Consider the following 72089-nt stretch of genomic DNA (forward strand, 5'->3'; position numbering starts at 1 on the left):
TACCATTAACCACTGACCACCACCTTAAGCGACTAGGAGTTCTGACCAACTTTTTCTCTAACTTGTGCAATTTAACCCCTAAGGAGCTGAAGTGGAGGATGGGAGTGGTAGTGGCTAAGGCTGCAGCTATCGACTATTTTTGTAATTGAGTATTCTACTGATTAATCCAACAATTAATCGAGAACTTTAATAACAAAAACCGAATTAAAAGAACGTTTTATTTTTTTTATAAAAGCCCCCCTCCCTGTGCTATCAGCTTCCCCCCTATGCCATCAGCTGCCTCCAGTACCATCAGCTGTCCCCTCAGCTGCCCCTCCGGTGCCATCAGATGCCCCCTCAGTGCCATCAGCTGCCCCTCCAGTGCCACCATCTCCCCCTCCCAGTGCCACCATCTCCCCCTCCCAGTGCCACCATCTCCCCCTCCCATGTCCCTAGCGCCAGTGAAATAAAATACTTACTTTTCCTGTAGGGGCGCCACTCCACAGATCATCTTCTTACCCGCACACTGCACTGTCACCCTGATGTCACACAGCGTCAGGTCATAGTGCACGCTTACGTGCACTATGTCCTGACGATGTTCAGGATCCTGTGCATCGCGGTGTGCCCCGGTGGGTGACCATGGAGCGGTGAGTAATAGCAAGCGCTTCACTCGCACTCTGTGGTCACATGACACAAGTGAATCATCGATGCAAAAAATTTGCATCAAGGATTTTTTTGTGTCGAGTTACTCAATTTAATCAAGTAATCGTTTCTGCCCTAGTAATGGCTGAGGCTGTCATAGTCAATCACAGCAGCTGTCCTCACACCGTTGCTCCTTGGGGCAAGGCAGGGTGTGAAAAGTGGAATGGCCAGTGTCTGGTGTAGGAGTTGAAAACCAGTCTAGAGGTAGAAGAATAAACATCTCTCTTTACTCAAGTGCAAAACAGGAGTCGATAGAACCTATGAAAACTTGAAAACTGGCAACGGCTGTAGGGTCTACTGCGGGGTAAAGGGTTTTGAAGGCACGTCTGGCCAGGATATTTCAAAGTGTGAAGGGTGTCTTAACTGTGTCCCTCACAGCAGCGAGGTCTGAATAGCTGAAGTCGCAGATTACCTTACTGACTCCTACGCTTGGCCATGCAGATTCCAAGTTCCCTTTTTCTCTCCCTCTTTTTCTGTAGATCATGCGGTAATTCACCCAGAGGTCTCTTACCATTTCTGAAACTTGATACTTAAAGGGATTATTTCATCTCATGAAGTGACTTTTATGACATCTACTAAATAAAGCTGGCCTTTCTGGTGGCCGGGAGAGCGGGAGCAAGTGCACATAGTCTCCCGTGCATGTGCATTAGCTCCCGTCCCCGTACGTCTTATGGATCTCTCACAGTGCAAGAGCGTGCACGCACAGGCACAGAAAGGATTACTGCTTCCCAGCGCCGCTGGCTTGTGCTGCCAGTCATGTTTGCAGGCACAGCCCCCCCAGAACACCAGAAATACGAGCCTGCCACACTGAAGAAAGGAGATGAGACAACCCCTTTAAGGAGGAAGAGCACAGGTCACAGCTTTCTTTCTCCATGAACTCCAGTCTAGACAGATTAACTGAGCTGAGGGCCGATCCTAGATCCTAATCCAACCCCCTGCAAAGGGCTGAGCCATCCATACACTCTTATATTGGACATAATACATAACATAACAATAATTAACAAACCATTTGCAGATAACCCCTGCCTCGGGGTATTGCCCTTGGAGTGGACTTCCTCTCTCCAAAGACCACTTAGAAGTTGCATGGGCTACCTCTGTTACATACCCCCTAGAATATGATAATCCAGCTTCCGTTGACGTCATATCCTGTACTGGTTTCTGGCCTGGGTTATGGACGGGACATCACAGGCAGTGTGGAGGAGACTAGAACTGTTCCTCTCCCTTGCAGATGAAGTAGATTCAGAAGTTTACTCATGCTCCAGGGTAAGGAATAGTTCTACACCGCCACAGCGGAAGTGACGTCCTGTCTATTTCCTAGGCTGTTTAAAGACTTGGTGATAGATGTATTTAATTTTTTTTTAAGAAGAGAGGTCAATGAAATGTAATTTGGAATGGTAAGGATATCACAAACGTTCTCCTACAGGTATGTTATGTGTAATTAAGTTGGCACTGGCCTTAAATAGGCTTTCCAAACCTATAGAATAAAAAAAGCAGCTGATATTCTGGTGCTTCTTGCCCGCCCCACTCCCGCTCTCTTGAGGACACAGATGCCACATCACATTATCCACCTGGTCCTCACCTGCCACCGTGCTCCCACTTCTCACCTTGTAGCTGGCTGCACTCCTGGCCGCCAGTGCAAACTGTGTCTTCTGCAGTCCCTCTGAACCAGTACATACGTCCAAATCCACCCCCAGCCACTGGCTGGCGGTACCTGGGCACTCACGGTGCCCTCCTTAGTAGGAGGGTGCCTTTGCTTTATGTTTCCTATTGTCTAGTAACCAGCGAAGGTGCGTTCTCTTGTCTGACTACCCGTGTACCGTACTGTAGCCTGACTCCCGACTTTACCCTCATGTCTCCCGTCCTGACCTTGGCCTGTTTATCGTGGCACTCACTCAGCCTGCCCCGACTTTGGAATGTATTTAGGCTACACCTTTTGCCTGGTCCCTTGGTGCTTTGCACCAGTGTCTCTGACCCCTGTGGATCAGCTTCCACCTACACCAGGACTATTCCAGGAGGTAGTGGCTTGGTTGTTTCTCTGCAGCGAAGTGTAGATCCTTGTATAGGGGTTAAAGAGCGAATTCCAGAAAACTGCCAGGATAATGCTCTTAGGTTTATCCCAATGTCAAACCGGTCAGTTAGCACAGTAGGTCCACGACCATTGTCCATTACACCAGCTTACTTCAGCGTAAAATAAAAAAGGAGGTAATAATCTCCTTACCACTTCCCTGTGTTGCTGATACTTCCCATCCTTTGCCGTCTCTGTTCTTCTTGCTCCATCAATGACATGGCAATACGAAATGTGACCACTGCACTCATCCACAGATGATGTGTCCTCACCACCGCGAGGTAACCACCTTGCCCTTTCGCTGCATGCATTATCAATGGAGCAGAAAGAACAGAGAACGATGGGGGACTGTGAAAGCACCAGAGCAGCAGTGGTTCGGTAAGGTCAGTATCACTCATCTTGCTCTTTTACACCATTGTAGGCTGTTTTTTTTTTTTTTTTTAAGAAAAAATTCATGGGGATGGAAAGCCCCTTTAAATATTTATTTTCACAGCAATCTATGGCCATTTATATCCCAATTAATCACAGACACCGGTCAGCTCGAGATGAGATAGCACATTGCTATTTGTGTTTCCATATTTTGCCATGTCTGTTTACCACCATATGATGTTATCAGTGCGAAGGATGGAAATTTCTTGTTTCCTTTGGAAAGAAAAATTATATTTTCCGCTGCTGATTCTTATTGCAGTAAATTATATGTCATGTCGGACAGTGTCTGCATCTACAGGGATATGGGTTTACTGGGATTGAGTTAACTGAACATTGGAGAATTACACTCCTCAACATTGAAATTGCAACACCAAGAAGAACCAGCCGTAAAGTAATCCAAATCAAGAAAGTAGCAGGAGTCGCTAAGATGTGCAGATTCAAAAAAAATAGTTTTTTTTAGCCACTTAAAACATCAAAAATCGGATCAAGTTGTGTGGCATGATTGCGCAAAGCTTTCTGTTCAACAACATGCTAGTTATCACCAATTGTCAGAGACAGAATCCTTGACAGTTCATTAGTCCAGCAGATCACTACGTGTATAGGCTGAGATGAAGAACTATACTGAGAGCAAGAGGTGGACAAAGGAGAACTCTGCATGGATGGATCGTCTGATTAGAAGAATGGCGCGTTGTGATCCATTCTGTACTCCAAGTGAAATTGGAAATCACGTCCCAAGCCTAGGACGGCAAAAAGTGTCTACACTAGGCATGCTCAACCTACGGCCCTCCAGCTGTTGTAAAACTACAACTCCCAGCATGCCTGAACAGCCTACAGCAGGGCATTGTGGGAGTTGTAGTTTTACAACAGCTGGAGGGCCGCAGGTTGAGCATGCCTGGTCTACACAAACCATCAGAAGGTGTTTGCACATTGAGCTATAAGCCAGATGTCCAGCTACAGGTATTCTATTGACCTCACACCACCACTCTCAAAGGCTACTATGGTGCACAGCAAGATGGCAAAGGAGGCTGGACTACAGATCCTCTCCAGCGATGAGTCCTGCTTTTGTCTCAACACAATGATAGTCACAGTTTGGTCTCTAGACCCCTTGGGCAACACTGTGAAGAGGTCTTCTCAAGGGAACTTCAAACCGATCCTACTCCCAGGATTATGGTGTGGGGTGGCAAATGTATGGTACGCAGAGCCGTCTAGTCTTCATTTCAACTACGCTAATAGCTCAGCGTTACATTGATTTGGTCATGGAACCAGTGGTACCGCCATTTCTCCAAAGTGTCCCAAGAGCTGTTTTTCAACTGGACAATGCCAGGCCGCATCTTGCTTGTGCTACTCTGAGCAGCCTGCGTAGCCTAAATGTGCTACCCTGGCCTGCAGCATCTCTGGACTTGTTTCCCATCGAGCACATCTGGGACATCATTGGTCGGCAATTGCAACGGGAGCTGCCAGCAGTGGATCTTGATGATTTGCTTGCCCAAGTACATTCAGCATGGAAGAACATTCTTCATATGACCATTAACAACCGATAACATGCCAAGATGTGTAAGCGTCTGTATTTCTTACGTGATATTGTATAAATCGAGATGTTTTGAAAATTTAGTTTCCATTTTTTTTTTATCATTTGCATATCATTAACTTGTATGTCAATCCTGTGATTTCCATGACTTTTCATACGTGGTGTTGCAATATCAGTGTTGAGGAATGTATATCCTTGTAACTTATCTTGGATGAGCTAGAATTGTATGATGACATTCAGCCTGTCAATGTAACCGGCACTGAAATGACAACATGACATTAAAGGGATTGTGCCAATTCTTTCATTTATGCCCTGTCCACAGGATAGGGGAGACAGGGTTGCCAACCAGAAGTTTTCTTTTTTCTGGACAGCCCAAAATCGCAGACAGACAACGTTTTTTACGGACAAATTGGAAAACTGAATGAATTATAAAGATTATAAGCGATCTATGTCACAATATACTGATAATAACTCACTATCAGTGACATGTAAAATGATCATAAATACTACCAAAATAATCTAGCCTATTCCACGGATACAGGAAAAAAAGTCACCTATCTCTACGGACTTTCCAGAAGTTTTTGCACGGTTGGCAACCCTGATAGGGGATAACTAGCTGATCGCTGGGAGTCCGACCAGTGGGACCCCCACTGATCACGTGAATGGGAGTCCCGTTCCCCCATCCATTCCTTTTTTAGGAGAGCGCCAGAGATAGCTGAGTACACCGCTCTGGTATTTATTTATTTTATGCACTTGTATAGCGCTGACATATTCCGCAGCGCTTTACAGACATTATCACCACTCGCTGTCCCCAATGGGGCTCACAAGTTCCCTATCAGTATGTCTTTGGAGTATGGGAGGAAACCCAGGCAAACACGGGGAGAACATACAAACTCCATGAAGATGTTGTCCTTGGTCAGATTCAAACCTAGGACCCCAGCGCTGTGCGGCACCAATACTAACCACTGAGCCACCGTGCTGGTATCTGTATAGAAAACGAATGGCACATCCTGCTAATCCAGTAGAACGAGACACCCATTCTCATGACTGGTGGGTGTCCCAGCGGTTGGACCCCCAGCGATCAGCTAGATATCCCCTATTATACTGTGGATAGGGGATAATGTAAAAACTTGGCTAAAACAGCCAAATGACTGCAAAACTGAGCAATAGTAAATACCAGGGCTCATGAAATTCTGAAACATAATTCTTCTCCTGCCTTTCCTGGGTATGACGGTTTTCAGTTGTGTTCTGAAATGACAGTTTTATTTGCTATGTATATTAGGGAGTCGATAACCACAATGCACTGCAAGATATTTCACATTAGAAATACCAGGTCTTCATTCTTGGGTCAAGGATGTAAAGGGGCTGTGCCAAGCTTTAAAGGTAACCCCTAGCCGCTGGATAGGTAATAAGTGTCTGTTCGGTGGGGTGCAACTGCAGGAACGCCCACCAATCATGAAAAAGGAAACCCATTGGTGGTTGAGCCCATCAATGCCCTCGGTGTTAGGGGCAGCGGTCACGGGCCATGCCAAACCATGATTGGCCAGCAGTAGTGACATGGACGGAACCAGTCCTGCTGACATTCTAGGCCAGGTTGCTTGCACCATTTTAAATCATTTCTGGAGAACACCTTTAAGGAAAAGTCAGTGGGGAATATAGCTCTATAAGACCTTGAATGTATTAAATAACTTTATTAAAGGGGTTTTCCTTTTTTTTTTTTTTTTACTGATGACCTATCTTCTTGATAGGTCCTCAGTATTTGATCAACACTCGGGACCCTGCCATTCAGCTGTTTGAGAAGGTAGCTCCACTCCACTGTAATTGCCGCTGCCTTCTCTCTGCTTTTCCTAGGCCGAGTGATGACACCTTCATCGATCACGTGGCCTAGAGCAGCTCAGACCCATTCAGGTGAATGGTGCCGAGCGTGATACCAAGCACAACCGCTATACAGTGTACGGCGCTGTGATTGGTAAGCCGAGAGAAGGCAGCGGTACTCGCAGAAGAGAATGGGGACTCAACCTGTTGATTTCAGCCAGTGAGCTGATGGGTGAGAGGACATCACAATGGAAGATACCAGAAGAGAGAGGGATTGGGCATGTTGGATTTCAGCAGAGGGGTCTGGCAGCATCCCTGTCCCTACTCCCATAGATTTGCCAGCTCTGCTGAGCGTGCATGTTTATGGTGGAGATGGAAGGTTAGCTACTGCGCTACCAACGTGGAGGCTACACATAGACATTTTGTAGCACGAAAAACAAATACAGTTTAAATTGTAAAGAGCTTCCTTAGCAATCGTGACTAAGGCTACTTTCACAGCAGACCCTTGTCACCAGAATGCATTCCGTTCCGTTGAGTCCCCATTACATGCACCTTTATTCTCCCCATATCTGTCTGATTGACATACTGCCAAGTGACTTCTGGGTGAAAACAGCATGCGAGTTCTGGCTATAGACAGATGAAATTGCAGTCGTCATGCTAGAACACGTTTCTGTGCAGTCGGCTCTCCTTAGCATTTCTTAAGAACAGAGAAGAAGGTGATGTGGATGTGCGGCTGGAGGAATCCACACAGATGAACCCTTCCAGCCCCTTCCTGCATTGCTCATCTACAGGGCGGATGTTTCCCAGAATGATATCTTATCACCTATTGATAGGATGCAATAAGCATCCGAGCAGCGTCTGCCCTCACCTACTGTCTCCTTCCGTCTTGCCTTATAGATTGTAAGCTCTTGTGGGCAGGGTTCTCTCCTTCTCTGTACCAATCGGTAAATAAATTCATGCTCATTGTCCTATATTATGTACGTGTACCCCGGAGATGTACAGCACCCTGGAATAAAAGGGGTTGTCCGGGTTCAGAGCTGAACCTGTACATACCATTATTTCACCCAGGCAGCCCCCCTGAGGCTAGCATTGCAGCATCTCATGCCCCGATGCGCTCCCTTGCCCTGCGCTAAATCGCTCTTTTGTTTATCATAACACACTGCCGGGCGGAAGCTTCCGCCCGGTAGTGTGTCCGGTGCTGTCACCGGGCTTCCTGGCAGCCCCATGGAGATCCCTGGTTCGTCACCAGATCTCCAAAAAATGCCTTTGCCCTGCGCGCTTTAGCCCAGGGCAAAGAAGATCATCGGAGCATAAACTGCTCCAATGCTCAAGTCAGGGGGGCTGCCGGGGTGAAAATGGAGGTTCAGCTGTGAACCCGGACAACCCCTTTAATGCCACTTAAAAATAAATAATAATAACTTTTAAAGGGGTTGCAGGTCCCCCATCCTGGCCAGACCCGGGGGATAATCATACTTACCTGATGCCCACTGCTGGATTCCGTCTCCATCGCTCCCCCTTGGGCACCACAGGACTCGGGACAACATCCGATTTGACACGGGTCTCGTGGATGCTGCAGTTAAAGACTGGCTGCAGCTGTGTTGTGTCACCCATGCATCATGTCCCTAGGTCACGTGATACATGGGTGACACCACCCCTGCAGCCATTTACTGGCTGCAGTGGCCACGTGAACCCCATCAAACTTCAGAGGCCCTGTTCTGGAGACAGGAGCGGGTACTCCTTTTAAAGGGGTATTCCTGTCTTAGATATTAATAGCATTTTTACAAGGATATGCCATTAATGTCATAATCAAACTTATCTTACATTAGTGGCATATCCTATCAAAATCCTATCACTGTCTAAGATGGGAATACCCCTTTAAAGGGGTTCTTTAGGAATAAGGAAAATAAACATACTTAAATATTACTTTATTATAAATATATTCCCAATTAGCTTTCATTAGTTATAATTGCTCGTTTTGTCTAGGGAGCAATCATCATGGGAAACAAAATCTCCGCCGTTCTATTAGTGCACACAAAACCTGTCCTAATCACACAAGAGGACAAGTTACTTCACAACACTGAGGTAAAGAGCTGCCTCATCCTCCTCTCTGCTCTGCTTGTCAGGGATTATGATCCTGAATACTGTTTAATATGATCTTCAGATAAATCTCTGTACGACTGGAGTTGATGAGGAGACATGAAATACAGAGGGGAGGGTGAGGATGTGGGTAATGAGCAGCAGCACTTGTACGCAGTCTCCATTACCACAGTCTGTCCTGTCTATCCTCTCTGCACTTCATGTCTTCTCATGGACTCCATTCCTACAGAAATTCAGCTGAAGATTTTATCACCTGTATTCAGGATCATAATCCCTGACAAGTAGAGAAGAGAGGAGGATGAGGCAGCTCTTTAGCTCAGTGTTGTGAAGTAACTTGTCCTCCTGTGTGATTAGGACAGGTTTTGTGTGTACTAATAGGATAGAGGCCATTTTGTTTCCTAGACAAAACGAGCCATTATAACTAATGAAAGCTAATTGGAAACATATTTATAATAAAGTAATATTTAAGTATTTCCATTTTCTTAATTCTTGGATAGGGTTGAGCGAATCGGGTTCAGATTGCTGTATCCAAACCAGAGTCTTTTAAAAGACTACGTTAAAGGGGTCATCCGAGACAAAAAAATGTCCCCCATATGCCCGGGCCCCTCACACTGAATATACTTACCCCGCCACGCCTGGTCCCCGCACCGCCACCACTGCTTCTCCTTGTGCACGGATGAAAACATCCAGTGTCAGGGGGAGCAGCCAATGGCAGGCGGCGACGCGCCTCCCTAGCATTGCAGGTGACGCTAGGGAGGCTCGTCCCCGTCACCACCTACCATTAGCTGCCCCCCCCTACATCGGATGTTTTCATCTGCACACGGGGAGAAGCAGCTGCGGTGGTGCGGAGACCAGGAGCCGCGCGGGGATCCAAGTAAGTATATTCAGTGTGAGGGGCCCGGGCATATGGGAGACATTTTTTAGTCTCGGATGACCCCTTTAAGAATATCGGTTCCGTCCTACTGTAAAATGTAGTCCTCCGCGGAGGTCTTTTCTAAGTTTCAGCAAATGTGCACGGTGACATATCACGGGCCACACGAGATTTTGCGCTAGATCTTCAATCAAGATGGTGGCGGCCAGCCTGTCAAGAGCAAATGGATGAGGTAAGTATGACTTTGTTTTATTTATATTACATTGCGTTATTACTATCAGAAGCTGCGATCAGCTATTAAAGCGGCATCTGGGGGGTACAATGACGGGGACGACGCAATCGCCGCTCCCTGTCATTGCACCCACTATGCGTTTCGCGACGTAGTAATTAGTCAGAAAGCGAATTTTTGTTCTGTAAAGTTTGGCAAAGCAGCGGAATCGTTTTTTGGAATACTTTACTCGTCTCTAGTCCCCACCAATCCTGCAGCGATGACGTCCTATACATCAACGTGGCTGCTTACCTCAGCGGTGATCCTTGCATGCGCGACACGTGAATGATGTACGTGACATCATCGCTGCGGGAGCGGTGGAAGCAGTGGTGCTGGAGTGACTGGTACCATAGCTCAGGGTTTTCAATTAACCCTTTGTGGAGATGATCACTGCAGATCGACCTACCTGCACATTCACACGTGGATTCCCCCCTCCTCCCAAGCCGGCAAAATATTAGTGCAACATTTAAAAATCTGAACCAGATCCTAAAATCGTTTGCTTCAATGAGAACTAGTGGATCTAGTGGATCTCCCAAACTTCTCAACCTGAGAATGGACTGTACCAACCCCAGTCCATGGCCCTCCTACCCATTCTTCACACCAGCATAGCCTGTGCCCCTGTCCTCCTGGGGGCTGGAGCAGACCCCTGACCCTGCAGCACAATATGGCCATTATACACAGATGAAGTCTAGGAAGAGGCTGATCGAGCCGCAGGATGCCCCATCCCCCACACTGACGTCAGGAAAATGGGCAGGGATTAAGGAAGGGAAAAAAAAGCCCTGAAGGATGAGAAGAGCCGAGGAGGAGGCAGCAGCAGCAGCAGAGCATCCAGTGCGGAGAGCGGGCGCAGCAGAGCAGTCTAGAGCCGTGTGCAGACCGGACCTGCGTGCCTAGCGGATCCTGCAGCCGGATATTACTGGGGAGCTCACGGGGGTACGGAGATCGGAGCGCCGTCTGTGGCATCCCTGGGAGCAGGTGAGGCTGGCACTGAGGAAGTGGGTGCCCGTGTGCGTACTGCTGTGGGGCTGGCAGTGTGCCCAGTGCTGGAGCTGTGCAGGGATACATGTATACAGCTGTCCTATAGACCACTGTGTGCGCTGTACTGTAACATCACTGTGTGCATGCTGTTGCTGGATTATACAAGTGTGTACTTGGGGTGCACACTATAAACACTACTATTGCTGGATTATACAAGTGTGTACTTGTGGTGCTGTACACAGCGCTGTGCTCACTATTGCTGGATTATACAAGTGTATACTTATGGTGCACACTATAAACACTACTATTGCTGAGGTGTACTAGTGTGTACTTGTGGTTATGCACACCTCTGTGTGCATGCTATTGCTGGAGTATACTTGTGCACACTATAAACACCACTGTTGTTGCATTATAGTGTGCACCCCAAGTATACACTTGTATAAACACCACTGTTACTGGATTATACTTGTGGTACTGCACACAGGAGCACTATGCACACCTCTGTGTGCATGCTATTGCTGGATTATACAAGTGTATACTTATGGTGCACACTATTGCTGAGGTGTACTTGGGGTGCTGCACACAGGAGCACTATGCACACCTCTGTGTGCATGCTATTGCTGGAGTATACAAGTGTGTACTTGGGGTGCACACTATAAACACCACAGTTACTGGATTATACTTGTGGTACTGCACACAGGACCACTATGCACACCTCTGTGTGCATGCTATTGCTGGATTATACAAGTGTATACTTATGGTGCACACTATAAACACTTGCTGAGGTGTACTTGGGGTGCTGCACACAGGAGCACTATGCACACCTCTGTGTGCATGCTATTGCTGGAGTATACAAGTGTGTACTTGGGGTGCACACTATAAACACCACAGTTGTCGCATTATACAAGTGTACTTGTGCTGTGCTCACTATTGCTGGATTATACAAGTGTATACTTATGGTGCACACTATAAACACCACTGTTACTGGATTATACTTGTGGTGCTGCACACAGGAGCACTATACACACCTCTGTGTGCATGCTATTGCTGGAGTATACAAGTGTATACTTGTGGCGCCGTGCTCACTATTGCTGAGGGCTACTTGTGCTGTGTCAGGCTTGCGGTGTGTGCACACTGGGCTTGTGCATTGTGTTGGGGGCTGGGATTTCTTGCTGACTAGCAGAAGTCTGGACAGTATAAAGAGGAGGGGAGAGGTTTGTATATAGTGTATGGGGGGAGGGGATTAGTGTATGGAGGGGGGAGGTTTGCACGTGTGTATGTGTGTGTGTGTGTGCGCATGGAGGGGGGATTGTGTGTAATAGCAAGAGGTGACCCATAACTAAGGCCAGTTCACACACTGCGGCCTGGCAGGGTGGCATTGTAAAGGTACCGGTTGCGGGAAGACGGTTCGCCTCCGGGACTTCAGTAATTCCTCCCGACAAGCTCCAGCCTGACTCTGGCAGGGGTGTAGATGGCGGAGAAGAGGCTGAGGAGACATTGGCGCTGTGAAGGACTCCAGTGGACTTGGCGTAGAGCAGAGGAGGAGGATTTGTGGATGCCGGGCGCTCGCCGTCCGCCCAGGCCTCGCAGCAGCTGGGGGCATTGACTGCTGGTAATCTGATTTCAATGGCATATCATGTAACTCATTTTCCAGATGGGATGACTGCAGCGGTGAATTATCATCAAATTACACTGGTCGGCCATAGCCCTGGCTTGTGTTACTGGTCAATAGAACTGGTTCTGTCAGGCAGATTGCTCCTCTCCCATTAGATTACCTCATACGTGGAGGCAGGGGTAGGCATGGGGCCACATCCGTCCATACCCCTGTATATTATTTCAAGGGATATCTCTTCTATATAGGAATAAAATATATATATATAATATTTCTCCTCCGCGCCCATCTGTTCGTAGTAGCACCATGGCAAAGTGGCTCTCCTGCCAGTGTGGGCCTCATAGTAATGTGGAACTGGACTTTTACCAGAATTCGATGGCAGCATCCTCCATTCACAATCAGTGCGGCTAAAGTTAACCCCAATTTCCCGATCCCCCTCGAATCCTTTTGGCGTGCAAGAAAGAAAATCACTGCTGCCTACAGCTCCCCAAATCTCAGCTTCCTCCTTGAGTACGGGATGCAGTTACACTTAAACGCACAAAAAAATGTATTATATTTTTTTATTCCTTTATTTTATTTTATTATGTAGACCCTAAAGGTGTGAGCGTTGGGGCTACCTTTAGTCCTAAAAGGAAACGGGCACAGAGGGGCATACAGCGCCACTGTCCATTGACGCAGAAAAATCCAGCAGCCGGACCCCTCTTGTTTTTTTTTAGGTTTCTCTCTTGTACTGCTCGGTCTTTCTGTCTTTGCTCCATCTGCTGTGTAGGCTATTGTTCCCACTTATCAGTCACTTCAGGCCGTCTAAGGGCCCATTAACACAACCATATTTTTGGTCTGCGTTTTTGTGGATCGCACACGGACCCATAGTACATTTCTACCGGTCCATAAAAAAAACGGACAGCACACCGTGTGCTGTCTGCATCCGTATGTCCATTCCGCAGTCTCGTTTTGTGGACAATAGATAATGTTACAACGGGTTCGCAAAAAAATAAACGGGCACCCACTTCCTCAGTGCCAGCCTATTTTTGAATGATCTGCATTTTTGCGGACCGCAAAGTACGCACGTTCGTGTGAATGCACACTAATTGTTGTTTTTTTTTCAATGGGATTGAACAGACTGATCCCCTGGTGCCGTTCATTCATAGAAGCTTCCGCTGACGTCTCGCTCTCCGGGACTAAGTAGGAGAGATCGATGGCTGGAAGACTCCCATATTGATCCACAGCAGGAAGTATGGATCCATACTGTATACAGATGGCGGGTGTATGTTTCTATATCTCACTTCTCACAGAGAAGCTGAGGTATGGGGAGCTGTTTGGTGGGGCTATTTTTAGGGACTGTGGAACTGGTGAATGTCATCCCTGATAAAATATCAGCTCGGAGACTTCACATCCAGAATGGGAACGTGAGATTTTTAGGCGGAGCTGTTGGCGGACAGCCCGGAACGTGCTGCCACATTGACACCCTCTAGCTGTGTCTGTCCAAATCTTTACTGGTTCCAGTCTATTGCGTGTGGAACTAGACCAGGGATCGGCAACCTTAGGTGCTCCAGCTGCTGTGCAACTACAACTCCCAGCATGCACACCTGCTTGGCTGTCCAAGTAAGGCCCATGAAAGTGAAAGGAGGATTCTGGGAGTTGTAGTATCAGAACTACTGGAGGTTGCAGATCTCTGACCTAGACAAACGGCACCTTGTATCTCAGCGTCCCAGCCCCCTGTGCATTGGGGTCTTCAGGAATCTGACGGATCTGAGTGAGAGAAGGGGCAGATGATATGTATTGGGTAACCCGTATATAGTACTTTATTCAGCCTGGTATAAGTACTAGTCTCTCTTCAGGTTTTTCTTGAATTTTTTTTTTATTTTTTTTTTCCCTTTTGTTCTGAATCCTTCTACGTACAGGAAAAGACTGGTAATTGACTAGATCCTGAAGATGAGTTTGTCGTGGAGCAATCCGTTTTCTACATGGGTTTTCAGGAAAATCGCTCTCGGCTGCTTCTACTGCTTTGCTGCGGCCCATTACAGGAAGGCGAGAACAAACGCTCATTAGGGAGTCTGAAATCTTCACTAATGAGTAATTAGGACCGGAAACTCTGATTTTACCGGAGTTTTTTTTCTTTAACACTGACAGATCTAGAAAAAACTGGTTTTTCGCATAAGTGAATTTTCCCAACCTAGGACATGACATCACTTCCTGATCAGTGGGGTCCAGCGGCCAGGACCCCCTCCCCATCCCTGTATGGATATGCTCCCGGTCATCAGGCTGCTGAAGCTCTGCCCTGTTTACTTGAAGAGCATCGGGGCCTACAGGTCGGAGCACCACCGATCATAATCTGATCCTTCTTAGATAGGAGTACCCCTTTAACTCTTTGAGTAATACTTTATGGCTCACTGTAGAGCGACCTCCGACAGTCCTGCTGTTGTGAAACTCCAACTCCTGGCGTGCTCCATTTATTTATATGGGAGTTCTGAGAAAATGTGCATGCTGGGAGTTGTAGTTTCACAACAGCTTAGGATTCCAAGTTATAGAAAACCTCCTATCCTCTCTATAAGCTATGATACAGAACAAACCTGGCTCTGCTACATTGTGATTATAAATGGTCCTAAATACCACTTTAGGCCTTGGTCACATTTCCGTTTTAACTGACATGTTCTGTCCTAATTTTCCATGGACAGCACACGTACCCGTTTATTTTAATGTCTGTGCACACATCGTTATTATTTTATTCACTACTGCACTATTTTGGTCCGTGATGCGAGCCAAACACGTCCATTGAAGTCTATGGGTCCGTGAAAATCGCAGACACAACATGGATGGCATCCGTTTTGCGTCCATTTTTCACTGAAGACTGATAGGAGATGCTTTGGTAATTATCAGCTGAGCAGCGTCCGTGGATTACGCATGACAGACGGAGGGTAAAAACGGACACTGGGACCAAACACAGATCTTTGACGGACGTTTTTTTTTTTTTTTTTTGCGGACATCAAACTGACATGGAAATGTGAACAAGGCCTTAATCCTATTGAGGCCTCTGCATCTTGTCATGTTAGTACTGGGTAGCATGGAGATAAAAGGTGCACAGATTACATTTGGGGGGGGTCCTTCACCTGCAGAATACAGGGGGGGGGGTCCTTCACCTGCAGAATACAGTGGGGGGGGGGGGGGGTCCTTCACCTGCAGAATACAGTGGGGGGGGGGGTCCATCACCTGCAGAATACGGGGGGGGGGGGGTCCTTCACCTGCAGAATACAGGGGGGGGGGTCCTGCACCTGCAGAATACAGGGGGGGGGGGGTCCTGCACCTGCAGAATACAGGGGGGGGGGGGTCCTGCACCTGCAGAATACAGGGGGGGGGGGTCCTGCACCTGCAGAATACAGGGGGGGGGGGCGTCCTTCACCTGCAGAATACAGGGGGGGGGGGTCCTGCACCTGCAGAATACAGGGGGGGGGTCCTGCACCTGCAGAATACAGGGGGGGGGGGTCCTGCACCTGCAGAATACAGGGGGGGGGGGTCCTTCACCTGCAGAATACAGGGGGGGGGGGTCCTTCACCTGCAGAATACAGGGGGGGGGGGTCCTTCACCTGCAGAATACAGGGGGGGGGGGTCCTTCACCTGCAGAATACAGGGGGGGGGGGTCCTTCACCTGCAGAATACAGGGGGGGGGGGTCCTTCACCTGCAGAATACAGGGGGGGGGGGTCCTTCACCTGCAGAATACAGGGGGGGGGGGTCCTTCACCTGCAGAATACAGGGGGGGGGGGGTCCTTCACCTGCAGAATACAGGGGGGGGGGGTCCTTCACCTGCAGAATACAGGGGGGGGGGGTCCTTCACCTGCAGAATACAGGGGGGGGGGGGGTCCTTCACCTGCAGAATACAGGGGGGGGGGGGTCCTTCACCTGCAGAATACAGGGGGGGGGGGTCCTTCACCTGCAGAATACAGGGGGGGGGGGTCCTTCACCTGCAGAATACAGGGGGGGGGGGGGTCCTTCACCTGCAGAATACAGGGGGGGGGGTCCTTCACCTGCAGAATACAGGGGGGGGGGTCCTTCACCTGCAGAATACAGGGGGGGGGGTCCTTCACCTGCAGAATACAGGGGGGGGGGGGTCCTTCACCTGCAGAATACAGGGGGGGGGGGGTCCTTCACCTGCAGAATACAGGGGGGGGGGGTCCTTCACCTGCAGAATACAGGGGGGGGGGGTCCTTCACCTGCAGAATACAGGGGGGGGGGGTCCTTCACCTGCAGAATACAGGGGGGGGTCCTTCACCTGCAGAATACAGGGGGGAGGGGGGGGTCCTTCACCTGCAGAATACAGGGGGGGGGGGGGGTCCTTCACCTGCAGAATACAGGGGGGGGGGGGTCCTTCACCTGCAGAATACAGGGGGGGGGGGGTCCTTCACCTGCAGAATACAGGGGGGGGGGGGGTCCTTCACCTGCAGAATACAGGGGGGGGGGGGTCCTTCACCTGCAGAATACAGGGGGGGGGGGGGTCCTTCACCTGCAGAATACAGTGGGGGGGGGGTCCTTCACCTGCAGAATACAGGGGGGGGGGGGGGTCCTTCACCTGCAGAATACAGTGGGGGGGGGGTCCTTCACCTGCAGAATACAGTGGGGGGGGGGTCCTTCACCTGCCGGCTGTATTGTCCCTCTCGCATCTGCAGGGTTGACGTCACCGTTGCAGCCCTCGTGTCACATTCCTTACCGTTATGTGAGGTGTACTTATTGAGGATGTTGGCAGTTGTGGTAGTGGGGGGCTCACAGCTGGATGTTTTCCTGGCACTTTGACCAGCTTGCTTCCTGCTGGTGTGGTCTGCAATTTACAGCTAGAGTGGCGGGGGAGGGGAGTGTCATTGTTAAGGGAAGATGGGTGGAGTAGTGGACACCAGTTGATAAGATGGAAATCCTGTGATGCTGGGCTACATGAGCTTGAGTGTCTGGTAAACCTGTCCCAGATGTTTGTTCAGTGTGCTCACAAAGCAGATAGAAGGGGGAGATTTTGATCAAAACTGGTGTAAAAGGAAAACTGTCTCAGTTGCCCATAGCAACCAATCAGATTCCACCTTTAATTTTTCAGAGCTCCTTAGCAGCCAGTTGTACTTTACACCAGTTGTGATAAATCTCCCCCCCCCCCCCCCAACCTACATGGCTGCACTTCTTCTTCTTCTAAAATTGCCGCCACAACAAAATGGAAAAGTTCAGACAGCTACTAAACAAATTTCCACCATTTTTGAGTGGAAATTATATTTTAAAGGAGGTTTTGCCACGTCAACATTTATAACCCATCGCTAAGATGTGCCACAAATGTCACCTCTGGGACCCACTCCTGTCTCCAACGCTCGGCTGTTTGTTTTTTTTGTTTTTTTTTAGAACTCCCATAGAGGTGAATGGAGGGTGGCCTCGCTTCATTTGGAGAGAGGTTCTGGTCCCCACCAAATGTTCAGATCGGAAAACTCCTTTAAAGTCCGTACACGCATTAATTGGGTCAAGCATTTTTAGATTTTTATTTATGACTTTGCATTTTTAACGTATTGTGGCAGTTTTTTATGCTGTTTTTAGGGCCAAAGCCAGACGTGGATTGAAAGGTAATGAGAAATATAAAGTAGGCTGCTGGATCCACCGGCTTTGGCTCAAAAAAACAGCCACTAAAAGCTGAGTGACACCAAGCTAAAGGGGTCTTCTCTCCCCATATACCCCTGCAAATAGCCAATCCCCCTCTGGAAGACTCCGTGAGACCATGTATCCTATTCATCCATGGACACTATGTAATACCCTACTTCTCCTTCAAGGGCCGCTGCATGTGTGCTTATCCCTGGCAATAATTAGTGTAGGGGTTAACCGGATGGGACCACCCTTGATCTATCATATGTTATCTCTGTCGTTCTTTAGCGACCCATATCTTACAAAAATAAAAGCTAACCAACCTATTACAAGTTAGTCGAATCGGCACCAGTGTGAATACCGCTCTAAACCACCTCCACCAGAGGTGCTGGAATGATGTGTACCGAGGTGGCCTTTCACCATAGGTGTCTGCCGGCAGCCGTTCCTCTCACCCACCCCATGGTCTACGTGGTAGAAGGGAGGAAGCCTCAGGCAGCGGATACCTTCACAAGAATCGGGCATGTTGAAGTTCTGCTGTGGAGTTGAAGACCCAATACGGTCACCCCATCTGTAGGAGATTTGACATTCGTGCGGTATGTACGGCCATCTTTACGTACTGGTACTGCGAGGAGAGACTTTATCTTCAGCCAGTAAGTGAATGAAGACCACACCCTGGGAGCTGGAATAATGGCAGCTATTGTCTGGATGAGGCTTCGGAACAATGTGTATTGTAATTGGTCGACTAGTCCTCTCCACACACAGATCCTTTCAGCGTCTTGTTTACCCGTAAGACACTGCCGAGCCTGCTCCAGTGTCTACAGGGTGAAGGCATCTATTAATGGTAAGGGCGAGTCTGCCACCAATAAACTCCATCCACGGGTCGTCTCATCGGGGGTTAGGATCCGATACTGTATGGATCAATTAGGAGTTTGCAAAACTGGAAAAGCAAGACCTGTTGCTTCAGCTTTGTGGGGTGGGGGGTGTCTTCTGGAAGGTCTCCTGATATCGACATAGCAGAGCTGAATTTGTTACTGAACTCTCCAGGACATTCGGCTCGCATTATAAAGTTCTGGGTGATCTCTCGGAGAGTCTTGTCGAGAGTACATCTTGCGTTTGATGTTTCCCTCCCATGGAACGTCTTCAAAGCCTTCTGTAATTATGAAAGATCCTGCTTGTTGAGTAATTAGGTTCCTCAGAAATAATTACCTGTAGATAAGCTGAGGCTGTGGGGGCTTCTTGGTGGACTTGTTTGCCTGTGGTTGGTATGGAGCAGACGCAGACCCTAGTTTTCTGCTGAAGAATTATTGAAAGGTTTCACTAGTTTAGACAACTGCAAAAGCTAAATTTTTTGTTTAAAAGGATTGTCTACAACTTGGGGGGGGAAAAGGGCTGTTCTCCCCACCCCGAGAAATGTCGCCCCACCATGGGCTGTGTGTGGTACTGCAGCTGTAGTGCTGTACCTTGGTGGGATAGCACTGCTCCCTATGATGTGAATGGCGCAGACATCCAGCACTGGATATACACTTCACCAGTTGATTGGCGGGGTGCAGGGTGTCGCACCCCTCCGATAAGCCATGCTGAGGATAGGCCGTCACTTGGTGAAAGCTGGACAACCCCTGTAATAAATTTGTTGCAACTTTTACTCTCAATGCACCAAAAAATCGCATGTACACCAGTGGAATTTACACCAGTTTCACATCATCATGACTGTATCATAAATTACTATTATACAGTTTGGATCAGGGAAGCCGCAGTCTGACAGGGAGATACAGGAGACTGTCACATGTCCGCAGGTTTCCTTCATGTTTGGTCCGAGTGTCCATTTTTTTTTTTTTGTTCTTCGTGTGTCATCCGTATTCCAAAGGCGCTGCTCAGTTGAAAATTCACTTTCAGAGTATCCCCTATTGATGGTCCGTGAAAAAACACTGATAACACGGAACCCATCCGCGATGCATCAGTGGTTTTTCAGACCTATAGACTTCAATGGGCGTGTTTGGTCCACATCTCGGACCAAAGGCCTTGGATAGTACTGTATTAGGCCTCATGCACACAGCCGTTGTTTTGGCGGCTCGGGTGCGGACCCATTCACTTCAATGGGGCCGCAAAAGATGCGGACAGCACTCTGTGTGCTGTCCGCATCCGTTGCTCTTTTCCGTGGCCCCACAAAAAAATATATATAACCTGTTGTGGACAAGAATAGGCAGTCATATTAAAGGCTGTCCGTGCCGTTCCCCAAATTGCGGAACGCACACTGAAGCCATCCGTGGGTGTCGCAGCCTGAGAATATACCGCCATATGATGTGATTCTTTTGCTCAGGATGTATAACGTGTTAGCTCTCTTGAGCAGGGTTAATGTTGGCTCCGAGCATATAGTAACAAACCCAGCTCCGTCTCTATGAATATTTTATACAAGTGGATTATTTGTACAGAAGCAAGTCTGGCAGCAGACTTTTAAAGGGATAGCGCACTCCCTTTTATGACTAATGTTTATTATTTCCAACGGAAATGAGCAGTAAAAAAATATTGGCTTTTTTTTATGGTATAAAAAGAATGAGTCCATAGCAGCAAAACTAACCGAGCTTGTTCTCGATCAGCCAGTTATTCCCAGGCCATGAAATATAGTTTTATGGCTGCAGATGTATACTATAATATACTGCCAGCTGTCAGGTCTGCAAGATCTCTGCTTTCAGTCAGTGAGTGCACACATTAATTATCAGTTAGCTCCCAGCTGTCATTGCTGAGAGCCTGGAGGTCAAGATGGAGTGATTTCTACGTGGTTGAGGATGCCTCTGTGTATCGCTTACATATTCCGCAGCCATGTACAGAGTTGGCATCGCTCCCGTCAGCCCCTATTCCAAACTAGTTTGAGTTTGTTTTTGGTGTATGAGAGAACTTGCCCACTCCATGAACATATTGCCCATGGTTGGATTCGAACCCAGGACCCCAGTACTGCAAGAATATATATTTTTTTAGAACCAGAAGAGCGTGAATTTAAATAAGACTGGAAAACTGCTTTAGGCCACTTTCATGCCGTCCGTGTGTGGTCAGCGTTTGATCAGTGATCGTGAGCCAAAACCATGCGCAGGTCAAACCCACAGAACAGGTGCAGATCTTTCCCTTAGGCCTCATGCACACGACCGTTGTTGTGTTCCGTTCCACAAAATGGGGTTCCGTTGTTCCGTGTGTTTTCCTTTTTATTTTTGGAGGATTACCAGACCTGAAGGAAAGTAAAAAAAAAGTCTAAGTCAAGTTTGCCATGCAAATGATAGAAAAAAAACTGATGCTGATCTTGTGTGCCTCCGCGTTTTTTCACGGACACATTGACTTGAATGGGTCCGCGAACTGTTTTCCGTGAAAAAAAATAGGACTGGTTATATTTTTTTTTTTGACGGACTGGAATCACGGACACGGATGACAAACGGTGCATTAGCTGAGTTTTCAACGGACCCATTGAAAGTCAATGGGTCCGCAGAAAAACGGAACAACTGACACGGAATGAAACTGGTCGTGTGCATGAGGCCTTATAGCTTATCTCTGTGCTCCTGGTTTTGGCTCACAATCGCTGATGGAAATTCTGACCATGTGAAAGCGGCCTTGGGATGTATTCACATTTTATTCATGTGAATGGAGCTGGCGGCAGGAAAATGTGTTTCTGCAAGCCCCATACAGTTGCAGAAGTTATTACCCTTAGGGCTCATGCACACAAACTTATTATTATTATTATATTTATTTATTTTTTTGCGGCCCGTATGCAGAACTATTCACTGCAGTGGCGCTGCAAAAAAAATAAAAATAAATGACTGTGTGCATTCTGTTTCCGCATTGCTGTTCCGCAAAAAAGAGAACTTCTGTTTTGTTTTTTGTTAGTTTTTTTTTAGCTGTGTGGCCATTTCTCAAATGATGGAACATGTCCTATTCTGGTCCAGATAGCCATGGTTTGCGGACCAGAATATGGACACTGCCATGTGCACGAAGCCTTAAAGTGGTTATCTAGGAAATGATAATGATGACCTATCCACAGAATAGGTCGTCATTATCACATCAGTGGGGGTCCGCTTCCTAGCGCCGCTGCCGACCAGGCACAGCGTCGTACATAGTATAGTGGCAGTGCTTGGTATTGCAGCTCAGCCTCATTGACTTGAATGGAGTTGAGCTGCAACTAGGTCACGTGACCCATGTACGGCGACGTCACGTGGCCTAGGAAGCGGCTCCAGCACTCAGAGCGCCCGGCCTCTTCTCACAGCTGATCGTCAGGGGTCCTGGGTGTAGGACCCCTGCCAATCTGATATTGATGACCTGTCCTGAGAATAAGTGATCAATATTAATTACCGGATAACCCCCTTTAATGAAAGGTTCCGCTTTTTCCCATGAAACAGCGCCGGTCTCATTCAAAGGCTGTGTCTGGTACTGCAGCTCAATCCTACTGAAGCGAATCGCTGTCTATAGTTTCCCTTTATACATGGCAGTATCCATCCTCTGGTCGAATTTTCATCATAATCTGTCTGTGGGACTACAAGGCCCAGCATTTCATATTTGCAGAACTCCACAGGTTTGCCTCCTTAGTTGCTGGCAGCATTCCCGTTTTGTTTTGCTCCCTGCCCCCCTTTATCGCAGGTTTGGATCAGGAAGCGAAGAATCGGATGGAAGCGGAGTCTTCCAGGAGGAAGCGTCTTTCTGCAGCCTCCTTGCTCCGATCCGAGGAAGTGTATCCTGTTTAAACTCCCACCCTCATCCCTTTCTGCTGCTCCATCCTCCTCCACAGTTTTGGCATTGCGCAATGATTTTTCTCGATTTTTGTACAGTATATTGAGTCACCCCGTTAACCCTTTTCTGCCGCGGCGGAGATTCGCCCTTAGCAGCTTTAAAGTCCTTTTAATCTTGCCACGACTGGTTAACGTCTCAGCTCGGTAATTGAATACAGAGATGTCATGGAATAATCCATACCGTGCAGCTGCTGGCCTCCAGAAATGCTTCATTATAAAACAGAAGGGTGGGGAACGGTGAAATACAGTGTATCATTCAGTCTGGTGGGCGAGCGTGGCATCATAATCCACTTATCTTGGATGGTAAGCTCCTTTCCTTCTCTTCACTGCAGTATCAGTTGTAGTATTGACCTGAATGTTAATGTGTTATCCATACAGAAGTGTGTTGGTGGGGAAAATGTGTACGTGTGCAGATCCTTCGAGGTGGATTAAGACGTTTTCCAGTGACTAATTCGCTTTCATGATTCATGCCAAGCTTGTGGTCTTCCATTCACTCCCACCAAGTTCAGAGTCCGGCTACTTTTGGGCGTGGAGAAATCTTACACCGGAGTCCAAAATCTAATTTCCTTACTGGCATCTGTACATATACTGAAAGGTAGCCTCCATACCAACTCTAGTTTTGTTGTGTTGTCCATCAAGGCCCAACCTTATTATTAATTCCAGGGTCTGGGTGGCCATAGACCTGTGATATCTGGTGAACCACCATTTACCCAACAATTGTCAGCACAGGGGTCCAATAAAGCTGCTTCCAGAAGGTTCTGATTTGACTGAAACAATAGGTTTAGGCCAGGAAAAACTAATTTACCTGAAGGACTGTCTCGTATCACCTGTAGACACTAGATTGTCATCAGATCCACCAACCAAATTCTGGTTTATAGATGGTGGCTGCATGATTACCAACATTATCATTTGTAAATTTGGGGAAATTTAAGCCCTGACCCAAACCACTTCTGGTGGGCTTTACAAAAGCCTTGTATGTTTTTGACTGAGGAAGCTGGGATTGCTCCTAAAAACCTTGGTATAATACCAGCAAATTAAGGGCTGTTAGAAACTATGCAGCTGTTCACCCCCAAATCAAAAATGCAGCTTATTGTGTAGGAAGACCATGGGTTTAGACAGGAAGAGTCCAATCTCCCTGAACTAGTACACCTTGGGACTGCCCATTTTCATCCATAGACCTTCAGTGGTCATTAGATCCATCAACAAGTTTCTACATGGGCAGCTTGAATCTTCCACTGGTCAAAGTCAATGGCCTGTGCTCAGTTAGATGATGGACACGCAATGGTGATATGTTGGCTCAGTAGGGTCACAAAGTCAGTAAATTAACTTTGTACAATAGACATGTCTATGGCCAATGTAATAGACTAATCATGACAGAAAAATGTATCTTGGGGCGGATAAGAGGGTCCTTAAAGAGTTGGCGATCACTATGAATAATGGAGGAGTAGAGTGTGTTCACACATTGCTTATTAAAGGGAACCTGTCCCCACCATAATGGCCCCAACTGCTCGGAGTCTCTTAAAGCTCTGTTCAAGTCCCGTACTTTCGTTCCGCAAAAAGATAGGACATGTTCTATCTTTTTACGGAACGGCCGGATCGCGGACCCATTCAAGTGAATGGGTCCACGATCGGATGCGGCTGACCTACGGCCGGCGATCATGCATTGCGGGCCGCAGCACGGGTCACACACGTTTGTGTGCAGGGGGCCTAAATGAGACATTATGCTCCTGAGATCCTGCGCATGTGCCATTGCCGATTGCATTCGCACCCTACAAAGGGAGCCCGGCTGCTGCATATTTGCTTCAGAGACTGGCAAATCTCTTTGATTCGCTCCAAAGATTTGGTGCTTCGCTGGACTTGGAGTATGAGGTTTCCCTTCAAAGGGTCAACTTGCAGAAAAACCAGACTATTCCCCCAGTGCTGCATGCAAAGTTATCCATGGGAAGAAGCAACCAAAAACATCCATGGAGAACTTTAAGGTACTCTGTTTGGGGGCCATTGTGGTGGTGACAGGTTCCCTTTTACTCATCATAACATTTCCACCTTCTGAACTTGCTTTCTTTTAATGGTGATCAGGCTGGAGTGAGGCCCCACAGAGCGATTTTTCTGTCTACCCCCAGAGTGATCCCTATTTGTAAAGTCCCTGCATTTAATACTATAACTGATGAGAATCTTTAGAGGGTTTTTTTTTTTTACTCTCGTTCCATTGGACTCAGCTGTCTGGAAAATAGCCTGAGGTGGGCTGCTCCGGAGGTGACCGAACGCTGGATTTTCTAGACTTGGGGAGGAGTGATAAAAGGATTTATACAAATGTACAGGTTGCATGGAGCTGCACCTCTCGACTCAATATATAGCACTGCTGAACCTTGGCTGAACTATCTATATGTCATTGTGGAGTTAATCATGTGACCTCGGTGCCCGTTAACACCCGCTCATTCTTGCTCTGTTTCTTGCAGACTCCCGGAGTTAGTCGGAGGACCGGACGAGGGGATGATTCCACGGTGGTTGTGTATTTTGGCCCTTTTAATAAGTGTCGAAGTAAAAGCATGGAATCAGATGCCACGAAAAACTGTGCGGTATTCAGGTAAGACTACCTATTATTACCTTACCCCCTCCTCCAAATTTGCCTGAAGAAAGCCTGCTGAGGCGGGTACCGCAGCTTCTTCTGTATGATCCTTCTGGGTCAGGCTGATGTCACCTGTTTTCGTTCAGTTCATAATCCTTGGGGAGGTGATGTCATGGAGTAATTATACCTCTTCTAGTCCCATATGACATAGCGACGAGTCACGTGAGCCATAGACGGCATGACTGGGAGAAACCTTAGGGAAGATGCTGTACATTTATCCGTGTGTTTTCTGTGTCATTTATGACCATCCTTTTATATGTTTTTAGGGTTCTCTGAAAACCGTCAATCGTGGCGCAGTGGCATCTCCCACTATCTGACGCTGACGTTGGATGAAAGTCGGGGTGCACTGTATGTAGGCGCACGGGAGATCATATTTTCGCTGGACCTTGATAACATCGGCAAGGAGCTGAGGCCACCGGTAGGTTTCTTGTATGTACACATTTTATGTTTCAAAGGTGGGTGAAGGGATTTGACATTTTAACGTGTTATATTTTTTTCCCCCCTGTCAGATTATATGGGAAGCCCCCGGTGAACGGAAGCTGGAGTGTTTTAATAAAGGAAAGAGCAATCAGGTAATGCCGCCATCATATGGAAGAAAATGTGCCGTGTAGTTCCTCCTTAAGGTGTACGCTGTCCCCCCTTACATTGCATTGTCACACTTTCTTGCAGACGGAATGTTTCAATTATATCCGCATCCTTCAGAAATATAATGAAACTCATCTCCTTACCTGCGGGACCTACGCCTTCCAGCCCAAGTGTGCTTATATAGTAAGTAATGAACCTGCTGTAATATTTCAGCAACGCTCTACAATCAACGTCTTTGTACTGCAAGAGATATATGAGGGCACATTTTATTAAAATGTAATAAACCCCTGCACTGGCGGAGGATCAGCTGGGGTTATGAAGAGGCGCCGGCCTCTTCATAACTTCGCCGGATCCACCGCCGCTTCTTATTAAATGTAAGACAGCTTCCGAGCCATCTTACATGTAGACCTTTTTTTTTTTTTTTTTTTTTTTTTTTACACGCCTGAAACAGGCGTCGAAAATGGTACATGAGCCAGACCTTCCGTCCCTTTCCCACCCACGCCACGCCCTATTTATTTATTTTTTTCTTATATTTTTTTATTTTTTAAGACCTGGCGTAAGTGGGGGGAGTAGCAGATTGCGGCTCAACGCTAACCTTTTGTGCCACAATCTGCGCCTGAAATACCCCTAATATAGGTGTATTTCAGCTTCATAAATGACCCGCCCTATATGGTTTGTCATGTGAGGTTCAGCTATATGTATACTTACCTTGGCTCAGTATAATGTATCCTTAGATGTGTCAGGCAGGGTGACCAACTTTCGAAAAAAAAAAAAAACGTATTTTGTGATACTCTGCCATGAGACCCAGTGGCTGTAATGTGAATTGCAGCCTGTCAAGAGTTTGCTAGCGTGTTGTACCAGATTTGTTTCATGAGAAATTGGAGTCCTTAGGGCTCCATTCAGACATCCGTAACGTGTTTTGCGTATCCGCAAAACACGGACAGCGGCAATGTGCGTTCCACATTTTGCGGACCGCACATTTCCAACACTTATAGGATATGCCTATTCTTGTCTGCAGTTGCGGACAAGAAAAGGACATGTTCGCAATTTCGTTCCGGTCTTGAACAAAAATGGGACGTGTGAATGGGACCTAAAGGGATTGTCCCATTACAACAACTTATCCCCCCCCCCTATCCAAAGGGGAGCAGATGGGTGTCTGATCGGCGTGGGTATCACTGTTGGGGCCTTTGCTAATCACTAGCACTGAGTACTTGTACTGCTGCTCCATTGAAACAGGGGAACACAGACTCCCTATATACTAGTGATTGTCGGAGGGGCCCCAGCAGTCAGACCTCGCTGATCAGATGTCTCCCCTATCCCGGAGAAGTAATGGGACAACCCCTTTAGCCAGACTCAAGCAGAGGTGAGGGTGGACAGATCTGTGCAGAACACCTTACTGCACCAAACCTCTTCCAAATGATAGGATATAAAGGAAGACGGTACAGCAGAATGTGTGTGCTTTATAGCAGCTGCAGTGAATGAGGGTTAATTGACCGAGAAATCACATTAATTATTACAGTCTCAAGGAAGTGTACTACCCCTCCCCCAGAGAGTGACAGATGCTTTATACAGAGCCTTATCGGTGTGTATAATGTTACTGTTCTGCCTTATGTAGACCTCCAGCAGCACAATATAGAGTAGCTGTCATCAAATCCCTCACCCTCTGCAGAGACTGTCTCAGTCTACACAGTAAAGCTTCAAGACAGCTGCAGAATACCGGATATGTCCACTTAGGCCTGATGCACATGAACATATTTTGTTTCCGTGTCCGTTCTGTTCTTGTTTTTTTTGCGGATAGGATGCAGACCCATTGATTTTAATGGGTCCGCAAAAAACACACCGTGTGTTGTCCGCATCAGTATGTCCGTTCTGTTGCCCCGCAAAAAAAAATAGTGCATATTTTTTTTAACTTGTAGTCTAGACACAATCAGATATAGCTGATGATGCGCTAAAAAAAATCGCCAAAATTGCATTTTTATAAAAATAAAAAATAAATTGTTACAAGGCCCAAAAAGCTAGCACAAAAATTGCATGTAAAGGAAGCTTAAAGGTTCTTTTCTCGCGTAATAGTATAAGGTTCATGGAAAATGCCCGGGAACTCTGCACACAGGGCCTTCAGCTAGGATTCTTGCTGGTTTATATCTGTCACTTTCAGCGAGACATTCAATCTAGAGAATAAGTATGCTCAATGCCAGGCTGCGTCATGACGAGCTATGATGTTCTCTTGCCCAGGAGCTGTCAACCTTCACTCTGGATAGTGTTAACATAGAAGATGGGAAGGGAAAATGTCCGTATGATCCATCTACAGGCCATACCGGGCTTGTCGCCGGTGAGTACATGGCGCTGGAATCTCCTTGCTGTAGACGCTAGTCCGAGAGGAGCTGGTAATGCAGTGTATGTATACGGTATATTGTAAGTGCCTGTTATGTATATTTCAGATGGGGTTTTGTACACCGCTACACTGTTCAACTTCCTGGGCACAGAGCCGGTGATCCAGCGCAGTATGGGGCAGCATAATAGCATCAAGACGGAGTATCTGGCGACATGGCTGAATGGTGAGAACGTACAAACTTGACTCTCTAGTTTTTAGTCTCTGGGACCTGCACCTATAAGACTGTGGCTATGCTGTAATGGGATTAACCCATTAATGATCAGAGCTTTTCTATATGGATATAAAAAAAATGTTTAACCATTTCCTTTCCCCCCTGCACATAACCTCACTGTATGTCTTCTGTCTCCTTCTAGAGGCCAAGTTTGTGGGCTCCGCTCATATGCCGGAGAGCATGGATAGCAAGGTGGGCGATGATGACAAGATCTATTTCTTCTTCACTGAACGTGCCCTGGAATATGACTGCTATAGTGAGCAGGTGGTGTCTCGGGTGGCCCGCGTCTGTAAGGTTCGTGACATCTGCTGCACATTTCCTTTTTATAGGGGGTTTTCTGGGAATTTTAATATTGAAGGGACAGTGGTCCTCCATTTCGCTGCGGCCGCTTCCTAAGCTAGTGATGTCACGTGGTCGCAGCTCAGTCCCATTTTTGTGAATGGGCCAGAGCTTACATTGTACAGAGGCCGTGCTCAGTACTGTATGTGAAGAGGCTGCAGCACTAACCGGAGCACGGCAGCCTTTTTAATCCGAAACTGGCGGGGGTACAGGGGCAGCAGATCACCACCCATCTGATATTGATGACCCATCCTGAGTGTAGGTTGTCAATATTCTTCTCTCTGAAAACGCCTTAAATTTTTGCAAAATGTGGCTATATACGAAGGCCTTGGTCACGTCTTTATTCCGATTTTTATCTTTCTACATTGTTTATGGCTTTTGTGAATATAACCGAACCAGTCCAACCCCCATGAAGTCATTGCAACCCTTCATGAATGAAAATGATGATGATAGACTAATTCAATCCAAGTGCATCAGTTCCCTTCCCCCACCTCCATGCAGAAGTGAATGGAAATGGAGATCCATTAGCAGTGACCTGAACTGCCCCTAATGCTGTGTAATCCATAGCCGCTCACTGCTGGTGCCTTCTGTGGAGAATTAGGTTAATAGCCGTATAGATCATGTATTTTAAGACTTCTCTTGTGTCTTTAAGATGTTTCTCACACCAGATTGGAATTACCTTGCAGGGAGATTTAGGAGGAGCTCGTACCTTACAGAGGAAGTGGACCAGTTTCTTGAAGGCCCGGCTTGTGTGCTCCATTCCAGAACTTCAACTTCACTTTAACCTCTTGCAGTCTGTCTTTACCCTGCGTACCGACCAGTGGAGGGCTACGCAGTTCTATGCCGTCTTCCAGGCGCGCTGGTGAGTTTTTATTTAATATGCAGTAAATATTTTAAGGAAAAAAAAAAGTCCTTGATGCACCGTAATGGAGTATTCAGGTGCCTCAAAACGATAATGCAGATGTGGTGCTAAAGAGACCTTCACCATGTGTTAGGGAATTCATCACAAGCTGAGGCACAGAACAGCATCCCTTTAAATTAACCCTTTATTGATTTTGTAATTTTGACTGCAGACCAAGAAATGTAATTCTTACATTATTTCCACATACCCATTGACGCATCCAGACGTGCTACATAATGGAGAGTATTGTTACCACAGGCAACCTCCGGCTTTTAAGAAACTACAACTCCTAGCATGCATACTTGCTCTGCTCTTCTCTGAACTCCCATAGAAATGAATGGAGCATGCTGGGAATTGTAGTTTCACAGCAGCTGGAGTGCCAAAGGTTGCTGATCCCTGATGCAGATCATTGTGCCAGTATATTAGCATTTAGGTGTCCATCCAGCTCTTTAGAGAGACCTTAGGCCATAGAGGTTGCAGAGCTGAACTTGTCATCTCGCTTTCCATCAATGGCGGTTGACCGAAGGAGCCATTCTTCTAAGCTCCACCTGTACATGTGTGCTGTATTTTCAATGGGAAGGGAGAAATAAGCAGCTGCCAGACACCTGTGGCACAGACTTATCTCCTGTGGGAACAATGGAGCGGGCGTGTTGAAATGCAGCATGCCTGACCCGTCTTTCCCCCCAACGAGAGAGTCTGGATGCCAATGGCAGAGAATCTCACTTTATGTTCTGGACCATAGAGAGGTACCCGGTGGGATGTCCATGTGTCCTAATAGGGCTAAGAACCGCTAGAAGAAGAAGAAGAAGAAGCTTCCAGCTGCTAATTGCATATATTTCGTGTCTTTTAGGGGTGATGTATCAGTTTCTGCAGTTTGCCAGTATGCCATCCAAGACATTCACAAGGCCTTTGATGGACCTTACAAGGAATACCGCGAGCAAGCCCAGAAATGGGGTCGTTACTCTGACACGGTGCCCAGTCCACGGCCTGGATCGGTAAGTTTTTAGAGCAGTAAAAGTAATACTAGTGTGTATTGGAAGCTGCTAACCTTACATGAACTGCACGTAGAGGCCACACAGGCAAATGCTGATTATCCCTTGAGACAAAGCCAGGAAAAGATTGCTTAAGCACAAAGGACTGTTTCTGGTGAATTCAGCTTAAAGCGCAAAACAGTCTGGGAACGTTTCTGCTTAATTTATTCCACCCTCTCATTGTGAAGATACAGCCTTATACCTTTAGGCAGGTTTTTTTCTGGGTGTCATAGGTGTACAATAGGGCACCCATTATGCCATTTACGGGGGAAAAAATTTAATCACAGGTGCTTGATGCCTTGGGGGTAGAACATGGCTGGTAGTCTAAGCTTAATGTTCCAGTTCCTCTGTTTTCTAAATTGAGACTTCCTTTTTTTTGTTTCAGTGTATCACAAATTTCCACCGGCATCATGGAATGAACAGCTCGATGGACCTTCCTGATAACACGCTCAACTTCGCCAAGAAGCACCCCCTTATGGATGAATCTGTTCAGCCTGTTCAAGGGCGCCCTCTGCTGGTGCGAAAAGGAGTCAACTTTACAACTCTTGCCGTGCACACAACTACGGGGCTGAACGGGGAGTTATATGATACGCTCTTCATTGGAACAGGTCAGAGTTTTAACAATACCAGTGTCACAATGGATGGGCTTGTCGATCTGAGAGATGTCCATCTTCAACACATTTTCTCTTTTCTTTTGCGCAGGAAATGGATGGCTGAACAAAGCTGTACGTTTGGGTTCCTCTATCCATTTAATTGAGGAACTTCAAATGTTTGATAAGCCTTATCCCGTCCACAGCTTGGTCCTGTCTACTGAGAGGGTAAGAAGCATTTTTTGGGTCACTTCTCTGTAGGCTATTGGGCAGCTCTTTAGATGGTCTTCACCTAATTTGCCTTTACAAAAGTATGGATAATATATATTTGCCTGGGTTTCACAGCTGTATAGCTCTAAGATGAACGGACACTAAGACTAGGTTCTCATCTCCGGTTGCCATAAGACCAGACTATCAGAATTGCTGTATCTGGCGTAGCTGGGTCCCTATTCACTATAATGGGATCCGGTGGGGATCCAATGGGTTTCCAGCATACAGCTGCAGCAGTATTTTTCCAGCAGAAAGCAGTCCTTTTTGCCGGAAGCCTGCCGGATCTCATTATAGTAAATGGCAAATGCCCACAAGTGCCCAGCTATGCTAGATGCAGTAATTCTGGTGTTCCTCTGCAAAAACAGACTACCAGAATGCCAAATGGAGATGTGAACCTAGCCTAAGGGGTGAAGAGCTTTTGCTGCAGTCACACCACAATTCCTATATCCACTAACGCCAGGGTAGATCCAAGTGATTTTTTATTTATTTTTTTGGTCTCTATGCTTACAGCCCAAGCTATCTAATATGGAGCATAGAATCGTGATAATTTTATTTATTTATTTTCTCCTCTTGTCTATACATTTGACTGACCTTTCTTTTTCTTTTCCAGTCTCTTCTCTTTGCCGGCTCTCCATCCGGACTGGTACGTCTTCCCATGGCAGATTGCAGTAAATATCGCTCCTGTGCCGACTGCATTCTAGCTCGAGATCCCTTCTGTGCCTGGAATCTGAGCTCCAGCCGCTGTGTAGGATCTGATACACAAGATGGGTGAGTAGCGACCATATTGTATTTTATAAAGTGTTCATATGTTAAGAAACGTCATGCTGAGATCTCCCTGTGTTCTTTGTAGGGATGCGCTGCTGCAGGACATTGAAAATTTCGATACGTCCATGTGTGAAGTTCAGTATATGAAGTTATGTAAGTTTTATATTTATACTTTTCGATGTACGAGTCTTAGGAGGACCAGGAACGATTTACTCATGGTCTCTTTATTTGTCTTTCAGCAAAGCCCTCATTAAGAAATCTTACCGTAGCCATTGGGACAAATGTCGTTCTCCCTTGTGAGCTGACCTCCAACCTAGCCCAACCCATATGGAAGTTCAATGGTCAGGATTTGAGACAGGATGAAAATGACTCCGTGCTATATGATATTACCCTTCAGGCTCTGGTTATTCTGGGAGTTAATGCTCACCACTCTGGTACATACAGTTGCTTTTCGGTTGAACAGGGGGCCCACTTTCTCTCAAAAAATTACAAGTTGAGTGTGGTGGCTTCCCCATCTCTGACTTTGGAATCCTCTGCCCCCATGGACGGTCTGGGTTTGGTGTGGATGATGGTTATAGCTCTTGGGGCTGTGTGCTTGGCCCTTTTCCTGGCTGTAGTCTATCTGCGAAGAAAGCTACAAGATGAGATGGACAAAGGTTCTAAGACCCTGGAGAATACTCTTGTGTATCCCATCCAGTTACCTTCACAACCCAAAATCGCAAAGTGCCTGCCTAGTGCGGACTCGGATGAGAAACTGTGGGACCCTTCCTCCTACTACTATTCTGATGGATCTCTCAAGATAGTTCCAGGTCATGCACTGTGCCAGAACAGCACAGGTTCATCCTCTCCATCTGGCAATGGCATCCCAGGTCAAGCCCTACCTTCCCCACCTCTTCATTCGCCTAATCACATGCTGCTGTCAGGCGTTAGGGGTTCCAACAGCAATGGATATATACGTCTTACGCTAGGTGGTGGTTTAAGTGAGGATCGGCCACCACTTGGGGACCTAAATGAAGAACTGAGGTGGAAACTGAAGCAGAGGCAAGCTTTGCCGGACTCCAATCCAGAGGAATCGTCTGTCTGACCACCCCTGTTGCCACCTGCACAGTTTGCACTGTTTTATTTTTTATTTTTTCCTGACTTTTTTTTATTTTTATTTGGAACTACCTCAGGGACTGGAGATTTTGGGGGGAAGGATGTGGCCAAAATGTAATTTCCCTCTCCCCAGTGGTCTCCACTGCAGATGTATGGAAGCGAGGAGAAGACCTTTTGCGGTTCTTTGTCCAGATGTGCTAGCTCACATTTCCCCACCACCATTCCTGTGACTTGTATGACTTCAGTATTTGTAGATTTGATGCATTCATGAGTGACGTTGGATCCAGAGAGTAACTGAGGAACCAGTCACCTCCCATTCCAGGAACTCTTGGCCAGAAGAGCAATAACAGAAGACTCTGCAACCTGTTCACTCTTCCTCACGGTGCAGGGATCAGTCGCTAACCACTTTGTTGCCGATCTTGCAGGTTTAATGGCGTATGGCAATAAAATCACTACTGTTTTCTATAGCATTTTTACACTAAAAGTTTACAGCGCTTTGTAAGTGACCTCCAAGCCTTGTAGAGTCCAAATAGAGGAAAACCGCCTCTAGCTGGCCAGCTGTTGTGCCACTACCGGTAGCAAGCATCCACTCACTTCCTGGTGTTACTTGCTGACTCTTGTAGTTCCACAGGATATCGCTGGCTTTGTTTTGGCCAAGCCTGTATTGGAGAAAGGAGTGCGTCCGTATGGGGAATCTAAAGAAAGTAGACTTCCACATATCCAACTTTTTACTCGATATCAGCAGCATTGTATAAATACATATTAGGTCCCCTTCAAAAATTGCCCTCCCTTCCCATGCAAAATGGGTCACATGCAAAATGACTGCTTCGATCACGTAATCGTGATGCAGCCCACCCTGGTTGCTGAGTGTTCGTGTAAATGACTTGTTTTTAGATGCATGAAAATGAATGTGAGGGTGTATTAACACTTAGAGCATTGTTCTTCTGGAAGCTGGACAATCCTTCTAGAAAACATGTTCTGTTTTTTGGCCATGACTCTATGTCCATGCCGTTCCATAGCCCCCAGCCCTTCAATCATTCCGCTGTGAGTTACAAACGAGAACATTTCAGAAATCCATAGACAAGGCCAGGACTTGTGTGGGTAAAAAAAAAAAAAAATATTTCCACTGCCAAATATAATTTTTTTTTTTTTTTCTTGTATTTTATTTTTTTTATTTTTTTTTCAATTGTCACGTGTCTGCGAGTGGCCGGAGGGAGGGATGAGAGAGTTGTGCTGTATATACATATTCACTGTTTTTAAAACCAAACCTCCATGGGGTCTGCACGCTAAAAATATCTTTTTTTCCATCCTCTTGTGTAAATAGGGTCCTGCGTTCTCACGCTCTCTCGTTCCCTGGTCCCTGCTCATTCTGTAGTTCACCGTGTAATTTATTTGTCTGTTTGAAATATATTTATTTCCTGTAAATAAGTATTTTTATATTGAGAAAATAAAAATGGAATTTAAACCTGAAGTCCCTTTTTTATTCCTGTCCTGCACTGTTTCATTGTTTTCTTCATATTTTGGTAGAATTATTCCTTGTCTTTAATTTCCAAAAGCCTACAATGGAGACATTGAGAGGTTTTCTGTATATAGTTACACGATGCAAAGCGGCTTTCTAATACCTTCTGTTCTAATAAGATGTGAATGGAACTATTCATTAAAAAGTTATATTCAGATACTCTTATTTAGGCTTCATGTCACCATCCTATCCGTATTTCAGTCTGCAAACAAAGGATCCCCAAAATGCAACAGATACCATCTGTGCTACGTGCACACGTTGCGGATTCTCATGCAGAAAAACTGCAGGGTAAAGCCTCATTCAATACGTGAAAAGGTGGTCATTGACGCCTCAGTGAAAATGTCTGTGAAGGATCCGTGTGTCCTTTTTTGCTATCGGGTGTCATCCGTGTTTCACAGACACTGTGCACCTGAGAAATTTATTTTCAAAGCATCTCTTCCTAATGATCCATGAAACAGGGATGGCATTCGTGTTGCATCCGTGGTTTTCACAGACCCGTAGACTATAATGGGCGTGATGGATCTGTGAACATGGACAAAATAGAGCATGCTTCTGCGCTAAAAAACACTGATGTCTGAATACACACATTAATAAAATGAATGGGGACGGCGTGGAGAAGACGTACAGCGCGTGTCTGTGGAACACTGATGTGTGAATGAGGCTTAAGACAGCACCAGCAAAGTGTATGAGATCAGACAAATCTCATGTACATTCATTTTTTTTTTATCCATGCGGAAATTGACCTGATGTGCAGATATTGAAATCCTCAGCATGTCAACTGTTAGTTTTGATTTTATGTGTATTTCACTCTTTTCAATGTAAGGGCAGCAAAACGGTATCAAATCGCTAGTAAGCAGGGTTGACAACTAGAATTTTTCTTTTCTCTGGACAACTTTTCCCCAAGTCGCAGACGGTCAGCATTTTTTACGGACAAATTGGAAAACCATAATGAAGAGTACAGATAATAAGTAATACATGTCTAAAGCTGAATTTACTGATGAGAACTTATTACCAGCATTTACTGTGAGCGGTAACATGATGATGATTACCACTAGGGATGAGCGAATCGACTTCGGATGATGATGTACGGAGCAGGAGCCGAAGTTATTGCTTTGCGAAGTCTTGTGAGACTTTGTGCAAAAACTTCATAAATTCATTTTTACTGTAAAAAAAAACATTTCCTGAACCCGAGTTCGTGAAATGTTTTTTTACATCGCAAATTAATTTATGAAGTTATTGCGTGAAGGCTCACGAGACTTCGCAAAGCAATAACTTCGGCTCCTCGGAGCCAATACATTAATACTGTACAGAGTCCCTGCATAATTGAAACCGGACGGATCCATTATGCAGCCCATATACTTCTATTATGACGGAACGAATAACGGAATGCCTCTAAAGGCATTCCGTCATAGAATTGCGTTATGGTCCGTGGTAACAGAATCCATAACGCAATTCACCTTTTACCAGTAAACGAAGCGTGAACGAATTTCTAAAAATTAAATTCGCTCATCTCTATATATGATGCTTAAACATGGGGGCTGTTCTTGACTCTTGGTCACTTATTTTTATGGTACAGAATGCATATTTGACTATTGTTAAGAGGGGTGGTGCCATCATTAAATATTACATTTCTAAAATGAGGCAAAACATAATTTTTAATTGAACTCTTTCAAAAAAAATGAAATGCTCCTGTGTCTAGTTATTGTTGCAGCATACTGGCTATAGCGCCCCCTGGTGTTCATATAATTCCCTTTTTAGAAGATCCACCTTACACATCCAGTACATACATGGCCAGTGGCTCCACTGACAGATTTCCCAAATTGGACATGTAAGGCTATTTTCACACCTGTGTTCGGTGCGGATCTGTCTGTATCTGCACAGACGGATCCGCACCGATAATTCAAACGCTGGTATCCGTTCAGAGCAGATCCGTTTGAATTATTCTTTCAAAAAAGTCTGTCAAAACGGATCCGTCCTGACTTACATTGATCGGTTTTCAATTGCACCATATTGTGTCAGTGAAAACTGATCCGTCCCCATTGGCTTACATTGTAAGTTAGAAATCATCGGTTTGGCTCTGCATCGTCAGGCGGACATCAGTGTTTTGGTGTCCGCCTCCAGAGCGGAATGGAGCCAAACTGATGCATTCTGAACGGGCCCTTATCCATTCAGAATGCATTGGGGCTGAACTGATCTGTTTTGGGCCACTTGTGAGATCCCTGAAACGGATCTCGCAAGTGGACCCAGAAACGCCAGTGTGAAAGTAGCCTAAGGTTAATTTTTTGAAAAGAACACCAGGGGCGCCATAATGGGTATATAACCCCAACACTAGGGTCAGGTGTGTGTGTATATATATGTGTATATATATATATATATATATATATATATATGTGTGTGTATGTATGTATATATATGTGTGTGTATATATATATATATCTTGAGAAAGGCTCATGTTGAGCCGAAACGTCGCTTTTTTGCTGCCATCACATGTGTGAATAAACTTCACTCGTTTTACCACAAGGAACCGTCTGGAGTGCAGTCCAATTTTTTCTATCATATATATATATATATATATATATATATATATATATAAAATATTTATTTTATATTTGTGAGACTGACCCTTTCATGAATACCCAATCAAGAGCCATTTGAATTCTTGGCAACAGAATGTTTTAGGTCAGCCTGCTGCTCCGTATGTTGTAGACAGGCTGCCACAAAGAGGAACCTTTATTCTGCTGATAGACTCACTATTGAAATGATACAGATATGTATTTATTAGGGAATTGCTGTGCATGCACTTCTCACCCATACGTAAGGTTTTCTACAGAAGCGCTGTACACGGGCATCTCTCAATAGAAAGTTTTTTAGTGTGTGAACGAAGCCTAATATAGAAATTTGAGATGAATGTTCTTCCCCTTTTCCCACCATCCCAGGTGTCCTCCTCAGCTTTTATTCCCATACACATATGTTAATCGTGCATTTCCTTCGGCTCCCCAGCCTTCCTTCCACCACACTTTGCTGTGACCTTACTTCACCTTCCTCTGTGTCTCCTCCATTAGGTACTCTGACACCCCCCCCCCCCCCCAATCCTCTGTTAACATATGTTCCAATTTTTTGCCCCTCTCATCTGGTATCCAAGTCACCCTTTTATTATTTTATATATTTATATACAGTCCTGATCAAAAGTTTATGACCACTTGAAAAATGGCAAAAAAACATATTTAGCATGGCTGGATCTTAACAAGGTTCCAAGTAGAGCTTCAACATGAAACAAGAAGAAATGGGAGTGAGACCAAACATTTTTTGAGCATTCAATTTAATGAAAACAACGAATAAACTGAAACAGGCTGTTTTTCAGCTGATCAAAAGTTTAGGACCACACCTCCAAAACTAAACCCCCCCAAAACAGAAATCCAACTTCCAAACATGAACTCAGTAATGAGTAGCTCCGCCGTTATTGATCACTTCGAAAATTCGTTTTGGCATGCTTGATGCAAGTGTTTCCATGAGGTGAGTGGGAACATTTCTCCAAGTGGTGAAGACGGCCACACGAAGGCCATCTACTGTCTGGAACTGTTGTCCATTTTTGTAAACTTCCCTTGCCATCCATCCCCAAAGGTTCTCAATTAGATTTAGATCAGGGGAACACGCAGGGTGGGCCAAAAGAGTGATGTTATTCTCCTGGAAGAAGTCCCTTGTCCTGCGGGTATTGTGTACTGTAGCGTTGTCTTGTTGAAAAACCCAGTCGTTACCACACAGACGAGGGCTTTTGGTCATGAGGAATGCTCTCTGCAACATCTGGACATAGCCAGTGGCCGTTTGACGCCCCTGCACTTCCTGAAGCTCCGTTGTTCCACTGAAGGAAAAAGCACCCCAGACCATTATGGCACCCCCTCCACTGTGGCGCGTAGAAAACATCTCAGGTGGGATCTGCTTGTCATGCCAGTAACGTTGGAAACCATCAGGACCATCAAGGTTAAAGGGAACCTGTCACCAGTTTTATGGTGTCCTAACTAAGAGCAACATAAATAAGTGATTGATTCACTTAGCAAAATGCTGGGTCACTTTCTTCAATCTGCCAACATCTTGTATTGAAAAGCTCCAGCTGATAATGATGAGTCATGAATATTCATGAGCTCCTGACACTCCCTGCCCACCTGCTGCTGAATGACAGTTTGTTTCCATATGAATCAGCAGCAGGTGGGCAGGGGAGTGGCTATAGCTCTAAATTAAATATACGCTGGACTCAATGACATCACGCTGGACTCCAATCAGCTCATTAGCATGTGGCATCTTTGTGTGTATATTATGAGGTAACCATCTGTCACACCAGTAAGTGAATACATCTAAGGTACTTTTTAGTAGTTAATGATTGTATATAATTAGTTAGATTATAATCAAATATCCACATGACAGGTTCCCTTTAAATTTTTTCTCATCAGAGAATAAAACTTTCTTCCACCTGAATGTCCCATTTTTGGTGCTCTCTTGCAAAGTCCAAACGAGCAGTTCTGTGACGTTCAAGGAGACGAGGTCTTTGAAGAAGTTTTTTTGTTTTTGAAGCCCTTCAGTCTCAGATGCGGTCTGATGGTTATGGGGCTGCAGTTAGCACCAGTAAGGGCCTTGATTTGGGTCGAGGATCGTCCAGTGTCTTGACGGACAGCCAATTGGATCCTCCGGCTCAGTGCTGATGAAAATTTTTGGGGTCTTCCACTTGACTTTTTTGTTCCATAACCCTCAGGATCATTTAAGAAATTCCAAATGACTGTCTTACTGCGTCCCACCTTAGCAGCGATGGCGCGATGTGAGAGACCCTGCTTATGCAGTTCAACAACCCGACCACGTTCAAAAAGGGAGCGTTTTTTTTCCTTTGCCATCACAACGTGTGACTACCTGACAGAAAACGACAATGAATCCATATCTTTGCACAAATTTGGCCTTTTAAAGGCGTGTGGTCCTAAAATTTGGATCAGCTGAAAAACAGCCTGTTTCAGTTTAATCGTTATTTTCAATAAATTGAATGCTTAAAAAATGTTTTGTCTCACTCCCATTTCTTCTTGCATGTTGAAGCTCTACTTGGAACCTTGTTAAGATCCAACAATGTAAAATATGATTTTTTGCCATTTTTCAAGTGGTCTTTATATAGATATATATAATTTTTCTTTTTTCCTTACGCCATCCGTATGGCACTTTCCAGCTTCAGCTCTTCTGACAGGACAGAGGACATTGCAGTGTCTGATCATCACCCCCTCTAGATGACAGGAACACCTGCACGGTTGACCTCTGCAGAGGACAACTTACCATTGTTGCTGTTTTGTCTGTCCCCATATTGCTTTTCTTTTGGTAATTGTTGGAACATATCCCAGCAGCGGAAAGAATGAAATCCTTTCATTTGTGCTGGGGAGGTTTTCAGAAACTCTCTTAGGACTGTCTGGTGCGTCCTTAATCAATGACAATGAGAAACCACTTCAAAAGTGACAACGAATATGGCTGCACCTCCTGCAAAATGGCCACCACCACATGACAACAGCTAATCTGTAAGTAAAAGAAATCTATACCTATCACTCTAACTTATGATCTACTAAGACATAACAATAGGGGAGATTTATCAAACTGGTGTAAAGTAGAACTGGCTTAGTGGCCCGTAGCAACCAATCAGATTCCACCTTTCATTTTTCAGAGCTCCTTTGGAAAATCAAAGGTGGTATCTGATTGGCTGCTATGGGCAACTAATCCTTTAGACCAGTTTTGATAAATATGTGCCTACTCTGTCTATGTTGTTGGTGGAAATCCTTTTAATTCATCCCGACTGTGGCCAGTTTATACATGGCCTCCTATAAAATAATGGACTGAAGGCTTGCCTGCTTCCTTCTGATACCAAGTACAGAATCTGTAATAAAAAATCTACAGATACAGTAAGGCCTCATGACACAAAAGGGTGCAGGATACCTAAAACCCAACCAGATTGTCAGATATTACTGAAAGATCTAGATAAACTGGCGGTATGGGCAAGAACATGACGGATGGATAAATGTAAAGTAATGCACCACAGCCTCATTAATTGTATGGCGCCATAAACATTACATGGGGCAGCAGAACAAGAGAAGAACTTGGGTTACAAGTCAGCTAAGTGGCAGTACTCAATGTCAGGCAGCAGCTGCAAAAGCATATTTGATATTAGGATACATAGAAAAAGAAGGATAAAAAGTGATCCTGATGTAATATTACCCCCTTGTAATGTCATGTTTATAATATTGGATTCAGTTTTGGGCTTTGCATATTATAAAGTATATGGGAGAGCAGGAAGGGATTCAGAGATGGACAACCTGGTTACTAAATGGGATGTACGGGATTTCCTATAATGAGGCTTTAAAATATTGGGCTTGTCCAGCTTGGAAAAAAAAAAAAAAGACATCTTAAAGGAGTTGTCTCATCTTGGACATTGGGGGCATATCTCTAGGATATGCCCCCAATGTCTGATAGAATTAGAATGGAGCCCGCAAGGTGACGGAGGGTGCACTGTGCCCTCCATTCATTTCTATGAGCCTGCCGAAAATAGCATAGTGGCACGGTCTGCTATTTTCAGAAGTCCCATTGAGATTAATGGGAAGCGCACCACACAAGATCAGCCACCTCTCCATTCACTTCTATGGGACTTGCAGAAATAGCCGAGCCAGCGCTTGGCTATTTTTGGAAGTCCCTTAAAAATGAATGGAGGGAGGCCGTACATGCGCAGTGTGCCCTCCATCACTTTATAGGCTCTGTTTTAAGGATAGGTGCAGGTCCCAGAGGTGGGGGATATATTTAATCGATATGCCCCCAATGTCCAAGATGAGACAACCCCTTTAAGGCAGGCATACATATTCAATAGCTCTCAGTTGACCGTTTGACCGGCAGCTATCTCTCCCAGGTGCATCCCACCTTCCTCATACACATACCTGTTCGGTTCAAGCAAACGTGTATGTGTATTCAATGGGGAGAAATCCACTGCCAGAAGCTTCTGGTACTAATTTAATCAGTTTCTATGAGGAGGTAAGTTCTAGATTTTACCGTGGCAAATCAATGGAGGTCTTGACTTCTCTAAAGCATTTGACACTGTAAAGGTTAGTATATAAAATGAGAATGCTCGGACTGGGAGAAAACGTCTGTATGTGGGTAAGTAACTGGCTCCGTGATGGAAAACAGAGGGTGGTTATTAACGGTACACACTCAGATTGGGTCACTGTCACTAGTGGGTACCTCAGGGGTCAGTATTGGGCCCTATTCTCTTCAATATATTTATTAATGATCTTGTAGAAGGCTTGCACAGTAAAATATAAATTTTTGCAGATGACACTAAACTGTGTAAAGTAATTAACAATGAAGAGGATAGTATATTGTGTGTATATGTGTGTGTGTGTGTATATATATATATATATATATATATATATATATATATATATACACACACACTACAAAGCACAGTATAGTGTGTGTAAGTGTGTGTGTGTGTGTGTGTGTGTGTGTATATACAGACGTGGACAAAATTGTTGGTACCCTTTGGTCAATGAAAGAAAAAGTCACAATGGTCACAGAAATAACTTTAATCTGACAAAAGTAATAATAAATTAAAATTCTATAAATGTTAACCAATGAAAGTCAGACATTGTTTTTCAACCATGCTTCAACAGAATTATGTAAAAAAATAAACTCATGAAACAGGCATGGACAAAAATGATGGTACCCCTAACTTAATATTTTGTTGCGCAACCTTTTGAGGCAATCACTGCAATCAAACGCTTCCTGTAACTGTCAATGAGACATCTGCACCTCTCAGCAGGTATTTTGGCCCACTCCTCATGAGCAAACTGCTCCAGTTGTGTCCGGTTTGAAGGGTGCCTTTTCCAGACTGCATGTTTCAGCTCCTTCCAAAGATGCTCAATAGGATTGAGGTCAGGGCTCATAGAAGGCCACTTTAGAATAGTCCAATTTTTTCCTCTTAGCCATTCTTGGGTGTTTTTAGCGGTGTGTTTTGGGTCATTGTCCTGTTGCAAGACCCATGACCTGCGACTGAGACCAAGCTTTCTGACACTGGCTAGTACATTTCTCTCTAGAATTCCTTGATAGTCTTGAGATTTCATTGTACCCTGCACAGATTCAAGACACCCTGTGCCAGACGCAGCAAAGCAGCCCCAGAACATAACAGAGCCTCCTCCATGTTTCACAGTAGGGACAGTGTTCTTTTCTTGATATGCTTCATTTTTTCGTCTGTGAACATACAGCTGATGTGCCTTGGCAAAAACTTCGATTTTTGTCTCATCTGTCCACAGGACATTCTCCCAGAAGCTTTGTGGCTTGTCAACATGTAGTTTGGCATATTCCAGTCTTGCTTTTTTATGATTCGTTTTCAACAATGGTGTCCTCCTTGGTCGTCTCCCATGTAGTCCACTTTGGCTCAAACAACGACGGATGGTGCGATCTGACACTGATGTTCCTTGAGCATGAAGTTCACCTTGAATCTCTTTAGAAGTCTTTCTAGGCTCTTTTGTTACCATTCGGATTATCCGTCTCTTAGATTTGTCATCAATTTTCCTCCTGCGGCCACGTCCAGGGAGGTTGGCTACAGTCCCATGGATCTTAAACTTATGAATAATATGTGCAACTGTACTCACAGGAACATCTAGTTGCTTGGAGATGGTCTTATAGCCTTTACCTTTAACATGCTTGTCTATAATTTTCTTTCTGATCTCTTGAGACAGCTCTTTCCTTTGCTTCCTCTGGTCCATGTCGAGTGTGGTACACACCATATCACCAAACAACACAGTGATTACCTGGAGCCATATATATAGGCCCAATGGCTGATTACAAGGTTGTAGACACCTGTGATGCTAATTAGTGGACACACCTTGAATTAACATGTCCCTTTGGTCACATTATGTTCTGTGTTTTCTAGGGGTACCATCATTTTTGTCCATGCCTGTTTCATGAGTTTATTTTTTTACATAATTCTGTTGAAGCATGGTTGAAAAACAATGTCTGACTTTCATTGGTTAACATTTATAGAATTTTAATTTATTATTACTTTTGTCAGATTAAAGTTATTTCTGTGACCATTGTGACTTTTTCTTTCATTGACCAAAGGGTACCAACAATTTTGTCCACGTCTGTATATATATATATATATATATATATATATATATATATATATATATATATATATTACTACAGAGGACAGTATACTGCTACAGATGGATCTGGATAGATTGGAGGCTTGAGCAGAGAAGTAAGTGGCAGATGAGGAAAATTGGCTTCTACCTCACAGGTTGTTTTGTTTTTGTGTTTGTTTTTTGCCTTCCTCTGGATCAACTTGAAGGATGACAGGCCGAACTGGATGGACAAATGCCTTTTTTTCAGCCTTATAAACTACCGTATTTTTCGCCCCATAAGACGCACTTTTCCCCCCCCCAAAAATCGGGGGGAAATGCCCCTGCGTCTTATGGGGCGAATGCGGACAATTTAACATCGCTGGATGCGATGTAGCGTACTTTGGGGCCGGGGGAGGGACTGGAGGAGGAGCTGGGGGCCGGGAATAGCGGCGGGGCGGTGCAATCAATGTACTATAGCCCCGCCGCTCCGATATACTAATAATAAATGTCTTATTCGATTAAAATGTATTAGATATGCCTCCTCACTCCTATATTGCTAATTGTACCTTAAATCCTATTCCTAGCTTCTGTAATGCAGGACGGGCGGGCGGCAGCGTGACTCCCTGATGTCACGTGCCTGCGCCGCCTACTTTATGAATGAAGCAGGCGGCGCAGGCAAGTGACGTCAGCGAGTGACGCGCCGGCCGCCCGGCCTGCATTACAGAAGCTAGGAATAGGATGTAAGGTACAATTAGCAATATAGGAGTGAGGGGGCATATCTAATACATTTTAATCGAATAAGACATGTAATATTAGCACTGGGGGCGGGGGCGGCGGCGGGTGGGTGAGCTGATCTGTAGATGGCACAGTTAAGGGGGGGGGGGTGTCTGTGGATGCCACTGTTATGGGCTGGGGGGCTGTGGATGCCACTGTTTTGGGCTGGGGGGCTGTGGATGGCACATATATAACAGTGCCATCCACAGATCCCCCCTGTAACAGTACCATCCACAGATCCCCCCCCTGTAACAGTGCCATCCACAGATCCCCCACCCCCTGTAACAGTGCCATCCACAGATCCCCCACCCCCTGTAACAGTGCCATCCACAGATCCCCCACCCCCTGTAACAGTGCCATCCACAGATCCCCCCCCCTGTAACAGTGCCATCCACAGATCCCCCCCCCCTGTAACAGTGCCATCCACAGATCCCCCCCTATAACAGTGCCATCCACAGATCCCCCCCCCTGTAACAGTGTGTCAGTCATCCACAGATCCCCCCCCATAACAGTGTCAGTCATCAACAGATCCCCCCCATAACAGTGTCCGTCATCCACAGATCCCCCCATAACAGTGTCCGTCATCCACAGATCCCCCCATAACAGTGTCCGTCATCCACAGATCCCCCCCATAACAGTGTCCGTCATCCACAGATCCCCCCATAACAGTGTCCGTCATCCACAGATCCCCCCATAACGGTGTCCTTCACAGATCCCCAGTAATAGTGCCACCCACAGACCACCATTAGTTCCAAACCCACCAAAAGCTAAAAATATTTTTTTTCTTATTTTCCTCCCCAAAAACCTAGGTGCGTCTTATGGGCCGGTGCGTCTTATAGGGCGAAAAATACGGTATGTTATTCTAGCTTATCTCCTAGGTGAACAAAAGGTGAATCAGGTGAAAATATAAATTTTGTCCAATCATTCTCTACCCCGACATCATCTGTCATGGAAGAGTCGGGAGCTCCTCATACTCCTCATACAAGTTAGACTGTCGGCCAAAACATGCCGGGTTCGGGGGGGGGGGGGGGGGTCTTATGTGATCTAATTTATATGTATAAATACATGTGTGGTCAATACAAAGAACTAGCACAGGATTTATACATTCCAAGGACTTTACAAAGGACCAGAAGACATTGATTACATGTGGTGGAAAGGTGATTGGGATATCAGTTCAGGAAAGGGTTCCTTACGGTTAGAGCAGTCTCAGTATGGAATGCCCTATCCGATGAGGTAGTAATGGCAGACGCAATGTCAGCTTTTTAAAATAAGGGCTAATTTGAGGGTTAGAATTAATCTAGCAGTGTATAATTCATTGAGAATGGTTGAATGTGCTGGACATGTCTTTTTCCAACTGGTGTAACCACCACAGATGCCCGTTCCTCCTCTGCACGACTCAGAGCCGTAATATGGCAATGTGCATGAGGCTGTATTCTGCAGACATCATGTACTACTGATACCTCGAGTTACAGAAAAGCATTTCTCGTGCAGAAACTATAATGTAAAGATAGTTTCCATGGCAACCTGCTCCATAATATGAGACTTGATGTTGACACTTTGCAATATGCCATCCATTTACTGCTATATTGTGCTGCATGCGTCAATTAATGTATAATGTCACTGCTGGGCCGGCAGAAAGCAAGTGGGTTGTTACCTGTGTATGTTGAGTGGTTTATTTATTTTTTGTTAGTTTTTTATACTTGGATCCTATAACTTCTGGTTGTAGCTAAAGCAATTCCCATCGGCATATGCTCCTATTATCCAACACCTTTTTCTCATCTGTAGTCCAGCACTTCTGACCACTCCTCCAACAGGAAGTGAGGAGAAGCAGCCAATCAGCAGACACTCCAATGTAGCTACCTCTTCCTGGGCAGGCAGAGATCAGCACTGGAGAAGACAATTTGGGCAGAAGGAGCCAGGAATGTAGGACTTTGTCACAGAATTCTGGAAGCTTGCTTGGTACAGGGCAGAAAACTCGTAAGGGGCCATGTGGCACACTGCGGCCACCTTAGTTACAGAGAATAGTTAGGACTGGAGGTCAAAAAGTATATTATATAATTAGTATTATTAGTATAGTCAAAAGTCTGTCCAACATCTTCCCAATTTTCAGTGTTTCTGTTGAGTGAAATAAATGGATGAAAACATTCTGGTTTATATTCAGGCTGAAGAGTCATACAGACCAAAGCAGGCTGTACAGCTTAGATATATGTTGGCAGAACCCACTTATTACATTGGATTCGGACAACCATTTAACGTGTATGGCATCCTCCCCACTGATGTTGGGGGAGATAAGGATCTGGCATGGTGGATTTCAACTGCCCGCTCCTTGTTCCCAGGGAGAGCCGAGCATGCATATGTATGGGAGAATTGGGCGAGAGAGCTGCTGGCCAAACTGGCATGGAGGTACATTACACCCACAAAGCTAACTTAAAAAGTATCTTAATAATAAAATGAAGACCAAAACACTTTTATGATGGAAGAAATGGCCGCAATGCTTTATTATGAGTTACCCAATAAATGACCATAACATAAATTAATTTAATCAATAATTTAGAATAAATAATTACTGTAAGGGGTTGTCCGGGTTAACAGCTGAACCCGGACATACCTCAATTTTTACCCCGGCAGCCCCCCTGACGAGCATCGGAGCAGTTCATGCTCCGATGCTCTCCTTTGCCCTGCCCTAAATCGCGCAGGGCAAAGGCATTTTTGGAGATCCGGTGACGTACCGGGGCTCTCCATGGGACTGCCAGGAAGCCCGGTGATGTCACCGGCACTGATGGGCGGGATTTAGCGCTGCCCTAGCCAGTAAAACAGCTAGGGCAGCGCTAAAGCCCACCCATCAGAGCCGGTGATGTCACCGAACACACTGCTGGGCGGAAGTTTCTGCCCGGCAGTGTGTTATTGAAAAAAAGAGACCTTTAGCGCAGGGCATGAGATGCTCCGATGCTAGCCTCAGGGGGGCTGCCTGGGTGAAAATAAGGGTATGTCCGGGTTTAGCTCTGAACCCAGACAACCCCTTTAACTATTATAATACCAATTCATTAACCATTTAAAAAACACAATCCACTCAGCTATAGCTGAGTGATAAATCCCAGTAATAAAGCACGCGAGGGCGGGCGCAGATCCTGTCCTCTTCAAACTGGCACCCCAGCTCAGCCAAATGTTGCAATATAAAGGGGTCAGTTTCCCGCCGTTCACAGCCACAACAAATCAACAGCTTGGATTTCTCCCCCAGCAACCAATCAGCAGAGACCTTGACTCTTCGGCTAACACCACTTATAACCAGATGAAACCGGTCTTCTTCTCTCAGGTAAAATTCTCCTGAGGTAGCTTCCCTGTCAAATAAAAAACAAAAAGAAGGGGGGGGGGGCAGGGGAAAGAGACACACAAATACGACAAAAACCTTTACCCTAAACACCTAAAGGTGTATGTGCCCCCATGTGTCCCCCAAGCTAAACGCTCGGGGGGGGGGGGCTATACATGGAGGCACATTTCACCCACACAGCTAACTTAAAAAGTATCTAAATAATAAAATGAAGACCGAAATACTTTTATGATGGAAGAAATGGTCGCAATCCTTTATTATGTTAACCAATAAATTACAATAACAAATTAATTAATCAATAATTTAGAATAAATAAATAATTACTTGACCATTATTATACCAATTCATTAACCATTAAAAACCACAATTCACTCTAGGATCGATTTAGCACTCACTAATGAGTGTAACTTGAGCAATATCCGCAGGGTGCGATACGGAGTAAGAACAATCTCAGACCATTCGCCCGTTTTGATTGAGGTTTGCACTGGGGAGAACAAGGATATTAGGGGGCTGGGATTTAAGCTGAATCCATACTGGCTCACTATTATGGAAAGTCATCAAGCTATTAAACTGCTGATTTCTTCCTTTTGGGAGGTGAATCTGCCCTCTGCAAATATCAATATGGTATGGGATGCATTGAAAGCATACCTGAGGGGGACCTTTATAAGTGAGATTGCTGCATTAAAGAGAACATTTAAAAGAAAGGAGGAGGAATTGGCTAAGACTGCGGCATCTACAACTGAGCGATTCACCAGGCAACCCACGGAGCAAAACAGGGAAGAGATGCAGAAGGCTAGCTGCCTCCTGGAGAATTGTGTAATAGAGAAGGCAAACCACAGGGTATTTTTTAAGGGGTTAAATTACTTCTCCGAGTCTGGACGACCGGGCAAGCTTCTAGCCAGAATAATCTCACAACAAGATAAGAAAAATCTATCTATTACCCGGATTAGGAATACAGAGGGGGAAATTATAACAGATTCAGAAGGAATCAGGAATAGCTTTCTGTATTACTTTGCTCAGATATATAAATCCTCCCCTGGCTTGACACCTGAACTGGCGATGCGGTTCTTGGAGAAAATTCCACTCCGCACCTTAAATGAAGCTCAAATAAAATATCTGGAAGAGGAATTGTCTCTCTCAGAGCTGCAGGAGGCCCTTGAGTCTATTTCGGGGAACTCATCGCCAGGCTTGGATGGCCTGCCATACGAGGTTTATCGTAAGTATAGTGACGTGATTCTTCCTCAATTGCTCGAGGTTTTTTCCCAAGCAACACAGGGAGGGGGACTACCAAACTCCATGATGGAGGCTCTCATTGCTCTAATCTTAAAAAAGGATAAGGACCCGGCAGAACTGAGCTCTTATAGACCAATATCCTTATTAAACACGGATGCTAAGATACTATCCAAAGCTCTGGCTAGAAGGCTGTCGCGGGTCATATCCACCATTATCCATCCAGATCAAAATGGCTTTATGCCAAAAAGGGGTACTCAGCACAACTTGCATAGATTATTTATGAATATTCAGTCCCCGGGAGGTGGTGCCCGCTCCATCCTGTCGTTGGACGCTACTAAAGCCTTCGACAGGGTGGAGTGGACTTTTCTCTGGGAGGTAATGAAGAAAATGCGTTTTGGACCAAAATTTATGGCAATGATTCAGCTGTTATACAATTCCCCGGTTGCCAGGATTAGGATTAATGGGACAGTGACAGAGAGTTTCATCCTGGAAAGAGGTACCCGCCAAGGCTGTCCCCTCTCTCCCCTGCTATTTAATATTTACATCGAACCTTTAGCAACTAGTATAAGGCAGGACTTAAAGGTGGCCGGTTTCGGCATAAATGGGGAGTATGATCGTGTTTCACTTTATGCAGATGACATCCTGGTTTTTATGCATCAAACAGACATTACTCTCCCTCGTATAATGGAGCTGGTTGGTCTCTTCTCTGATCCATCCGGCTTGGAGATCAACTGGGATAAGACCGTCCTCCTTCCTATAGACGAGCTGCGTGGCGAACGCGATAATCAGCTGACGATCTCTGAGTCAATAAAATACCTGGGGATAACAGTTTCTGCCAAACCGCATGAATATCTACAATTAAATCTGATTCCGCTGTTAATGAAGGTGAGGGCTAAAATTAAGGTATGGCAAAAAATCTTGCTCTCTAGAGCGGATAGAATTTCATTAATAAAAATGGTAGTACTGCCCCAGGTTCTTTATATTCTGCGCAACTCGCCTGTATGGATTGCAGATAAGTACTTCAGACTGATAGACCGAATGCTCAATGATTTAATATGGGGGAGGAAGCGTGTGAGACTAAAGGTACTCTACTTCTCTATGCCCTATGAGCGGGGAGGTCTCAACCTCCCCTATTTTAGGGGTTACTTTATGGCCTCCCAATTATGTATTTTTAATGACTGGGAAAATAGCCCTTTCTGCAGCAGAGTGGTGAAAGACTCAGGATTCTCGGATTTCTTCACTGTATTGGAGTCTGATTATCTAGTAAACATACTGAGTGGGTATACACTGTTCTGCAAAATGGCTATGAGGACTTGGTTGGCCATAAGGAGATGGTGTGGAGTTAAGGCGTCACTTATTTGTACCCCATTGTGGCACAACTCTAAGCTCCTTAATTTAAATGACTTAAATTGCTGCCAGTATTGGAGGAACAAAAATGTTCAGTATCTACACCAAGTGGTTAGTGAGGGACAAATATTGCCCCTCATGGAACTAAAACAAAGGGCAAATTTAGGTGAGGTGGTTTGGTTTCCATATTTCCAACTGAGGTCAGCACTATCTTGCATACCGGATAGCCAATTTTTTATTGATACCCCTCTATTTCTACACGATTTAATTTGCAAGAAAACTGTCACGAGAATTAAAATATCACATTGCTATAAACACTTAATGAATAATTTTTGTTTGGATGTTCTTTCTCCAGGACAGAGAGCCTGGTCTTCCTTACTTTCAGAGGTGGGTTCTCCAAGTTGGGAGAACATGGGGGATAGTTTAAAGTTGGTTTCACACAATTTCAATCACATTGTTGTACAATTTAATATTTTGCACAAAATTTATGTGACACCCACATGGTTATATAAAAGAGGCCTTAGGGCCTCTTCCGATTGCCCACGCTGTGGCGATCCCGGGGCAGACCATTTACATCTGTTCTGGGACTGCCCCATGGTGAGCAGATACTGGAGCCTGGTCCAAAACAATCTGGCTCACAAACTTAACATTTCTATCCCTTTGTCACCAAGGATATGGGTCCTGGGAGATTTATCGGAGCTTAATTGTCAGCCTATAAAACGCCAAATGCTGATCAAGGTTATGTTTTTAGCTAGGCTCCTGATCACTAGATTATGGTTTTCCCCTTCTGTACCAGAGTACAACAAATGGTTGGGCCTGGTCAAGAAAGTGAAAACTTATGAAATGATTCTGCACAAACAAAGAGGATCTTACTTGAAATGGGAAAAACTCTGGAAAGATTGGAATAGGGTTAATTAATTAGAACCTCTTTCCCCCGTAGGCTCTCCATGAAGGATTTTTTTTTTTTTTTTTTTTTTTTTTTTTTTTCCTGCAAAGTGGGGTCGGGTGGGGGATTGGCGAAGGGAAATTAATGTCATTTAATTGACGGGTTTATGAATTTTATAATATCGCAAAGTAATATTGATATAAAGTTTTGTATTATAAAGTATAATAAAAGATAAAACTCTTTAAAAAAAAAACAAAAAAAAAAAACCACAATTCACTCAGCTATAGCTGAGTGATAAATCCCAAAAGCCACGTCTTAACAAGGCGAGGCCCCCCACAAGCATTGCAGCCCTTTCTCAATGGCACGCTGCAAACCCAAATTAAAAATGTCAACACCGATTTCTGACAGGTGCACATTATCCGATCTGCACGGACCTAAAACACTGCCTTCCAGATCAATGTGCCTGTAAGAAACTCCACCCAACAATGGAAGAAACTTCTCCATGGCTCTCTTTATCCTCTTACGAAATTTCTTTAAAAGACCAAACTAAGTGAGGCACTATCTCAGAAAATACCAAAACCGTGTCTGGCAAAATGCATCTTACCAGCGACAGATCTCTTAATTACCCATAATAACGTACACGTTTTAACTTTACCAACATAATTTTCTCCTCAATGTAAAACCAAAACGTTAGGACGAAGCCATTCAGCACATAAATTTCTAACTTTCCACAATACACTGCTCCAGCCCATTTCTCTAACACCCCGCCAGTACACATGTAAAGATGAGTAATCAAAAGATAAATTCTCAGTATAAGTTCTCTGCTCTCTTCTGAGGCCAGAATACTTATGAATGGCCAATAATCCAAACAAATGACCTCCTGAAAAAATAAAACATAATTTAGTCTGATAATAACAAATCTGGTCTGACACATAATTTAGCTCTATGTGAGTCCCAACGCCCTATCCTTCTAATAATTGCTTCATCTAACCCACACCTAGCTGCCTCAGTTGATGCGCCAATTCTGAATGAATGAGAAGAAATTTTAAAAGAGCTGAGCCAAACATTTCTTCAGTACCGAGCAAAATTGAAACTTAGTAAGAGGAGAACCAACTTTATGAATCAAAAATGGGCCCGCCACAGCTGGACGAACTGCAAGCCAAGCACGAACCATATTAACTGGACAGAGTAGAGAACCAACCCAAGCATTTAGTCTTACGATTCTACTCCTTCCAAATTGATCAGTCTTAGATCGCTTCAGAAAAAGTTCGACAAAATCAACATTTAAGGAAACCTCAGAAAAATCTAAAGCAGAACAAACTGAACGACTTGCAGAAATGAATTTGCCAATCCTTAAAGCTGTAAAAAAACAGTATGAAAAAGTAACACCTCAAATGAATCCAAACACACAGAAGAAGAAACTTCACATAAACTTCCCAAGAGTTTAACAGATATAGGCCTCCTGTTATCTAATCCCGAAAACCTTTTACGGTATCCCTTTAGCATCTGCCTAATAGGAAAATAAGCTGACAACGTTTTTTTTGCCAAATAGCTTCTGAAAAAATTTAATTCCAGCAACAGTTCTAGCAACTGAAGAAAAGACAGTTGTTTTTCAAATAGACTAGCAACAAATGGCAAACCACAACCAAGATCATCATCTTCACTGCTCAACGAATTAGAGAACATTAACCAATCCCGCCATGTGGCTGCATAAGCAGCCCATGTTTTAGGCGCTACAGACTGTTTAATAGCCTCAGATATCAATCCCATAAAAGATCCCAAAGATGATGAGGACAAGGAACTGCGTCTGTAAATAAACCCAAAGCATTTGCTTCCACGAACTCCTCCTGCCAACAACTGGCTCCATTGTATTTCTCTACAAATTCTAACCAAATAGCCATATCATCTTTCAAACTTCTAATTAACCTAATATGCGAACGAGGAGATTTAAGGCCTCTAGTCAAAATGTATAGACGCTTGGACAAAAACCCTTCCCACTGGAATAATCCTGCAAGCAAAATTCAATTAACCCAGCAAGGATTGCATCTCCTTCAACGTGCATTTTTCTTTCCTTATTAAAGAAACAAGCAAAAACCTAATCTTATCCAACTTCTCTGACAGACGAAATTATCTTAATCGTATCAATAACTATACCCAAAAACTCCAAACAATTGCAAGGTTAGGGTCCATTCACACGTCCGTAGTGTATTGTGGATCCGCAATACACCCAGCCGGCACCCCCCATAGAACTGCCAATTCTAGTCCGCAATTGTGGACAAGAATAGGACATGTTCTATTTTTTTTGCAGAGCTGCGGCCCGGAAGTTCGGGGCCGCGCTCTTGAAATGCTCTGGAAATGCTGATTCAAGAATTAAAACAATAACAAAAAATCATCCAAGTAGTGTAATATACCGCCATCTGGAACTAACGATGAATAAACATTGAAAATGCCTCAAAATCAAAACAAGATAAGGAAAACCCCATTGGTAGGCATTTTTCAAAATAATAACTCCCATCGAACTGAAAACCTAATGAATTGAAACCGGACGACCTTACTGGCAATAAGCGAAAAGCTGACTTCACATCTGCTTTAGCCAGCAAAGCCCCATTCCCAAAATGCCTCACCAAAGCCAATGCGACATCGAAAGACGCATATTCTACAGAGGTTAGACTTGTCTACCACATCATTAAGGCTGGGTTTACACCTGAGCGTTTTACAGTGCGTTCCTACGCGCTGTAAAACGCTCACCAGGCAAGAACCAATGCTTCCCTATGGGCATGGTTCTCACCTGAGTGTTTTACAGCGCGTAAGAACGCGCTGTAAAACGCCATACGCCCCAAGAAGTACAGGAGCTTCTTTGGGGCGTATTGTCCCGCGTTCCCGCCCATAGACTTTAGCGGGAACGCGTGACAATGGGCGTTTCTTGTTTGCTCATTTAAAAACGCGCGTACGTACGCGCCGCTTTGTGTGTTTATTAGTATTTTACTACTGTCTGAAACGAGCTCTCTCCGGTTGATAAAATGGCCAGCCTCTGTACTTACTTTTATGAATGCACTGCAGCGAGCGTTACTAAGTGACGTCAGTCTCTCGCCGCAGTGCGGCCGCTCGCTGCAGTGCATTCAAAGTGGGTACAGAGGCTGGCCATTTTATCAATAGGAGAGAGCTTGTTTCACACAGTAGTAAAATACTTTACACACAAAGCCAGTTATGTGCGCAGTTTAGGGCACATGAGGGGACACATAGGGCCATGAGGGGGACCAGCATAAGATGCTATATGTGTGTCTTATGCTGGCCCCCCTCATGGCCCTATGTGTCATAGCACACATCCCCTATAACAGTGCCATCCACAGATCCACCCCATAACACCGTCATCCACAGGTCCCCCATAACACTGTCCTCCACAGATTTCCCATAAGTGTCCTCCACAAATCCCCATAAGTGTCCTCCACAGATCCCCCATAAGTGTCCTCCACAGATTCCCCCCATAACAGTGTACTCCACAGATCCCCCCCATAACAGTGTACTCCACAGATCCCCCCCATAACAGTGTACTCCACAGATTCCCCCATAAGTGTCCTCCACAGATTCCCCCCATAACAGTGTCCTCCACAGATTCCCCCCATAACAGTGTCCTCCACAGATTCCCCTATAAGTGTCCTCCACAGATTCCCCCCATAACAGTGTCCTCCACAGATTCCCCATAACATTGTCCTCCACAGATCCCCCCATAACAGTGTCCTCCACAGATCCCCCATAACAGTGTCCTCCACAGATCCCCCCATAACAGTGTCCTCCACAGATCCCCCCATAACAGTGTCCTCCACAGATCCCCCATAACAGTGTACTCCACAGATCCCCCCATAAGTGTCCTCCACAGATTCCCCCCATAACAGTGTCCTCCACAGATCCCCCATAACAGTGTCCTCCACAGATCCCCCATAACAGTGTCCTCCACAGATCCCCCCATAACAGTGTCCTCCACAGATCACCCATAACAGTGTCCTCCACAGATCCCCCCATAACAGTGTCCTCCACAGATCCCCCATAAGTGTCCTCCACAGATTCCCCCCATAACAGTGTACTCGACAGATCCCCCCCATAACAGTGTACTCCACAGATCCCCCCCCATAACAGTGTACTCCACAGATTCCCCCATAAGTGTCCTCCACAGATTCCCCCCATAACAGTGTCCTCCACAGATTCCCCCCATAACAGTGTCCTCCACAGATTCCCCTATAAGTGTCCTCCACAGATTCCCCCCATAACAGTGTCCTCCACAGATTCCCCATAACATTGTCCTCCACAGATCCCCCCATAACAGTGTCCTCCACAGATCCCCCATAACAGTGTCCTCCACAGATCCCCCCATAACAGTGTCCTCCACAGATCCCCCCATAACAGTGTCCTCCACAGATCCCCCATAACAGTGTACTCCACAGATCCCCCCATAAGTGTCCTCCACAGATTCCCCCCATAACAGTGTCCTCCACAGATCCCCCATAACAGTGTCCTCCACAGATCCCCCATAACAGTGTCCTCCACAGATCCCCCCATAACAGTGTCCTCCACAGATCACCCATAACAGTGTCCTCCACAGATCACCCATAACAGTGTCCTCCACAGATCCCCCCATAACAGTGTACTCCACAGATCCCCCCCATAACAGTGTACTCCTCAGATCCCCCCATAACAGTGTACTCCACAGATCCCCCCATAAGTGTCCTCCACAGATTCCCCCCATAACAGTGTCCTCCACAGATCCCCCATAACAGTGTCCTCCACAGATCCCCCATAACAGTGTCCTCCACAGATCCCCCCATAACAGTGTCCTCCACAGATCCCCCCATAAGTGTCCTCCACAGATCCCCCCATAACAGTGTCCTCCACAGATCCCCCCATAACAGTGTCCTCCACAGATCCCCCATAACAGTGTCCTCCACAGTGGTGTACAAGCCTAAACTCCCCTGGTTCCTTTTTTAGGACCACTCGCAATGAAGTGTTCAAAAGGAAGCAAAAGGACCAGCTATTCTACCAAGGCCCAATTTTTATTTTGCAGATTACTCCTTACTACCTCTTTGAATAAAACAGATTTAAAATTATCTACCCAGCAGAAACCTTTCCCCTACAATTCAGGCACTACAAAACCAAAATAAAAACCTTCAAAAATGTATTTAGCCACGATAGCATTTCTAAAAGCTTCACTGGCATCCATGCTTTTAGAAATCTGCTCTGTGGTACTGAGCTGCTGCTGGTTAGACTCGGAGTTCCTTTTAAAACACCTCAGCATAGGATGAGAGCCACCAAAAAATGAACATTCATGTTTGTAACGGCAGTTAGATAACCATTTGCAATTCGCTTCATTGAAAGCGAAACATACCGCCCCGGGTGCCAACTCTCAGGGTGTTCCAGAGCCTAGGGGGGTCCGCCCCGGGTGCCAGCTCTCAGGGCGTGCCAGAGCCTAGGGGGGTCCGCCCCGGGTGCCAACTCTCAGGGTGTGCCAGAGCCTAGAAGCAATGAGCGCTTCCATCAATATAGATGGAAGCGTTCATTGCTGGAGCACAGGGAGCTGTGGTCCTGTCACTCAGCTCCCTGCGCTCTGTCTCTCCCGTACTGAATGGTGAAGCAGAATGGTGAAGACTTCTTCCCGCTCCACCATTCAGCCTGCAGGCACGAATCGCGCTGCAGCCTGGAAATCTGTATAAGCTCCGCCCACACAGTGCTGCAGATCGATCTTTGTCTGAAGGGGAGAGAGGACTGTGAGCTTCAGGAATGGGACAAGGTGAGTAGGTACTGTGTTTTTTTTATTTAACAGAGGACATTTCTACCATGGGGGCACAGAGGGCATTACTACTACAAAGGGGGCACTGAGGGCATTACTACTACAAAGGGGGCACTGAGGGCAATACTACTACAAAGGGGGCACAGAGGGCAATACTAAAACAAAGGGGGCACAGAGGGCAATACTACTACAAAGGGCATTACTAGTATTAGGGGGGCACAATGTGCACTACTATAAATGGGATATAGTGGGCATTATAACTATGAAGTGGGCACAATGGGTATTACTACTGTGAAGGAGGCATAGTTAGCATTATTACTATTAAGGGGACACAATGGGCATTACTACTATGAAGATGCACAATGGGCATTACTACTATGAAGGATGCACAATGGGCATTACTACTGTGAAGGAGGCACAGAGAGCATTACTCTTGTAAAGTGGGTGGGCATAACTGTTATGGGGCACTGAGTGGGCATTATTGCTATGAAGCAGGGCTCCAGATGGCGACCAAAATGGTCACCAATGCGACTTAGAATTTACAAATGGCGACAAGACTTTTTAGTCTTGTCGCCATTTGCGACTAGACCCGCTGCCGCAGCTCTGCAGTTGGATACAGCGGTGGGCACCGGAGATGATAGTTCTCTGCCCGCCGCCGATGTTCTTCTCAGCAGCGCAGTGGAGAAGGAGTCTCTCCCTCCCCCCTGTGCTGCTGCCGCCGCCTCCACCAATAAGAAGAGACGGGAGGAGGAGGGGAGGGGCTGTGGCCACTACGCCACCAATGAAGAAAACTGACCTGTAATACAAATACAGGAGGCGGGTGCCGGAATCAAATAGCCGGCACCCGACCTTTGTGACAGGGAGCTGCGATCAGCTGCAGTTGAGTTAACCCTTCAGGTGTGGTACCTGAGGGGTTAACTGCCGCTGATCGCAGCTCCCTGTCACAAAGGTCGGGTGCCGGCTATTTGATTCCGGCACCCGCCTCCTGTATTTGTATAAGAAACATTGGTGGCGCAGTGCGCCCCCCCCCCCCCCCCCAACACCCCAGCATAAGAAACATTGGTGGCTCAGTGGGAAGTGCCAATGAGGGTTAAAAAATAATAAAAAAATTAACTCGCCTCCTCCAGTTGATCGCGTAGCTGCCGGTCTCCTGTTCTTTCTTCAGGACCTGTGGTGACGTCACTGAGCTCATCACATGGTCCATTACCATGGTGATGGATCATGTGATGTATCATGTGATGAGCACAGTGATGTCACCACAGGTCCTTTGACAGGTCCTGAAAAAAGAACAGGAGACAATCAATTGTAGGAGGTGAGTTAATTATTTTTTTTATTTTTTAACCCTCATTGGCACTGCCCACTGCGCCACCAATGTTTATTATATTGGGGGGGCGCACTGCGCCACCAATGTTTATTATACTGGGGTGTTGGGGGGGCGCACAGCGCCACCAATGTTTATCATACTGGGGTGTTGGGGGGGCGCACTGCGCCACCAATGTTTATCATACTGGGGTGTTGGGGGGGGGGCGCACTGCGCCACCAATGTTTATCATACTGGGGTGTTGGGGGGGGCGCACTGCGCCACCAATGTTTATTATATTGACCTTCTACTATGCATTCTGTATTAAAGAATGCTATTATTTTCCCTTATAACCATGTTATAAGGGAAAATAATACAGTGAATAGACTTTCATCCTAGCAACCATGCGTGAAATTTGCACCGCATCCGCACTTGCTTGCGATTTTCACGCAGCCCCATTAACTTCTATGGGGCCTGCGTTGTGATTTTCACACAGCGCACAAGTGATGTGTGAAAATCACTGCTCATGTGCACAGCCCCATAGAAGTGAATGGGTCCGGATTTAGTGCGGGTGCATTCCGGTATTTTGAATGCCAGATCTGGCACTAATACATTCCTATGGGGAAAAATGCTGGATCCGGCATTTAGGCAAATCTTCAGTTTTTTTCTCTGGAGATAAAACCGTAGCATGCTGCGGTTTTATCTTTTGCCTGATCAGTCAAAATGACTGAACTGAAGACATCCTGATGCATCCTGAACGGATTGCTCTCTATTCAGAATGCATGGGGATGTGCCTGATCAGTTATTTTCTGGTATAGAGCCCCTAGGACGGAACTCTATGCCGGAAAAGAAAAACGCTAGTGTGAAAGTAGCCTAAAATATTAAGTTTAAATCCCCCCTTTCCCAATTTTACATATAAAATATATAAACAATAAATAAACATATTACATAGAGCTGTCCAAACTATTAAATTATTAAAAAATATCTCCTATGCGGCGAGCATTCGCCATTTTTTTGGCACCTTGTCATCCCAAAAAATAGGATAGGACTGTTCTATTATGGACCGAATGTTTCATAAAAAAATATTTTTTTTTTGCGCGGTATTGAGTATCGCAATACTTTTTTATGGTGACGAAAGCGAATCAAAATTTTGGTATCAAAACAACCCTACGCCGATCTGATCGGCGTAGCGTTGTCACAATACCAAAATTTTGATTCGGTTTCGATTTGGCGACTAAAAATTTGATTTGGCTCCTACATTTTTCAGTTCAGGAGCCAATGGCTACTAGGTATTTTTTTTTAGTCTGGAGCACTGTGAAGGGGCACAGAGGGCATTATTACTGTTATGGGGGCACAGAGAGGGCATTATTACTGTTATGAGGGCATTACTACTGTGAAGGGGACACAATTAAGGGATAAGTACTTTAAAGGGGCACAATGTGGGCATTACTACTGTGAAAGTTGTACAGTGAAGGCATAACTACCTTTAAGGGGCACATTATGGACATAACTACCATGAGAGGGCACATATCTGGACAAAACTACTGTGAAGGTTGTACAATGAGCGCAATACTAGTGTAAGGGGGTACAATTTTTTTTAAAAGTATTGGCGGGGTGTGCCAGAGAAAGCACCCGCCCTGGGTGCCAAACACCCTAGGCATGCCACTGCTAAAATTACGGTACGCTTCAAGAATAATGTCCAAAGAAAAGACTAGAATAATTCAGAAAGCTTGCAGCCAATTAGGACCTTGGTATAGCACACTTTCTATCATCCTCATTGTTTACCTCCTTCTTATCACGTACCACATGTTCCTTTGCAGAAGGCAAAAGGGATGTGATCTCAACATATTCCATTCTCCAAATCCGTTCCTTTATGCCGGGAGCCAAAGGATAACCAAGGGGCGATAACTCGCACACCATCGCCTCCTTAACACACATCTCATTAACTCCAACACACCTTTCTAAAACCGGCAATGAACTTACTGCAGCGTTACTAGAAGCAACCTGCTTTTTATTATTAATCCAAACGTCAGACGCTGTGTGGGGCACCTGCCTCCTAGCAACCTCTGCCAACATCTTAACCAGCCCAGACAACAGCGTGGACTCAAACATAGACAAAACAGGAAAGCTCTCACCATCCAAGTGATCCTCCTGGACCGCTCCAGAGGCTGTCTTCAATCTTCTATGGAGGCTTGGAGATGACTCAACCCCATCCTAGGGAAGCCCTTCAACAAGCTGCCCCAAAACAGGATCAGCTGTCGCAGCAACTCTTCCATGGCGCGGTCAGACGCAGGTCCAGCGCAGATCAGGTCATCTTCAAACTGGCACCCCAGCTCAGCCAAATGCTGCAATATAAAGGGGTCAGTTTCCCGCCGTTCACAGCCACAACAAATCAACAGCTTGGATTTCTCCCCCAGCAACCAATCAGCAGAGACCTTGACTCTTCAGCCAACACCACTTCTAACCAGATGAAACCGGTCTTCTTCTCTCAGGTAAAATTCTCCTGAGGTAGCTTCCCTGTCAAATATAAAACAAAAAGAAGGGGGGAGAGAGATGCACACAAATATAACAAAAACCTTTTCCCTAAACACCTAAAGGTGTAACGCTCTGGGGGGTCTATACATTCGGCTTACAATTATCTCATGTGTTACCCTGAGGATTGTAAGCCCTCGCGGGCAGGGTCCTCTCTCCTTCTGTACCAGTTTGTAACTCGTCTTGTTCATGGTTATTACAATTGTCTCTTATGTAGTGCACCCCTTATGATATGTACAGCGGAATGAATGGCGCTTTGATAACAAATAATAATGTGCAAGTCCTGCTTCATTTACCAATTTTCTGTATTCCCTTCTCTTTCTCAAATGCAATTTTTTTTGTCCTTGACCTTTGTCTCATTCCAGATCACTCTTATTTAAAGGGGTTTTCTGGGATTACTATGTTGTTGTTTGTTTTTTACAGAAATGCGCTTAGTTGATCCAGGGAGTTATTCTGATTGCCTGATTAGAGTCGGGAAGGAATTTTTTCCCCCTAAAGTGAGAAAACTTGGCTTCTACCTCACAGGGTTTTTTTTGCCTTCCTTTGGATCAACTTGGCAGAAACTGGCGTAAATAATTGCATGATTTTCCTATCTTATGACGTAAAGTCATGATTTTATTAAAGACACGGAGGCGAGTATTGCTATCTCTTTCTTTACTAAAATCGTATAGCAGCAAAAAACGAACAAATCAATCAAAGTGGAAACCATGGCAACTGACTCCTCCCCACTGTGCCAGTATAACAGTCCTAGTCACTGTCGACTCCTCCTCTTTCTTTGATGGTGATAGTCCACTGGAAAAACTGATCTCGAAGATTAAAAGTCTATAGAAACTGAAGATGAATCAACTCTTTAACCGAAGGACGAAAACTGGAAACTGAAACGATAGCAGTAGCTGGGAAGTAGTAAATTCATCCTATGAAAGGAAAAAAGACAAAAGGTAGAAAAAACGTCTAAATGAAGGTAACAATCATCAGTTACACATTGCAGTATACATATAGTACTATAACTGTCAGATGTAGATATAATATAAAAAATCACAGTTATTCAAATCCCAAAACCTCAGGGGGGGAAATAGGGCGGGGCAATACTCGCCTCCGTGTCTTTAATAAAATCATGACTTTACGTCATAAGATAGGAAAATCATGCAATTTTATTACATGACACGGAGGCTCCTATTGCGAGTTCAAAGCTGACTTACCACAGAAGAAAAAACATGAACCGGAGGCCGGAAATAGAATTCACGAAAGGTAGAAACTCGTGACCAATCCGCTAATTTCATAATGTCCTCCAAACGGGCGCCTGCCATAGTCATTGAGGTTGCCGAAGCCCCTCTAGTGGAATGTGCGGTGAAAATTTCCGTATCCACACCTGCCAAGGACATAACCCACTTCACCCAGCGGGCTAGAGTGATTGTTGATACCGGACCAAAAGGGCGACGGTATGATAGAAAAAGCTGAGGACAATTAGGTGAACGAAAAGGGAGAGTACGTATCTCATATTCCCGAAGGCAGGTCACTGGGCAGAGGGCAGGGGAGTCCGGAAAACATGGATAAGAAACGGACCTGATACTAGTCTTGGTGCGTCGTGTGATATTGAACACAACCCCATTGGGAGTGAAGGATCTAGCGTCGTAATCCAAAGCGCGGACGTCGGATACCCTCTTGCAGGAGATCAAACAAAACAAGGAAACCAGCTTAACCGAAAGCTGGCGAAGGGTAAGGTCCGTATTAGAAGGCCAGGAGGAAAAAAGGGACAGCACAGAGGAGACATCCCACGTAGAGGAAAAACGAGGCCTGGGCGGACGGGAAAGACGGGAACCTCTAAGAAGACGGCAAACAAGGGGATGCTGACCCGCCGGGCACCCCCCAAACCCGTGGTGAAAAGCAGAAATAGCAGAGCGGTACAAGTTGATGGTACGGTAAGCTTTACCGTCCTCAAAAAGTGAAGCAAGAAATTGAAGCATGTCTGTTACAGGGGCTGAAACGGGATCCAGGTGCCTAGCCAGGCACCAATCAGTCCAAGATCTCCAGGCTGACCGATAAGACCGTCTGGTCCCTGGAGCCCATGCCTCGTCCAATAGGCGTCTAGCTGAGTCCGAAATTCCAGCGATGTTCCAGGGTTCCCTGAAATTCTGCACGCCAGAAGTTGGAGGGAGCCCTCGAGGATAAGAGGATGTCCGAGCCCCGAAGGATCTAACAAGAGGTCCGGGAAAAGCGGAAGAAGTAGAGGACACTGAATTAAGCACTCCAGAAGTTGGGGAAACCACGACTGGGTGGTCCAAAACGGGACTATAAGAACAAGGTCCGCTCCCTGAAGGCGGGTCAGAGTTAAGACCCGCGGGATCAGAGCGAACGGAGGGAAGGTGTAGGAGATGTGACCTGTCCAATCTTGAAGGAATGCATCTACCGCCTCTGCGTCTGGATCCGGACGCCAGCTGTAAAATCGTGGAAGTTGGGAGTTCAGGCGAGACGCAAAAAGGTCTAGATAAAAAGGACCCCAACGGGATGAAATGGATGAGAAGACTGTGGTGTCTAATCTCCAATCGCTGGAGTCCGACAGAAAACGAGAGCTCCAGTCCGCATGGGTATTGTGTAGGCCCGGTATATATTCTGCCGACACTGTGATCTCCCTGGCAAGGCAGAAAGTCCAGAAATCCCGCGCCAGGTGGGATAGGGTTGTAGAATGTGTGCCTCCCATGGCATTGACATACCTGACTGCAGAGATGTTGTCCATCCGTAATCTGATGCAAGTCTTGGTCAGGTTGCTCGCGAAACTGCGAACTGCAAAAGAACCCGCCAGCAGTTCTAAGGCGTTGATGTGAAGGGTCGACTCCTCTACCGACCAACGACCTCCAGTAGACACACCGTTGCTGTAAGCTCCCCAGCCTAGAAGGCTGGCATCTGACTCTATCGTGATATCCGGATGGGGGCGAAAAATCGCCTTCCCATTCCACACTTCCAGGTTGTGGATCCACCAAGACAACTCGTCTCTGGTGTCCTCGTCCAAGGTGATCAAATCCGCGTAGGATGCTCCCGATTGAAGGTGGGCAATCTTGAGCCTCTGCAAGGCCCGATAATGTAGAGGAGCTGGGAACACTGCTTGGATGGACGAAGAGAGAAGGCCTATTATACGGGCCAGGTGGCGTAGGGAGACTTGTGGAAGAGAGAGGGCATGAAGGAGCTCCTTGCGGATGGCTCGCACTTTGGAAGGAGGGAGACTGAGGGTCTCCGTGGACGAATTGATGGTGAAGCCTAGAAACTCTATGGACTGGGCCGGAGTCAAAGTCGATTTCTCTAGGTTGAGAAGAAAACCCAGTCGAGATAATAGGTCCATGGAACATTGCAGATGTGTAAGCAGGACGGAAGGGCACTGGGCCATGATGAGGATATCGTCTAGATAAATAATCAGACGAATCCCTTGACTGCGGAGACAGGAGATGACCGGCCGTAGAAGTTTGGTGAAGCACCAGGGGGCCGAAAAAGACCGAAAGGTAGACATGTGAATCTCCATATCTCCGAGCCCCAGAGAAAACGAAGAAGATCCCTGGACGACTCGGCTACCGGCACTGTCAGGTAGGCATCTTTCAGGTCTAGTTTGACCATCCAGTCGCCATGGAGTAGCAAATCCCTGAGAAGGTGAATGCCCTCCATCTTGAAGTGCCGATACCGCACGAAAGCGTTTAGGGCCCGAAGGTTGATTACGGGGCGCATTTGACCTCCTTTTTTGGCCACCAGGAACATACTGCTTAGGATTCCCTCCGTGGATACGGGAGCTCGCTCTATGGCACCCTTCTGACATAGCGTCGTCAGTTCCTGATGTAACAGCCTGCGCGTTGAGGACGGGAGGACTACAGGATGTGGGGGGGGAATTTGGATCTGCGAGCAAATCAGTTCTATGTGGAATCCCCGTACAGTAGAAAGAACCCATGGGTCGGCCGTGATGGTTGACCAGACATGGGAAAAAATACGGAGTCTGCCCCCTACCCAAGGGGTCAAAGAAGATGTTGGAAGTCGACTTACCGAAAGGGCGTCGGTTAGATGAACCCCTGGCTCCGCGGGAACGCCAAGTTGATCCTCGGGTGGGGAAGAAGGCGGGTGGCTGTCGGAACTCTTGAGTGTAGTGACGATAGGGGATGGAGCCTCGACCCGAACCACGGGTCTGGAAGGAAGAACGTCCGGACAGGCGGCCCCTGGAGCTGCCGGCCCTGTGAGAGACCCTACCCTGGAATACTCGTTTCATCGAGGTCTGGGCCTTGTCAAGGGCAGTGAAGGTTCCTACGAACCGGGACATGTCCTTTATAAAGGAGTCCCCAAACAGTAATCCCTGGGCCTCTTTACCAGCCTCTGTGAGGGCTAAATTGGAGAGTTTGGGTTCTATTTTGAAAAGAATCGCCTTTCTTCTCTCTATGGATAGTGACGTATTAACGTTGCCTGTTATGCACACAGCCCGCTGAACCCATCCCCGGAGTTCCTCCGGATCCACCAGTGAATTCTGGGATTTGGCTGACTCAGCCATTTCGAAAATTTTTGTTAGTGGGCCCAATAGGTCTAACAGTTTGTCCTGACAGGACTTTAAGGCCGACTCTAAACCCTTCTTTGGGTTCCAGCCCGATTTAGCGAGGAATTGACACATTTTCGGGTCAACGATAGGTGTCTCGCATACTTTATTTGGAATTATGGGTCTGGGGCACTCCGCTTTCATTTTATTGCGCGCCTCCTTAGAAAGAGGCTGGCGCACTCGGGCTTCTAGGTACTTTGCCACATGTGAGGACGGGAGCCACTCTGCGGACCTTGGGTGATGCAATGTATCTGGATCAAATAGGGGTTCACCCTCGGGATCTAAAATGGCTGAGGATTCTATAGGAACCTCCGTGGAAGCAGACCGTGGCGTGATAGATCTGGAGGATGGACCTGGAAGGTCCGAATCCAAAAGATCGTCCTCCAAGTCCTCAAATTCAATAGAGTTGTACTGAGCCTCCTCATCTGAGTCGGGTTCAGAGCCCGAAACATAATCTTGTAGCGCTCTAGCGCTTTTCCACTGCCTCGCCTTTTCTGCCTGGCGGGCATAGGCTCTTTTGCGTGAACGGGGCACGCCATCTTGGGTGGCTTCAGTTCCACCAGTCTTAATGGTTCTGGAGGCAGGTAGTAAGGTCTCGGATGGATGGGACCTAGAAGTTTTGGAGGAGGAGGGGCCGGCCATAAGGGCTTCAGAAATTGAAGTGGATATGGCCGTGGACATAGACCCCATGGCAGCCTGGATAGCTGCAGTCACTGAACGCTGAATAGCTGAAGTTTGTGCCTCTACAGACATGACAGCTTGTTCTTGTGTATCAGAGGGCACCTCTACAATTTCAGGGTTAGATTCACACCCACCCATATTCACTTTGGACATTGTATCCAAGACAGGGTATTATTAATAGAACCTAATGTGGCTTAACAAGAACGGGCTAATATTAATAGGCTGATATTAATAGGGTTATAAGCAGTATGAAAATATATAGCCCAATGCGACCAAAAAACCCTAAATTCTATATATCTAAGAGGTAGCAGATATACTGAGGTATACTGTGATGCTCCGGCAGCTCTACTGAGGAGAATCGGCGCAAATCTCGCGAAATCCCGCGAGATCACGCTCGATTCAGAGGAGAGAGCGGGATGCGCGCGAAAAGACGTCTGAGGTAAAATGGCGGCCGAAATCTCGCGAGATCTCGGCCGCCCAGAAGGAAGCAGAAGCGGAGCGGTGCAGAGGTGGCGGTGGGTGACGGGAGAGTTATGGAGCGGCGAAATGGCCACACATGGAGTGGGGACGAACCCAGCAGCACTACAGGTGGGAAATGAAGCCTAAAAGGGAAGAAAACTTGTGCCTATGGGAAAAAGCAATAAGGGCAAAAGGAAAGGGTGGGGAGGAATGACACACCTCACCAGAATGAAGACTACAAGGAGGCATAAAATATATAACATATAATATATGACATATACCTAATACCATAATACAATAATACTAATAATACTAATAACGCTCAGCCCACAGACAATGAGACCACTGTACTTATCTGTGAGGAGAGCAGCAAAGAAAGAGGAAGAGTCGACAGTGACTAGGACTGTTATACTGGCACAGTGGGGAGGAGTCAGTTGCCATGGTTTCCACTTTGATTGATTTGTTCGTTTTTTGCTGCTATACGATTTTAGTAAAGAAAGAGATAGCAATAGGAGCCTCCGTGTCATGTAATAAAATCATGTAGTTCTGCCGTAGTTCTCATTCTGGCACATGAACTTCTGCAGGAGGTCCGACACCCCATCAATCATCTGTTCGGGAACTACAACTGTAACATCCCAGAGTTATGTTACGAGACTCTTTTATCCCGCTACAACCTGTTAAGTGTATTTGTACGGTCATCTAATGTGATTTATCTTGTATCCTCACAAATGTGCATTATAATCCTTGTTAAATATACTTTGCTGTAATTTTCCATGTACACCAGCAGGTGGCAGCAATGTGTTATCAGGGACCTAGAGCCAGTTTAGCATTTCTAGACTGGAATAGTACATTCCAGTTTAGCTCCCCCCTCTTTGAGGAGGTGTGGAATGTTCCCATATCCTGTCTCATGGGTGGGGAAGGAAGTTCAGTTAGTGTGCCAGCCACCCCTGCTTGGGGAAGGCTGTGCTGGTAGGAGCTCCCAGTTCTAGGGATTCAAGCCAGAATCTTGCCTTGGCTGAGACAAAAGATCATCATTCCCAGCCTGAGCCTTCAGCCTCAGCTGGTAGAAAGCAAGCAGCCACCTCCAGAACTCCAGGAAGAACCATACCCTGTGAGCATAACTGTGAGTACCGTCCAGAGACCAGGAGAAGCCAAATTCCTCCTCAGCTAGTCAGTCCCATACACAGCAGTAGATAGACAAAGCAGAAGATAGTAATTCCTGCCACATATTGCCAATACCTGGTGGGACTTCAGACTATTGCTGTATCTCACATGGATTACTGCTGCATCTAGTAAAGACCAGTTTGAACTTTATTCCAAGTCTGGATCTCAATTACTACTGCAAATCCCTCAATTATTCCTACTAGCAACACTCATTTTATTGCAAGTGAGCCAGGATCCAGGAGTCCAGCCGTACCAGGGTAGGAGACACCGTTGACACTATTACCACTACCACACAGACATTACACCACTCTGGCATTCCTAACCTGGTAAGTGAGTTGCAACACCTTAAAGGGCCCTGAGACTGTACCCTGCGCAGGCTGCACAAAGGAACAAAAACTATAGACTTCTATACCCATATCCGGACCCACTGCATAATTTGGCGTCCGTGTAACCGTACCACGGTCCTGCTCATTGCATAAGTGGCGTCACTGGAGCAGGATCGAGCTGTGTGCCAACAGAACTGAATTGTGTGCCAACAGAACCGGATCCAATTGTGTGCCTAACCGGATCAAACTGCATGTTTCACAGTACTGCAAGCTCTACAGATTGTGCAAAAGCCCTGAAAATTGACTTTATTGCCTTGTTATTGTGCCAGAAAGTGCTAAAACGTGCGCTCCAGCACTCAAAGGGTTAATTCGCCATATTCTCAAAATGGCGCTGCTTCTTCATGCCCAGAAGCGGGAAAACTCAGGAACGCCCTCTCAAGAGCGCGAAGATGCCGAATACGCCCCCCAGAAGCAGGAAATCTAAAGCCTGCCCACCAAGAACTTTGTATTGTAAGCCAAGGGAGTGAAGACTCCTCCCTCTGGGCTCCACCCTCACTTCCTGAAAGCACCCCGATAGTGGAGCCAAGGAAGATGTCGCTCTCTTCACCAAGATGGAACCAGATGGCGATCCAGGGAGAGCTTGTCTATGAGACCATCGTACCTGAGATCCGGGTCTCGCAGCTTATCAAGAGAGTGGGCCCCTGCACGTTTGGAGTGTCCCCAGCGCCAGCGCATGCTGCCACCAGAGAAGAAGACGCGACTCCAGTACAGTCCTCTGAGGCAGTGGATCCCTCCGCCACTACTGCTGACAGCGTCGAAGGCGAGATGTCCCCCAAGATGGCCTCCGATACCTCACAGGGGTATTTTTGCCTTCCTTTGGATCAACTTGCAGGATAACAGGCTGAACTGGATGGACAGATGTCTTTTTTTCAGCCTTATAAACTATGTTACTATGTTTTTAATGATGCACATTTTTCTGATGCTTTTTTGGGGCTCTAATCTGTTTTCACCATGTATACAAATCACTCTGGTTTGTTTCAATTCTGTATGTAGCACTTCCTGTTACTGTTTCCAACCAAACCCATGATGCACTTTTCCTTTCTCTGCCACTGCTCCAGCACCGCCCCTAACCATGCCTAGCATAACTCCTCCCACCTAGTTACATAGGCCCTCCCCTATCACTGCCCCTAACACCCAGCTAGCTTATAGCTCCCCCCACCCAGCTAGTTACATAGACCCTCCCCTATCACTGCCCCTAACACCACCCAGTTAGTTTATAGCTCCTCCCACCAGCTAGTTACATAGACACTTCCCTAGCACTGCCCCTAACACCACCCAGTTAGTTTATAGCTCCTCTCACCAGCTAGTTACATAGACACTTCCCTAGCACTGCCCCTAACAACACCCAGCTAGTTTATAGCTCCTCCCACCAGCTAGTTACATAGATACTTCCCTAGCACTGCCCCTAACAGCACCCAGCTAGTTTATAGCTCCTCCCACCCAGCTGGTTACATAGACACTCCCCTATCACTGCCCCTAACACCACTCAGCTAGTTTATAGCTCCTTCCACCAGCTAGTTACATAGACACTCCCCTATCACTGCCCCTAACAACACCCAGCTAGTTTATAGCTCCTCCCACCGGCTAGTTACATAAACACTCCCCTATCACTGCTCCAGCACCGCCCAGCTAGTTTATAGCTCCTCCCACCAGCTAGTTACATAGACCCTCCCCTATCACTGCCCCTAACACCACCCAGCTAGTTTATAGCTCCTCCCACCAGCTAGTTACATAGACAGACACTACCCTATCACCGCCCCACGACATGACATCACAGGAAATAAGAAGGAGCTGCATGGACATGGTCATGTGACCACAGCCCAGAACGGAAAATAGGATCAATAAAGGTAAAAGAAATACATTACAAAATTACAGCTCCATAAATGATTACAATAACGGATGTTCATGCAAACAGAAAAAAAAAATCCTTTTAAGGAGTTTTTAAAGTAACATTATATGCAGACCATGTGACAATTCAGATGCATCTTTACATCCTTTCGTCTAGAGATGTCACCCCACTTTACGTACGCCATCCTCCCGTACTGGAATAAGTTTTTTTTTAAGACTTTTCAAAAAGTCACAAGGTGTGAAAGACAACTTGCTTAGTTGCCTCTATCAACCAATCAGATTCCACCTTTCCTTTTTCAGACCCACTTTGGAAAATGAAAGGTGAAATCTGATTGGTTGCTATGGGCAACTAAGCCAATTTCCCTTTGCACCAATTTTGATGAATCTTGCACACTCTCTATTAATCTGATTTGCACCTAATTAGCATAGAAAACCACATCCACTTTTCTAAAGTGCTGGTCACAAAGCCATAAAACTTTGGTGCATGCAAAAAACATGCGACTTCTTGTGGCCCTACAGGAATGATATGTATGAGCCGTCTTCAGCCAGCAAGGAGAGCCCGTCACAATCAAAGGGGCGCGATCATCCCCAAGGACTTCTATTTATTAACAGGATTATAATTTTTATTTAGGTCACATGATCGCTATGAAGGATACGGCTTTTCTCATTCTCTCACATTTGCTCTGTTCGAAAAGGGGCAATAGATTTGTTGAAGGAAATCTTCTATACAGTTAATCATGCTAATTCCCTATTCTTCCCGAATGCGGGCGGCTGGGAACTTTTACTTGGAAGGGGATTTGACATATTGCAGCTGCTTAGATAAGATAATTCACTTCCCGTGGGAGAATTGGAGACCGTTTTTTTTTTTTTCTTTCAAGGGTTCCCAGGGACTGTTTCGGGAAACAAGCCACAGCAATGGGACTTTTAACCCCATACTATATCACTTCTTACGTGCAGTTGTCACATCATCTGTTAGAAGGCGTCAGCTCCTGGGTAATGAGGGGGCATCAATCACCACACCGCTCTGTGATCATTATCGCTGTGGGTTGTACCCCTAGGCAGGAAATTCGGTGCTATATGCAGTAAGGGTTGCCACCCAGCCGGTATCTCACCAGGCAATAATATTTGCGGTTATTTTCCTATAAGGACTGTTACTAATGAGCGCTAACATTAGTACAGCCATCTTGTGTTAAGAAGAAGAAAAATTTTTAAAAACTCACCTCCTCCGTTTCATCTCGCCGCTGTGAACACTCGCTGCTGACTGGATGTGCAGGACAGGACCTGTGAGAAGTCATTTTTGCATAGGTGTTTTTGAGAAGCATTTGGGGAAAAATGGCAGGAAAAAAGCCACACCTTCAACATGCTGCATTTTGGAAAAAAGTTTTGCACCTCCAAAATGCCACAGAAAAAATAAATAAAAAAGCTATATATGTAGACATTCTTATCATTCCTTATAGACTCCCAACTGACCGCAGCATTTTAGCTAAAAAACAAACAAAACAAAACTATGAAATGCTAAACATGGTGGGGGAAATTTATCATCACCCCTACGCCTTTTTTGGCATTAAAAAGTTGCAAAACCTTGGTTTTGTGAATTTTTAAATGCCATTGCGAATGGCATTTTTATGCCCCCCTCACCAGTTTGCAAAAAGTGGCCGT

The 72089-nt window shown here is 45.8% G+C and overlaps 1 protein-coding gene across 1 annotated transcript; it reads left to right on the forward strand.

Annotated features, from left to right (window-relative positions):
* The first annotated feature begins 10546 nt into the window (after window positions 1-10546).
* On the forward strand, window positions 10547-34979 carry SEMA4C (semaphorin 4C). The gene is made up of 15 exons (XM_044279230.1): window positions 10547-10729; window positions 25160-25287; window positions 25596-25747; window positions 25839-25901; window positions 25999-26097; window positions 28147-28243; window positions 28353-28469; window positions 28660-28811; window positions 29543-29718; window positions 30608-30752; window positions 31174-31396; window positions 31491-31606; window positions 32259-32416; window positions 32499-32566; window positions 32653-34979. Exons 2-15 carry the CDS (start codon window positions 25194-25196, stop codon window positions 33495-33497), a joined length of 2505 nt encoding a protein of 834 aa, XP_044135165.1. The 5' UTR covers window positions 10547-10729; window positions 25160-25193; the 3' UTR covers window positions 33498-34979.
* The last annotated feature ends 37110 nt before the right edge of the window (window positions 34980-72089 follow it).

Source organism: Bufo gargarizans, chromosome 2 (genome assembly GCF_014858855.1).
Source record: "Bufo gargarizans isolate SCDJY-AF-19 chromosome 2, ASM1485885v1, whole genome shotgun sequence".
NCBI lineage: Eukaryota > Metazoa > Chordata > Amphibia > Anura > Bufonidae > Bufo > Bufo gargarizans.

What these genes read in the sequence shown, in the direction of transcription:
- SEMA4C (XM_044279230.1), top strand. Translation starts at nt 25,194, where the DNA reads ATGATTCCACGGTGGTTGTGTATTTTGGCCCTTTTAATAAGTGTCGAA. An exon ending in GCCGTCTTCCAGGCGCGCTG is followed by an intron (nt 29,719 to 30,607) that starts GTGAGTTTTTAT and finishes CGTGTCTTTTAG; the next exon opens with GGGTGATGTATCAGTTTCTG. An exon ending in CCAGTCCACGGCCTGGATCG is followed by an intron (nt 30,753 to 31,173) that starts GTAAGTTTTTAG and finishes TTTTTGTTTCAG; the next exon opens with TGTATCACAAATTTCCACCG.